This window comes from Saccopteryx bilineata, chromosome 7, assembly GCF_036850765.1.
Source record: "Saccopteryx bilineata isolate mSacBil1 chromosome 7, mSacBil1_pri_phased_curated, whole genome shotgun sequence".
NCBI lineage: Eukaryota > Metazoa > Chordata > Mammalia > Chiroptera > Emballonuridae > Saccopteryx > Saccopteryx bilineata.
Window position 1 is genome coordinate 32,455,259 of NC_089496.1, and position 72,089 is coordinate 32,527,347.

General features: G+C 38.2%; 1 protein-coding gene and 1 long non-coding RNA gene across 5 annotated transcripts; one reads left to right on the forward strand and one right to left on the reverse strand.

Moving 5' to 3' along the window:
- Positions 1-9,107: 9,107 nt before the first annotated feature.
- Positions 9,108-36,638, reverse strand: LOC136310155 (uncharacterized). Of its 4 annotated transcripts, none has more exons than XR_010726519.1 (4): positions 36,521-36,638; positions 32,197-32,333; positions 29,761-29,826; positions 9,108-20,666 (listed from the first exon to the last, which is right to left on the reverse strand). It is a non-coding gene; the product is annotated as an uncharacterized lncRNA (long non-coding RNA). The 4 variants fall into 4 exon arrangements; XR_010726517.1 differs by having other exon boundaries at positions 9,108-20,801; XR_010726520.1 differs by lacking the exon at positions 29,761-29,826.
- Positions 36,639-36,674: 36 nt separating this feature from the next.
- TMEM106B (transmembrane protein 106B) lies at positions 36,675-57,370 on the forward strand. Its single transcript, XM_066238338.1, has 8 exons — positions 36,675-36,862; positions 39,010-39,231; positions 46,185-46,248; positions 47,491-47,650; positions 48,955-49,095; positions 49,342-49,391; positions 50,127-50,180; positions 50,900-57,370. Exons 2-8 carry the CDS (start codon positions 39,012-39,014, stop codon positions 51,036-51,038), a joined length of 828 nt encoding a protein of 275 aa, XP_066094435.1. The 5' UTR covers positions 36,675-36,862; positions 39,010-39,011; the 3' UTR covers positions 51,039-57,370.
- The last annotated feature ends 14,719 nt before the right edge of the window (positions 57,371-72,089 follow it).

Consider the following 72,089-nt stretch of genomic DNA (forward strand, 5'->3'; position numbering starts at 1 on the left):
ATTAAGAAAACAATCCCCTTCACTACTGCAACAACAACAAAGAAAGTACCTAGCTGTAAATTTAACCAAGGAGGTTAAAGACTTGTACTCAGAAAATTATAAAACATTGATAAGAGAAATCAAGGAAAATAATTGAATCAAAAATGGGCAAAAGAAATGAATAGACACTTCAAAGAGGACATTCAGATGGCCAATAGGCAAAAGAAAAAATGTTCAACATCACTAATCATTAGAGAAATACAAATTAAAACCACAATGAGATATCACCTCACACCAATCAGAATGGCACATTAACAAAACAAAACATAGTAAGTGCTGGTGAAGATGTGGTAAAAGGGAACCCTCCTGCACTGCTGGTAGGAATGCAGACTGGTGCAACTACTGTGGAAAATAGTATGGAGATTCCTCTAAAAATTAAAAATGGAACTGCCTTTTTACCCAACCATCCCACTTTTAGGAATATATCCTAAGAACACCAAATCACTGATTCAAAAGAAGAAATGCACCTCCATGTTTATGGCAGCATTGTTTACAATAAGATCTGGATACAGCCCAAGTGTCCTTCAGTGGACGAGTGGATTAAAAAGCTGTACTACATATACACGTGGAATACTATGGGGCCATGAAAAAGAAGGAAATACTACCTTTTGCAACAACAGGGATGGACCTGGAAACTATTATGTTAAGTGACATAAGCCAGGCAAGAAATAAAAATAACATGACTTCACTCATATGAGGAATCCAATGAACAATGTGAACTGAGGAACAGAATAGAGACAGAGGAGGGATCAAAGGGACCAGTGGGCAAGCAGACAGAGGGAAAGGGGATGAGAGGATGAGATCAGAGAAGGGAAAGAGCTTGGTGAAATTATATATACATAACAGCATTATAGAGAGCAGAAGAGCAAATCCTGGAGGAAAGTGGGGAGGGTTTTGGGGGAGGGGGCAAGAAGGATGTTGAGGGGATTCAGGGGTGCGGGAGGATGTATTCGGTGGGACACTTGAATCTATGTAAACACAATAAATTTAAATCAATAAAAAAATAAATCATAAAAAAAAAAAGTGCTGAAGCACGACCAGTTGAAACTTTTTCTGGGTGTTTCTTTTCAATAAAACTTGAAAGCTTCTCCCACATTGCCAGCATGTCTTTAATTTCACTTGTAGAAATCACTTCCTCCGACTCTACCTCCTCCTCACTACTAATCTCTTGCACAAGCTCCATATGTTGCATCATCTGTAGCTCCTTCAATTCCTCAGTCGAGAGTTTCTCCTCATGTTCCTCGACGAGCTCATTTATTACACCCTCATCTACCTCCAGACCCACTGACTATCCGAGGGACACAATCTCCTCCAATGCTTCTACCTCAGTCTTGGTCTCTGGTTCGAATCCTTCGAAGTCCCTAACTGCAATATTAGGTCATAACTTTTTCTATGCCAAGTTCAAGGTTCTTCTTGTAACCTCTTGCCATGCCAAGTCAATAATGTATAAACATATCACGATGTTGAAGTGATCTTTCCAAAACTCTTGAAGGGTTAGATTTGTATTCTCAGTCACCTCAAAGCAGTGGCGGAACAAGTGCTTTGTGTAAAGCTTTTTAAAGTTGGAAATGACCTGCTGATCCATAGGTTGTGAGATTGAAGTTGTGTTGGGTGGGAGGTAGAGGACTTTCACAAATGTGAACTCATTGAGAATGTCATCTTCAAGACCAGGTGGGTGAGCTGGAGCATTTTCAAGGATTAGTAATGCTTTCATTGGAAGTTTATTTTCTTGAAGATATTTCTTCACTGCAGGACCAAAGATGAGATTTACCCATTCAATAAAAAACTGCCGTGTAACCCATGCCCTAGCATTGGCATGCCACATAACCTGCAGCTTTTCTTTAAGAATTGTGTGAGTCTTAAAGGTTCGAGGATTTTCGGAATGATACACTAGCAGTGGCTTTACTTTACAGTACCACTGGCATTTGCACACAATGCAAGGGTCAGACGGTCCTTCATGGGTTTATGGCCTGGCAGCTTGTTCTCCTTTGCAGTGATGAAAGTCCTCTGGGGCATATTTTTCCAAAAACTATCCTGTTTTGTCACAGTTGAACACTTGTTGCGGGCTGTAGCCTTCCTTTGCAATAAGTGCAGCAAAACGTGCGATGTACTCTTCAGCAGCCTTAACATCAGCACTCGCAGCTTCACCATGCCTCACCACCGAGTGGATGCCAGATCTCTTCTTGAAATTTTCAAACCAGCTGTGACTTGCCTTAAACGTATCTTCTGCTGCCTTTTGAGGTTGATGGTTCTTTCTTCTTCAAGTTGCCATAAATAATACATGCCTTTTTGCATATTACAGTCTCCATCACTGTATCTCCTGCCAGCTCTTTCTCTTTCACCCACACCAGCAGAAGCTTCTCCATTTCTTCATGGATATTTGTCCTTAATTGGGACAGAATTGTAGTTCCTTTCACTGGACTTGCGCTTTTGATGGCATCCTTTTGTTTAAGGATGGTACAAATTGTAAATGTATTGCGGTTGTACAGCCTTGCCGATTCAATCACTCGTATATCACGCTCATGTTTTTCTATTATCTCTTGCTTTACTTTTTTTTTTAAATTTTTTTAAAGGTTCTTTTTAAACTTTTATTTATTTATTTTTTACAGAGACAGAGAGTGAGTCAGAAAGAGGGATAGACAGGGACAGACAGACAGGAACGGAGAGAGATGAGAAGCATCAATCATTAGTTTTTCATTGCGCATTGTAACACCTTAGTTGTTCATTGATTGCTTTCTCATATGTGCCTTGACCCTGGGCCTTCAGCAGACTGAGTAACCCCCTGCTCAAGCTGGCAACCTCGGGGTTGCGATCCTGGGTCCTCTGCATCCCAGTCCAATTCTCTATCCACTGTGCCACCACCTGGTCAGGCTTGCTTTACTTCTATCGACATCATTCTCTTCTTCTCACCACTGTCCTTTACACTCACTTTCTTTGGCCCCATGATAGTACATAAAAAAAGTTAGTAAAAAATGCAAGAATGAGTACAGTGCACAAGATTCGACTTGATTCTGTGGGTAACACGTGAGAAAGAACGAGATGCTGGTGTTGTGCTGCCGATAATGGACCCATGCGCCAATGCGCCAACTAGCGGCAGCTTCCCGAATCATGACTCGTATCTTGGAATTTTGCTTGAATCTCGAACAAAAATATGGACTGAGTTACAGCTCGTATCTTAAAAAAAAAAGTTTGTTGGTCAGCTCATATCTCAAGGTACCACTGTACACCGGGGCTGCATGAAGAATGAAGAGGAGTAGGCAGGGGTATTTATTTTTGAAAAGATGTCATTTAAAAATAATATTTATGTAAGTTTAGTACACAAAACCTGACCAGAATTGCATAATCACTGGAAAACAACTTTCAAATGTTGGGTAAGACCTTTGAGTATTGTTCTCATTCAGTGTATCTTTTCCTCAGCCTAGCTGAGGATACTGACAATGAACAGAGAAGTGAACTCAAGGGTGAGTTTTTGTCATGGTGGAATGTATGGAATTGGGGAGTGGAATGAGAGAAGAGTCTAGAATTATGCTTATTTTTGGATTAAGTATATGATATATAGTAGAGCATTTTACTGAACTTGGGAAAGTTGGAAGGTAAATTTCTTAGGTGCAAAATAAAATAAAACATCTTTTAAGATCACAACGGTTACCTAAAACTATACTGCTAGCTGAGTATTAAATACGTAATTGTCAAAACTTTTAATTGCCCTTATTAGGGATTATAGGAGAACTGGGTCAATAATTTGGATGGCCCAGTTCTTAATGAAACATTCCTATTTTTTGTATGAACATATGAAGCATCTAAAACAAAAATATCAGAATTATTTTCAAATATAGATCTGCTCATTAACTTTTTGCTCATGAGATAAAAAGCTATGAGTAGCGGAGGGGCTGAGCCAGTTATGTCTTACTTCTTGCTGTGCTTATAATTATAAGAGGAATTTCTAGCGTGGAAATAATATCATCAAGAAACCATGAGAGCTCTATAAGCCATTTTTTTTTTCTCATCTATTCCTTCTGTCACTAATTGTGCCAATGTAATTTTCAGTTTAGCTCATAATTCTGTGTCCTCTACACAACAGGCTGCAAGTTATGACTTTTCCAGACACACAATCCCAAAAGCTACCAGCTGCTTACCCCAAATTGCTTCAAATATCCTTTCAGAAATAAAGTCCAGTATTATTATCTCAACATTTTTTGCCCATTCTACAACCATAGGTTTTGGTTCAGAAATCCAAAAATCAATCACTCATTCAAGTTTAGTGTAGCACCTATTTTGAGCAAAGCAGTCTACTAAGTGCTGAGTTAAAATGTATAAGCTTAATAACTTACTGCATCTCAGAAAGATAGAAATCTTGCCAAACTGAAAACCCAGTGCTTCATACAGTTTTGGGAACACTACACAAGTATAAAATTATTAGCAAGTTTTGAATTATCTTAATATGTTATCATTAAGCATTTCTAGTATAGGCCTATAAGAATCTCACTGACTAGCACAGCTTTCTTTTCCAGTAATAAAGAGACAAATGATAAGATAGAATCTAAGAGCTCTTAGCATCCTAAGTAGTCATATTGAGTGCTTACTATAATTTGATAAAGACTGATCTCAAGATTTTTATATATTCAAATACTTATAAGCTAATCCATTAATCTGTGAGTTACACTTGGAATGTCTCTTCACCATTGTAACCTTCACTATCTGCTAGCCTTGAGTGTTCATTAGTTAAGATGCATGTTAATATTAGTAACTGTGAGGAAAAGATATACTGAATGAGAACAATACTCTGTCTTACCCAGCCTTTGAAAGTTGTTTTCCAGTGATTATCCAATTCTGGTCAGGTTTTATGTACTAAACCTACATAAATATTATTTTTAAATGACATCTTTTCAAAAATAAATAAAAATGGGATAATATCTTAAAAAGCTTTCATAAACCCTATCTACTTTATTGCTTCTCTGATATATATTTTTTTGTGGCCTGGTGTTTGCTATTAATTTGAATCATGCATACTTTATAAGCTACAATAGGCTTCTGGTTTAAGATAACAAATTTGGCACAAACACTTAACTCTTCTTATTAATAAGTTTAGAAAATCTTGAAGATTATATAAAAACACAGAATGCTAGAACAAATAAAACTAGAATATTGAGGAAAATAAAAAATCTATACAGAAAAGTCATAGTCCAGGTATGAAGTAAAATGTTCAAAACAGAATACAAGTCATCAGGCTTAAGGAAGAATAATGGAATGGATACCAAGAAATAGAATGAATGAACAAGATGTTGAAAATAATCAGGAAGAAGGAAAACACATTTTCCTCCCCCTCAATAAATAAAGAAATAAATAAAAGAAATGCCAGGGCAAATAAAGGTACAAAAGAAAAGTATGGGGAAATGTAAAAAATTAAATATGATGTGATTCTGAGAAATCAGTGAAAGGAGTGTGTTATTTCTCTGTCAGCTGTGGCAAGCTGCAGTAAGAACTGAAAAACTAGATCAGCTGTAATAAAAGTAAATTTAAGAGAATCTATGTCATATTTTGTACACTTACTGTGGAATACTGACAGTTTATTTTTTATGTTCATTTTATTAATTTTAGAGGGAGAGGAAGGGAGGGAGAGGGAAAGAGAGACAGGAACATTGATCTGTTCCTGTATGTGCCTTGACAAGGGATTGAACTGACAACCTCTGTACTTTGGGACAATGCTCCAACCAACTGAGCTATCCACCCATCCAGCAAGGCAAGGAACACTAACAGTTTAAGCACTTATTTTTATTGCATTATTCACACATGTGACCTTTTGACACCCCATTTTGCAAGATAACAGTATTATAATGTTCCCACTTCTCATCACTCTTTCATCCAGTTTCTGTCAACATTACGTTATATTTTTATCGTGAGGTTGATAATTGTGAGGTTGATAATATTTAATTCTATTTAATAATAATAAAATTTCTGTCTTTTAAATATTGGGTAATTATAAAAGTGTATAGTCCATAACAACATTTATCTCATAACTATAAAAATTTTGTTCATTTCAGAGTGATATTAATGTTCTAATGCCATATTCTTTTTCAGTTCTATTTGCACTTCACAGGAGGAGAATGTTTAATGGATTTTCTTATCTTACCCTTTAACCAATTTGAAAACAAAGAGGATATATACACCAATAGATAATTAAATAAAGGGATAGATAAATAGGCAAACAGGAAACTATGGGACTATAAAAGGTTCAACATTGTTGCTATTGGAGTCTTGAGAGAAAACAAATATTATGAGGCTGAAAAAGTACTAAAAGAGATCATAGCTAAATACCTCCCAAATATGGCAAGGAACAAACCCTTCACATTCAAGAAGCTGAGTGAACCTCAAACAGGATCAACTCAAAGAAATCCATTCCAAGACATGATTATCAAAATGAAAGTCTGAAAACTAAAGACAACAAAAAGAACTTGGAAACAGCTAGAGAGAAAGAATATCTTACCATAGAGGGAAAAAGTAAATAGCATTTCAAGTATTAAAAAATTAAGAAAAAAAACTGTCAACCTAGAGTCCTAAACACAATGAAAATATCCTTCCACAATAAAGGGGAATTTAAGATAGCATCCAATGAAGGAAAACGAAGAAAATTTGTTGCTCAAGAACACAGTAGGCAAAATTATGGGTAAATAAGATAGATTTTCCTTCTCTTGAGTTTTTAAGTGATGATAGATGGTTAAAGCAAAAATACTAACACTAGTTGATGTGGTTTTAAATATATGTAGAAGAAATAGTCTTTTTATTTCTTTTAAGGTGTGAGGAGGGGTGATAGTAAGGCAGACTCCTGCAAGCACCCCAACCAGGGCAACCCCATCTAGGGCCAATGATTGAGTATTGAGCTATCTTTAGTGCCTGAGTGAGGCTGATGCACTCAGAACAACCAAGCTATCCTCAGCACCTGAGGCCACACTTGAAACAATCAAGCCACTGGCTGCAGGAGGGGAAAGGGAAGAGAAGGAGTAAAGGAAAGAGGAGAGAAGCAGATGGTTATGTATTCTGTGTGCTCTGACTGGAAATCAAACCCAGGATTTCCATGTGCTGGGCCAACACTCCACTGAGTCACCAGCCAGGGCCAGAAATAGTCTTAAAAATTACAAATGGGGGATAAAGAAAGAAAAGGAGCAAAAAGTTTTCTACATTTCACTTAAACTACAGAAAAGATGATACCAATAGATTGTGATATATATCATAGATATAAATATATAGATATAATACAAACACACAGACATGTGCATATATATATAGTAATATAGCAACTACTTAAAAGTCATACAGAAAGATATAAACAATACAGATAAATTTAAATGGTAATCTAAAATAAAACATCAAAAATTCAAAGAAGACAACTAAAGCAGGGCCAAGAGAAAAATTTCTAGCACTAAATGTGTGTGTGAGTGTGTCTGTGTGTGTGTCTAAAATCTCTTCAAGCAACTTGCCATATTTTCTCCTTTAAGCAGAAATTACAATTCCTTTAAAAAAAATATCACAAGTCCAGAAAATCAAGTGTGAGTTCCTGGCACTGATGTTTTCCTACAAAGCACAAAAATGTGACAAGCTGGTTATTGTCCGCTCATGATAGGTAAACCTGTTATTGCTTCTGTGTCGCTAGTACATTTTTACAAAGTACATATAATTTGATTCAAAACTTAGAAAACGCGAGAGTGTGGCTTTAGTAGGATTTAGTGTCATTTTGCTCTTTTTGGGGATTGGAAAGTGAGAAAAATTAGTATTAATCTGCAACATCCTTGCTGAAATAACAGTGCAAATCTGTTGTGGAGAATTTTTTCCTCTTTATTTTGAGAAGATTGCTCTCAAATGCATAGTTCCAACAATTGAGTTGACTTATTTTTGTAAGATCCTGCACAATATTGGAAGTAAAAATAATGAGGAAAGAATGACTACAATTAAAAAAACAACAACAGAATTTGTTATTCAATCCCTATTCTCTTCATAGACTACATATAGAACACAAAAGAAACTCCAGAGTAAATGTAGTAAAATATTAGAATTACTTTAGACAAATACAATTTATATTGAGATCATTTATATAGAGAGACTATAATTTTTATTCTCTGAATTATAGCAGATTCTACAACATAAAGAAAGAGTAAAATAAACCACTGGCCCTAGTGGAATGCATGCAATCAATAACACCTGTTGGTATTATGCTTGCTATTTTTAGAAGCCTTAACAACAATCAATCCTCCACATTATATTTAATGCCTTTAGATCATGTTACTATAATGAGCATTTTCAAGAAAGGACAACAATGACTTTATATGTGACTAATTTTGTAAAGATATTAAACATTAGTCATACAATTAATTTATATAGGCATATACTTTCTAACTCTAATATAAAAATGATTTGCATAGATTAGAATCATTCAAAGTTTTATTCTTCAAAACATTAGAAAATTGAAACTGGTGAATTTGAATTTTCAGTGTAAAATATTTTAGTGTCTCTAAACTTTAGTATTCTTCAGATGCTTCCCAACTGAAAGTCACTACAATTAAAATATTTTAGGATAATTTATCATCTCATGCTACTGTATAAGGGTAATCTTTTAATTACTAAATTTTAAGTTCATTTTTTACTTAAACACAAATCTAAGTGAACTCTTAAATTTTGCAACCCATAATTTTGTGTCAAAATAGCAAGAAATTTAAAACTGTAGGAACATTGTGACGAGATAAACACATACCACGAAAGGAATGAATTTTACAGATTGAAGAGGCTGGTGTGCTCTTCTGCCACTGGATATGACCACTACCTGGTCAGAGATCTGATCTTCATTTGTTTTATTCACTGCTGAATACCAAGACCCGAGACAGAACTATAAGGCATGCTTTAATCTCCATTTCATGACTAAAACCTAAAAATCAAATAAATTAAGCACTGACAAAGAAAAGTTTGAAATTTTTTTTAAATTTTTATTAATTTTAATTTATTATGTTAACATAGATTCAAGTGTCCCACTCAATGTATCACCCTCACCCCTCCACCCTCGTGACCTCCATTACTCCACCTTTGCCACCTCCCCCTACCTCCCTCCCCCCAGAGAATTTTTTTAAATAAGGCCTCCACCGCTACTTCTTTTGTCACAGCAATCATGTTAGATTGAAAATTATTATTATTAGAGAAAATGAGAAAAGAGCATGATGTATTATAATTTCATATGGGTTATTTGTAAATGCTCTTTCATAATAGTAATAGATAACCTCTTGAGTCAGATTAGCTGGTTTCTAATCCCAGATCTGATAACTTTGCTGTGTGATCTTGGACAAGTCACTTAACCTTTCTGTGCCTCCTTTTCCTCACCTGTTTTTTTCAGGTAATAACAGTATCTACCTCATAGTGTTGTTATGACAATTCAATGAGAAATAAAACTGCTATTTATGTGTTAGCTAGTAGTAGTAATAGTACCAGCAGCAGCAGCAGAGTATCTTAACAAGGGTATTGAGTTCTTGTGTCTTCATGATTATTGATGGAATCAATATTATGAATACCTCTAATCAAGGCAGGATGTACAAAGAGAGAATTTCGCTATACAGAGGAAATGTGTGCATTATAGTAAGTCACTGAATTTCTAATGGTTTCACAGTTATAAACCTCAATAATTTATTTCTAAACAGTACTATGTATAAAGGCCATAAACAGACTTAGAGGCTGGGAATTACCTTTTTGAACTCGTGCCTACAGCTAAAAATCACATGTACACTATCCTAACCACAGGTATTTATTTAACATATATTTAAATATAAATTAATGTGTAATATTGCACATAACTATGTATCTTAATTTTAATGTTAGGGTTAAGTTTTATAATAAATATCTGTTGCTTCCTGCTTATAGCGTTTCTTCCCTATTATATTATTGTTGTGATTATGCCATTAATTTCTTTTTGAATCTATGTTCTGTAATGTTGAATCATCTAAAAGAAATAAAAAAAATAAATGTAGTTCAATAATGTATAGGGATCTGAACAAGTTTAATTAAAAATGAGTCAAAGAACAATTTGGTTAGTCTGCGTGAAGTAGTAAACATGAGATCAATTTCAATTATGGAGTCATAGTTCAATATTTCAGCAAAAAAGTTTTAAAATATGATTTTTAAATATGTGACTTTTCATACATGCTATGAGTCGAATTGTGTATCCCTCAAAAAGATATGTTGAAATACAAGCATCCCCTCAGTCCTCTCAATGTAAGCTGATTTAGAAATAAGGTCTTTTTAGAAATAAGGTCTTTATGAGGTAATCAAGTTTAAATGAGGTCATTAGACTGGCATCCTTTAAAAAGGGAAAACTTGGACATAGGGACAGATACAAATAGAGGGAAGATGATGCAAAGACACACAGGGAGGATGTCACGTGATGAACGTGATATGATGGCTGGAGTGATGCATCTACTATAAGCCAACGAATGCCTGAGACTACAGGAGTTGAGCCTCAGGCAAAGGCAGGGAGATTTCCTTCCCTAGACTTCGCCATCAGACTTTGGCCTCCAGAACTATGAGACAAGACATTGCTTATCCTTTAAGTCATCCAGCTTGCGCTTTGTTGCAGTAAAGGCTGTCATATCTCTATAACAACATTACTAAATCTCAAAGTGTGTCACCACAGGCATGTCAGCTTTTTTCCACCAGTAGATTTTACTGTGTTCTCTTATATTCTGCAAAATGTGTGTTTTACTTGTGCTGAAAATTGGATTAAGGTTTTCCATAGAAAAAGCTAATGTAAATTTCAAGTTTTTAAAAAATTAGAATAATTCACCTTGATCTGTTTTTCAGTAAGAAATATGATTTTCTGCATATACTTGATTTGAATATGCACTAGAAACACATCTTTATGCTAACAGTGGGTCAGGGATAATAACCCTTAGAGTGAAAGAGATATAAACCACATCCTACATACACTTTGAGTCACAGTAAATACATGCATTGTATAATATGTATTAGTTATAATTATTCATCTTAAGCAGAGTACAAATATAACAAAAAGAATCAACTAAGAGTTCTACTGTAAAGCATTCCATTATAATGAGGAACACATTTTGTACCATCCTTTCTAAATATTAGAGAAAGTAAATGTAAGTTATGGCTTCATTCTTCAAGCCATAATTCCTAGATTATTCTTATATATAATTCATAGAATCGATGCTATAATAATTATAAAAATGATGACTATGTTGACTTCTTTTTCTCCTACTCAAAAATACGTCCTGTTTTCCCTCTTGGACTTCCTCTTTCTCTAGGTTCAAACTAATAGATTCTTCTCAGTTTCCATCCTGTGCACTAATTTAATTGACTTTTTAATTCCACATATCTTTTAGTCTTCAGTGAAAAGACTGAAGTTTGTAAAAGATCATCTATTAAACGATGTTAAAACAATCATGGCCTGCAAAGACATATGTTGAGAGGTCCCAAGGGAAGGGGGAAGTACACTGATATGATCTGGATTGAGGCAAGAGAAAACAAATCAAGAAAGATTGAATTGTACTATTCTTTTCACCTTTTCTGTAAATTTAAAAATTGTAAAACAAAATTAAAAAAAAGAAGAAGAATGGAAAACCCATACAGGCATAAAGAATATCAATCAATTATCAACAGGGACACTTGGAATAAAAAAAAAAATCAAAGCAAGTTGGCCACAAAGGGAGGCCCTATAAAAGATGCAGTGTCTAGTTTATAGAGTCAAACAGGCTGTATCTTTTAGTAGCAGTGTGATACTGAGCATCAGTTTTCTTATATTAAAAAATAATAATAGTATTACCTGTCTCATTAATGTATTATAAGAGAGGGATAAAGTGAGATGACCTTTACAAAGCTCTTAGCACAGTATTTGTTTGGCACATTCTATGCATCTGATAACAGCTAATAATTAGTAAAAAGTGGTAGCCATATTAAGCCAGATAAGAACTGAACCATTAAATAGCAAAACTGACCCTAGAATTATTTTTTGCAATCTTTTATTTTTTTTTTAAGTTATAACTTAAGGTACCTGACCTGTGGTGGTGCAGTGGATAAAGAGTTGACCTGGAATGTTGAGGTCACTGGGTTGAAGCCCAAGGCCTGCCTGGTCAAGGCACATACAAGAAGCAACTACCATGAGTTGATGCTTCCCACTCCCCTTCCCTGCCTCTCTGCCTTTCTTTCCCTGTATCCTCTCCCTCAAATCAATAAGTAAAATCGTTTTTAAAATCTAGCTAAGATTTTTTTCTGTATATGTCCATTGGAACAAAGTATCTACCATTTTCATGTTTATTGATTATATTTTCATCCAGACCCAAGGTTTTAAGATAGCAATACCTTGATGACTCTAAAATTTCTATCTCCTCCCCACCCCCGGTGTTCCTGATGGGGTATATTCAGTTGCCTGCTCAGTTTATTTACTTGTGTGTCTGCAGACTTTTAGATGGTCCCTCATCATCCTCACATCCTGGCTCTCATGCCTTGTAGAATTCCCTCTTCTTGAAGTTAGATAGGACATGAGACTTGAATATGACAAAGTTAATTGGGTGTCACTCTTGTGATTATGTTACATTGTATATGACTCCAGTTTGCTAGCTGACTTGCTCTAGTCTAGGTCTCCTTGCTGATTTTAAAGAAAGAGGTTTCCATAATCCTAAATCTGCTAGGAAAAGAAGTCTATATACAACCTGAGTGAGTTTAGATGTAGATCCTTCCCCAATCAAGCTACCAGATGAGAACCCCAGAATGTAACCCCAAAGACACTGGGAGGTAGTAAAACTAGGTTGTTTTAAGTCACTAACCTTACGGTAATTTGTTACACAGCATAGAAAACAAATACATTAATCTAATACACATCTTCTCATAAATTAATCCTATCCAAAATAGAGTATTGGTCCTCCTGCCATTCAAACCCATATATCTTTTAGTGTTCTATAAGTTTTTTAATAGTCCTACCATTTATCTGGCTGCTCAGTTAAAACATCCTGATGGCTTTGTTCCACTCAAACTCAAAAATCCAAAATAAGAATACTTCTTATAGTCATTTGGTCCCATATACCATGAGTTCTTCCCTGAAATACTGTAATAGCCTCTTTGCTTTCATTGTTGACCCTCTGGAGTCGATACTCTGACAACGACCTGAGATACCATTTAACCAGTAAATCACTTTTCAGTTCCCTGCTCTCAAGCCTTCCAAATATCCCATGACACCTAGAACAAAATCTAAAGCATTTTAACTGACTTGGGGCTCCAATCTGACCCATGAATAACCCTCATCTTCTATCCTGCCTCCTTCCCTCGTTCATTCTCTTTGAGCCCCATGGATACTCGAGAATTCTTGAACACTCCAAGCAAATTCTCTACTATGGACCCTGAATTTGTTGTTTTTTTCTGTTGGAAATAATTTTCCCTCAAACAGTTTCCCAACTTCCTTTTTTTATTCAAAATGACCCGCGGGAGTCTGTCTGACTGCCTCCTCGATTCCAGCTTCGGAAAAATGGAAAAAAAGAAAAAAAGAAGAAAAAGAAAATGACCCATCAAAAGTAGAAAACTGGGCCCTGGCCGGTTGGCTCAGCGGTAGAGCGTCGGCCTAGTGTGCGGAGGACCCGGGTTCGATTCCCGGCCAGGGCACATAGGAGAAGCGCCCATTTGCTTCTCCACCCCTCCGCCACGCTTTCCTCTCTGTCTCTCTCTTCCCCTCCCGCAGCCAAGGCTCCATTGGAGCAAAGATGGCCCGGGCGCTGGGGATGGCTCTGTGGCCTCTGCCTCAGGCGCTAGAGTGGCTCTGGTCGCAACATGGCGACGCCCAGGATGGGCAGAGCATCGCCCCCTGGTGGGCAGAGCATCACCCCATGGTGGGCGTGCCGGGTGGATCCCGGTCGGGCGCATGCGGGAGTCTGACTGTCTCTCCCTGTTTCCAGCTTCAGAAAAATGAAAAAAAAAAAAAAAAAAGTAGAAAACTGCAGGACTCCCATTTCACTTATCTTGCCTTAGGTTTCACTTCTCATAGTACTTATTAAAACTTTCCTTATTATCATTTGTTTATACATATATATTCTGTCTTCTCAGGAGAAAATAAAGTATGTAATGCTAAGTAACTTGTTGGTTTCATTCATTTCTATATTCTAGAACACTGATGGCCCAAAGTAAGAAGTTAATCAATTTGGTATGAAATTCCAGTTGAAACCATTTTTGGAATCCTTCCAGAAAAGATATTCTGCCTCAGTGCTTTTAGAAGTCTGAGTTATCTCAGAGAAAAGCGCAAGAGTATATTTCAAACTTTTACTGAGTATTTAATGCTAACTAATCACGAGGCTAAATTCTGTCTTCATCTTTTGTATTCTGTTTTGATGAATTACCTTCATGAAGTAATGAATATCCCAAAGGGCAGCTCTTGACTTCTCTGCCAGCTACATCTCAACAATCACTTTATATTCTCTATTGTGTATTTATTGCAAAGAAATAAAAATAAAACAGAGTAGTAGAAAAGTAAAATAACTTAGTTCTCAAGTATGTTAAGAATGAGTGTAAAGTCAGGTCTGTAATGGTATGAGACAGAGGCCAGAGACTGTGTTCACGGAGATCTGCAGGGGAAACTCAATCCATCTTACTGCCATTGTTTGACAGTTACAGACAAGAAGAAATGCCTACGCACCGCAAATGAATTTTCTCACTAACAATCCATAGCAATTTGCAGAACATTGTATTTTGCACATTTTCCTCACATATGTTCTGTACGTTAAATAAAAGAAAGCTGCTTTTTATGATGTTCGTAATTTATACAGGATGATACTTGCTAACAGAGTTGGATAATGTGTCAATAAATGCAATCAAATAATTCTCTCCTTTTCTTGTCTGAGCCAGTGCTTTGCTGATGGAGAAATGGGTGGCTGATGATTGATAACAGAATCCACAACCTTTCACCTCTAAGTCACCCAACTAGTTGAGCAACGAGAGACATTTGTTCCTATAGACGACTTGTCAGAGGCTTGCAAGAAATAAATGGGTAGTGTCTGTTAGGTTACTGGGCCTGAAATGCTGAAATGATAGTTACTTCGCAGTGAGAAATATATTTATATTATGCTGTGAATAAAGGCCTAGCTTATCATTATACTAATATTTTTCTTCAAAATCCTAAAATAAACATATATTGCTTGGTATTTAGTCTGCTGACTAGCATTTTTACTCTCCAAAGCAATTTATAGTCAGTGTTTATAATGTTCTCAACCTAATTACTATTTTAAATTTTTAATAATTAAAACTTAAATGTAGTATAGTAACAAACCAGATATGCATGTAATAATTAAGATTTTGTTTTAGATTTAGTTTCATTTCTCAGAAGTTGGGATGCCACCTTTCAGAAATTTAAATAGCTTTAATAATATTGTGTTAACTTAATGATTAATGAATTTAAAAGTAAACTCATAGAAGGGTGTTTTCTGAAGACACTTCAAGATAAGGGAAATTCCATTTTCCTCTATTAGATAGACGTGTGATCCGATGGGTGAGTCCATCAGAAGTGAGTCTGGTTAATTGCACCCCCCTTTATCCAGGAAGCTATCAAAATATATGTAACAGAAAAAAAAAGTTATTTTTAGAGATAATTAAAAAAATATATATATAATTATTTTTAAGAGTCTCCTTTGTTTGGCACATAGAGAATCCCTATGCTCATTATAATGGGCACTGTCATTAGAGCTATTTAAAAATATTCCAGTTGTCTTTCCTGGCACACAATAGGATAAGTACTATACCTCCTTGCCTCTGTTGAAGTTAGGTGTGCACATGTGCCTTGCTTTTTCCAATCAAATGTGAGTGGAAATGCCATGTGTCACATTTTCTGCTGTTGCTGTAATCATGGAAGCATAAATCAACCTGGTGCGTACCCTTCCTACTAACTTGCATTGAGCATGTACTAAGAACATTTTTTTTTTATGATTAAGCATTTGATATTTAGGGGCTATTCATTACCAGGGAATAATCGAGCCTATCCTGACTGACATGAAGCTATTCCATAGACATAACTACCGGTATGATGTCAGAGTTTGTCTCTGAGTATGTAACGGAGTGAAGCCGGAGGAGGGCTAAAATACATAGAGTAAGAAAAGACTGAGGCAAAGCAAAAGATGGAAGAATTAACGACATTACATAAATTGTTAGGAAGGCAAGTAGAGACATCTTCACTCTCAGGCAACTGATTAAAAAAAAAGAAAGACATGGACACTGATTCCTCGAGGCGATTCTTAGAGAAATGAGAATGTTGTGTGGCATGTAGTCGATGGCGAGCCCTTTAAAGCCTCCCCACCCCCACCAGGTCTTTGGTAACTCTTTTCTGCATACTACTCCTCTATGGAATGTTCTTTTTGGGGGGGACTGGAAAAAATAAATTTCAAAATTACCTCAGGAAGAAACCAGAAGCTACCAAAGTGAGGCAATCAAAACACATTTCTTTTCCAGAAGATAAACCAATGGTTTATGTGGCTAGAACCTCTATAATAGCCTTTTGATTGATATTTGGTATTCATAAATACTGCAAATGCTAAATATTGGTTGAATCAACAATTGTGAATGTGTGTTGGAACTATTAGAATGGGGAAAGGGTGTGTGTTGGGAGAGGAGCCAAAGAGAAGAAATAAAACATCATTCAAGGAATTCAACAGGTATCTGTAATTGATAATTAGGAAATATCAGTATGCATGTAATTTTAAAATATGGATTAAACACTAGAATAAACCATTAAATGAGTTGAAAGAGCTTCTCTCTGGGTAACAGAATTTGGGGGTGAGGAGGAGTGAGAAATGTGTGAATCAATCAAGCCTTCAAAAAGGCATATTGTATTAATTATTTGACATAAATTAACATATAAGTAAAATTAAAGAAAAATATATTCACAGATTTTCATTTTTAATCATCCAAGTTCCTATTTTTATGTCTTTAATTTTAAAAAATGTTTCATATTATTGTGATTATCAAAGAAAACATATATTCATTTTATAAAACTAGAAAATTAACCATCTAGATTTACTACACTTCTCTAGCCAATGTACAGAGCTGTTCTGTCTCATGCAAGAAATGATATCTTAGATGAAAAAGGAAACTACTCAAATAGGCATTAGAGTTTTACTGGAATACTGAAACTATCTTTCTCCTTAGTATTCACAGCATATTACAAAATGCTAGCTTAATAAATAATGAGGATTGAAAATTTCCAAGTGACAACTGAATGTGAAAAGAGAGTTGGTGCAGATTATAAGAGCAGAAAGCAATACATGCTCTTCAGAATAGACTTGAAATAGTCAGGACAATCATTACTTGTGATATATTACACAATTATACTATTGTGAGAAATATGAGAATGCTCAACTAATCTATTTCTTTTTACCAATTTTTTACCAATCAATCAAGTAAAGAAAATAATCAAGGAAGTAAACAGACAATAGACATTATTTTCTTCTTTTTTCCCTCTTCCTTTCTCCCTCACTCGCTCCCTTATTTTCTTCCTTCCTCCCTCCTCCTTTCCTTTTCTGTAAAAAAGTGAAGGAAAGGTCATTCTTAGTAAGTAAAATGCTTTCTCCTCAGGTAGCAGTTGTTTCAGACTCAGATTCAGCCTAAAATCAATCTTAGCTGAGGAGCAGAGGGAGAGAATGAGGATTTAGCAGGCACTATTCTGATGGTTGTGACCTCCAGGGCTTACCACTCTCGTTGATGTTGTTTTTGACTTGTAGTTTTCTAATGTTCCCCACTAAATCGATTATTGCCTTTAGAAGTAGTTTCATGGCTTTTGGAGTACTGTAGCTTTATCTTCCTAACCTTCACGGTGCTGTGAAAGATGGGTCTCATTTCTTGTTCATTCTGATTCTTCTTTGAGGTTATTCTTTCGCTCTCCGAGGGAATCATCAGGTATCGTTTTATTAGTCTTACACATCATGGCCACCTCTGGGGAATTTGTACCGGCTAATTCATCTTTCCTGACAATTGCCAAATAAATGGTTGCCAGAGCACTTGTTTTATTTCTGTGAACTTATTTTATTGCTTGCCACCCTTCACAACAGTGAGCAGTCATAAAGACCAAATAAGCCAGGATTTCTTTTTCTAATATTATATGTAATGGGCAATTTAAAATAATTTTAGTTGCAAAACTTTTAAAAGAATAGTTTAACGCTACATTTTTAAAAATCTGATATATTCATTTTTTCCTGTATGTGGCAGCAAAGGGTAATGGAAGAAAAACTCACTAGTATTCGAGTCTAGGTTCTGGTCCTAGCTCTACATATGACTTCACACAATTTATTTAGTCCTCCAAGCCTCAGTTTTGTCATTTGTAAAATACAGAAACCAACCACTGAATTGGCTGAAGCTTTAAGAAATTGCATTTCCGATATCAAAAAAGTATCTCCTAATTGTCAAGTCTTTAAACACAAGAGTACATGATATCTTCCATTCATTAAAATGTATCCAGAAAATAATGTCCAAATGTCTCAGTATTTAAAAAGATCTCTTATGATGCAATGTTCTTTTATCTACACACAATTAACAGTAGATCAACTGATGCCAGAATTGTTAAAGGTTACAAAGTTTGAAACATGGTCTTAAGCAGGTTAGCAGAGTAATAGATACTTTTGATTTTTGCTCCCAAAGCCAGCCTTTAGAGCCTAAAATATTTACTATCTAGACCTTTTCAGAAAACATTTTCCAACCCTTAGAATTAAATTTAAAAATAGAAGAGAAAGGGCAAATTTTCCTTACAAAAGAATTCCAAAAATTAAATACAGAAGAAATGTGAGAGATAGAAACTCGCCATTATTCAGACAGAATAGTAATAATTGCTGGAGACAAGATTCACAGCAGATGGTAAAATAAGTGGACAAAACTTAAGGAGAAACAGGATAGTTGCATAGCTTCAAAGTATTCCCCTCAAATATGTATTAATTATCATGGTCATTTTAACACATACACAGAATATTTGGTAGTCCTCCCTTCAGAAAATTAAGCTCAATTCCCTTATTTTTTTAGTGTGGGCTGGACTTAATGACTCCCTTGTAAGAAACAGAATATGCAAAGGGAAAATAGTGACTTTACAGCAGAGAAACCTGGCAGATGTAATCTAAAACAAGTGATCAAGGTTACGCTCACGTGTGATAATGCAAGTTGGTATCCTGTGTCTCAGGTAACATGCCATGGGAAGGGAATTTCATCTATGTGATATTCTTCCCCAAGACCCAGAACCTCAATATAGTCATGAGAAAACATCAGTTAAATACAGTTATGCTATGTTTAACCAGGAATCTTCAAAAGCCTTAAGATCTTGAAAAACAAGAATATGAAGAAAATACCATAAACCACAAGCAACTAAGAGACATGAGGCCGAAATGCATTGTAGTGGTCTGGCCTGGATCCAGGAATAGAAAAAGGATACTAGTACAAATACATATATATATATATGACAAATGACACTGGTAGAAAAATACATATCTGATAAATGACTGTTTTGCAGGATATATAGCGAAACTTTAAATTTTATAAATCAAACAATGCTATGGGAATGAAAACCCTTAAGGTGGTGGAAGCATGCTGACTTCCCCCGAGTGACAGAAGAAGAAGAGGTCTTTGAGGCCTGAGCACACTCCTTTCACTGTCCCTCTCCATTCTCAAAATCCTAACCCATGCTCAAGGCCAAATTACATACAATACTTAGGAATGGCAGTTTTTAAAAGTTTAAATGACACTTCTAAGTTTTGATAAAGGTTATTATTTAAATAAATAATTCCAGTGTTGGCCTATCCTACTCTCAAAGTCACAGTCGCCCGCAAAAGATGTTAGAAGAGAACAGAGATGTGAAACTCACTGTCAGCAAAATAACGGAACAGACTGAAGGACCACCAAAAGTAGCCCAGGTCAGACAGAACCCAGGAAAATGTGAAGAAAGGACGCCCCCAGCTGTACATCCCTGGTACTGCTGGTAGAATACATTCTCCAAGTGTCTCTGAGATACAAAACCAAGAATGATTTGTTTTCGATAGGAACACTGGGTAGTGGGCAGGTGGTGAGAGCATTCCTGTGTCTCATTTGATAGAAGAATGAATGGGGGGAAAGTCATAGCTATAAGTCATTTTTAAACTTTGCTTTTTTTTCCTGGATGTTACTCAGGTATTTATTTTTGACAATTCACTGATCTGCATATTTATTTTCAATGTTTTCCTGATGTTGTACTTCAATAAAAATTATTGGTAAGGGGGACCCAACTTCTGTTTATTGACTTCTGTACCATGAAGAGAGAGAATGCACTTGAAGTCCTAATTATAGCTGTGTAACGCATTACTCCAAACAACCATTATCTTCACAGATTCTCTGGGTCAGAAATGTAGAGGCAGCTCCTGCTGGGCATTTCCGGCTCAGGGCCCCTCATTGAGGCTGGAACCAGTGTGTTAGCCAGGGCTGCAGTCCTGTTAAAGCTGGAGTAGGGCTCAGTGATCCACTCTCAACAGCGGTTCACACAACTCGCTAACCACGCGTTGAGGGCGGATGCCGGGAATCCTCAGTTACTCTGCGCAGAAGCCTCTCCCCGGGCTGCTGAGTGTCCTCACAACCTAACAGCCGGTTCCCCTGCAGCCACACATCTAAAAGAAAGCAAGGCGAGAGCGGTGCCGTCGTTTATGACCTACACTGTGCCGTTACCTGCCGTTCTCTCAGTGTGCTGTCGGTCCCGAGGTCCGCAGCACCGTTCAGTGTGGAAGGAGGCTACACAGGAGCATCTATTTTGGGAGAAAGGAGAATTGGAGGGTCAACTGGGAAGCTGCTTACCAAAATGACAATTTAGGAAATGTTTTTCAAAATAAAAATTTCACATTAATTCTGAAACCAAAATTCCACTTCTGGTTATTCCTCGGATACACACTCTGCTGTGCAAAAATGAATACATTCATTTCAGCACCGTGAGCAATCACAAGAGATTGAAACAATCTAATTGTTTATCAATTGGGTTCTGACTTAATTTATAGTGCAGCGATACAATATGATATCTATGTATTTTAAATGAATAAGATACCTCAGATAGAATCCACAAGAAAGCCTTTAGGAAAAGGAAGTAGCAGTCAAATGACAAGGAAGAGAGGGAAATTTATGTTTCAGTGAGAACTTGTGTACACCTTATATTTTGTAACCATGTACAAGAATTATGTACTTTGAGAAAGTGAGGGAAAAATACATAACTGCTGTGGTTTTTATAGAACTACTTCTTTCCTAAGCAAAGGTAAGTTGGGCTCCACTGAGCCTTTATTGCTTTTTGACTTTTCGTGATGTTATTATTCAAATTGCTATCATTACTATCTTCATTATTTGGACTTTCAACTCAATTCTTCTCTGAGATTTCAGGTTTGTTGAGTGTACCGATTACCTGGCATATTTTGTATCCACTGAGTGTTCCTAAGCATAATAGCAAGCACAAAGGAAGTCCTCAGTATGGATGTGTTTAAATTAAGGTTTCCTAATGTGAGTGCTACTGATAGTTTGGGCGGGATAAGTTCTTGTTATAAGGGGCTGTTTTTTCTGTATGATGTTTAATAACTTCTCTGGCCTCTTCTTACATGATGCCAGTAGCATACTCTAAGTCTTGACAAACAAAAAGGTCTCTAGACATTGTCAAATGTCCCCAGAAGCAGAAGAATCATCCCCAGTTGAGAACCATTAAATTAAAGTAATGGCATATCCAATATTGAGAGTTAGATACAGGATTTAAAAATAGATTTCTAAGCAAGATTTAGTATATATTTTTTACTACAATATAATAAATTGGGATATATTACTGGTGCATGTGAAGTAAAAGTTGGAATATTTTACATATTAGAAACTAAACAAAGACTAATCTTTAATATTTTTGTCATTGTTTAGTTATTCTTAATTGTTCCTTATTTTATATACAGAGTTGACCTTGCATAGGAATGTAAAAAATTTAGAATCCCTTATTTAGTGAAACAGTATATTTGCAACATGATGAATGATGACTTATACGTGAAAGAACATTTTCTTCCCTTTCTTCTAGATTACTTCAATAATAGTAAAAGTTGATTATTAGTACATCAAGCATATGATTTAGAGTAACTACTCCATTCTTTGATGCAGATCACTTCATCAGATAGGGATTAAACTACATAAATATTAATTACACTAGCCAAAGTGTTAGTTCTGGATGATTTCTTTTAATTGATAAGCAATGGTTTACAAACTAGAAATGGTCACCTGTGAAATTGGATAAGGAGCATCGCAGTGAGAGTGATAGACAGAGTAACACTTCAAATGAATAAGATGGGTCCCTGTCATCTCCCGAACAGCATTACTGAGAAAAAAAAAGACCTCCATAACACATAGGTGAAGAAATTTAAAAATATTTCCCTACTTTTAATACTGTCATTTGGTTATTAAAAGTCTTTGTGGTATTAAGAGCATTTCCCACCTTTACTACTTAACACATTTCCCCACTTTGTGTTAACTCCCCTGAAAAGGAGAAGGAAGAAAAGAAGAAAAAAAGAAGAAAGAAAAAGATTGAGGGAGGAAAGGGAAAAAAAAGCAAAGAAAAATGGAAGAAAAATTTTCTGGACAGAATAAAATTGCCACAGATCTTTAGTCTACAAGATAAAAATTAAACTAGTGTCATCATTTTATATCTTCTTTTTCATTGATTCCACCAAAACACAATTTAGCCATCATCTCTAAAGCCTAAGAAATTTAGTTAGCTAAAATTGCTATGTTTGTTTTATTTCCATATTGCAATTTTCAAAATATACTATAAAGGAACACTACAGACAGACTTCCTAGTGTTGTCCAGCCTAACTCCAAACAATTTTGTCTTAAAAGCTAAAAATCCTCGCTTCCTTTCATTCTAAATGCATTGCTTTCTCTTACCTGTCTTGATAATTAAATATCTGCCACCAATTCTCACATGGTTTTATACATCTACCGATAGCTACAGTGTTTTTAAAAAATAGTTAATGTGTTTTGTTTTGTTTTTATTCAGTGAGAGGAAGGGAGGCAGAGAGACAGACTCCTACATGTACCCTGACTGGGATCCACCCAGCAAACTCACTAGAGAGTGACATTCTTCCCATCTGGGACATTGCTCTGTTGTTCAGCAATCAAGCTCTTCTTACTGCCTGAGGCGAAGGCCATGAAACCATTCTCAGTGCCTGGAGCCAACTTGCTCCAGTCGAGCCATGGCTGCAGGAGGGGAACATAGAGAGAGAAAGAGAGAGAGAGAGAGAGAGAGAAAGAAAGAGGCTAGAGGGGGAGGGGTGGAGAAGCAGATGGGTGCTTCTCCTGTGTGCCCTGATCAGGATTTGAACCCAGGATATCCACATGCCAGGCTGATGCTCCACCACTGAGCCAACTGGCCAGGGCAAGGGCTAAAGTATTTTTAATATTTAAAAATATTTATCCTAATCCCAGTCTGATTAGAGTACAAGATATGAACTTTAGGTAGCAGTTTTAACACTGGCTCCAGTTTGTTAGCACCATAACTATGTAACAGCCCATCCAGTTAAAACAAAACATAAAAAAAGAGTGAGGTATTTAGTTATGCATTATTTATATTAACATAGAATATAAGTACAGCATATACATTAAAACAAATATTTATTTAAAAGGCTATCAATTTTACAGCTTGACTGTTTATAAAACAAAAAGAGGACATTATAAAATCATTCTATCAAGGCAGGTCACATGTACAATAATAAAAAGTTACTAAGAATTCATAATTCAATAATTTGAATAACTGGTGCTTCATTAAACTATAAAGACAAAATAATTGATCAAAAAGAAATATACATTTTACTACACTTGATTTCAGCCAAAAGGCTGAGAAGCAATGAGAAGAAATATGCTTTTTGTGCTTTCAGGTAAAAACATTACGCCTTCTTTGTAAGAAGTGTTATTTTACAGAAAATAATGTCTACAACATGATTAACTTCAGATGAACTGATCTTAGAAACTTAATGGTGCTAAGAATAAAATGCATACTGATAAAACTAAAATCTGTTTGTCTAGCAATCCCAATTTATCTTTTCTTTTTTTAAAAAAAACCCAGATATTTTAATTGGATCTTGAAAGACAAATACTTTGGGTATCATAAACATTTATCCATTTCTACTATACTTTCTCTAATATTAATTTAGCCAAATAAAATAAAGTGCAAAAATTATAATTTTATGATTCAATCCAATGATATGAACAAGAAAAATGAGCAGTGGAAATAAGACAGAAAGAAAATGTAAAGGAGTATGCTGGCTTACAATATTCTTTAATTGTGTTATTTTCAAATTATTTTTAAAACAAGTTAGAAATATCACACACACATACATACACACAAACATAATATCCAAATGGCTCTTTCATGTTGAAAAATTTATATAAAGTATTATGAGACTTTAATTTACAGAAATCAACAATGCATTTGCAAATAAACTCAAAATAGATTAAAGACTTAAATGTAAAACCCAAAACCAGAAAAATCCTATAAGAAAACATAGGCAGTAAATTCTTGGATATTTCGTGTAGCATTATTTTTTCTGATATATCTCTTCTGGCAAAGGAAACAAAAGAAAAATGAACAAATGGGACCACAGCAAACTAAAAAGTTTGCACAGCAAAGAAAACCATCAACAAAATGAAAAGACAACCCACTGAATGGGAGAACATATTCACTAATGATACATCTGATAAGGGGTTAATATCCAAAATTTATTAAGAACTTATAAAATTCAACACTGAAAAAACAATCCAATGTAAAATGGGCAAAGTATGGAAATAAACACTTTTCCAAGGAAGACATACAGATAGTCAATAAATATATGAAAAGATGCTCAATGTCATTAATCATCAGAGAAATGCAAAATAAAGCCACAATGAGATATCATCTTACACTGTCAGAATGGCTATTATCAATAAATCAACAAACAACAAGTGCTGGTGAGAATGTGGAGAAAAGGGAACCCTTGGGAACTGCTGGTGGGAATCCAGATTAGTGCAGCCACTGTGGAAAACAGAATGGAGTTACCTCAAAAAATTAAAATCCAACTGCCTTATGACCCAGAAATTCCACTTCTGGGAATTTATCTAAAGAAACCTGAAACACTAATTTGAAAAATTCATGCACCCCTATGTTCATTGCAGTGTTATTTTCAATAGCTAAGATTTGGAAGCAGCCCAAGTGCCCATCAATAGATGAGTGGATAAAAAAGCAGTGGTACATTTATACAATGGAATACTACTTGGCCATTAAAAGGAAAGAAAGCTTACCTTTTGTGACAGCATGGATGGACCTGGAGAGTGTTATGCTAACTGAAATAAGCCAGTCAGAGAAAATCAAATACCAAATGATTTCACTTATATGTGGAATCTAATGGACAAAATAAATAAAACAGAAACAGACTCATAGAGATAGAAAACAGACTCCCAACTGTTAGGGGGAGGGGCTTGGGAGACTAGGCGAAAAATGTTAAGGAATTTAACAAAGAAAAAATAACTCACACAGACAACAGTATAGTGATTGCCAGAGCGGAAGGGGGGTGAGAGGAGGTAGGAGGTAAAGGGTAGATAAATGGTGATAGGAGGAGACTTGATTGGGGTGGAGAACACACAACACAATATACAGATGATACAGAATTTCATTAACCAATGTCACCCCAATAAACTCAAAAAGAATTTTAAAAAAACCTTTAAAGCCAGTGGTGCTGCAGTGGATGCTGAGGACCCAGGTTCAAAACCCTGAGGTTGCTGGCTTGAGCATGGGGTCGCTGGATTGAGTGTGGGATCATGGACATGACCCACGGTCACTGGCTTGAAGCCCAAAGTTGCTGGCTTGAGCAAGGGGTCACTTGCTCTCCTGGAGCCCCCTGATCAAGGTGCACATGAGAAAGCAATCAATGAACAACTGAAGTGCCGCAATAATGAGTTAATAATTCTTATTTCTCTCCCTTCCTGTCTGCCTGTCCCTGCCTGTCTCTTTCTTTCACTAAAAAAAAGGAAAATCAACTTTACAGTATCTAAATCCCTCTGTGTAGGGTATAAGACATTATTCAAAGCAAATATCAATGACCACATTTTCTATTTGAGAACTGAACTTTGGGCATCCCTCCAAGGCAGTAATCTTCAATTGGCTTGCTTCAAGGATTTTAAAATGTGCAATACCTGACTATTTAGTCAGGGACACTGAGGTCTTTTCTCTTAGTTTGTCCAATAAAAAAGTGACAACAGCCTGACCAGGCAGTGGCACAATGGATAGAGCACTGGACTGGGACACAGAGGACCCAGGTTCGAGACCAAGATGGTTGCCAGCTTGAGTGCAGGCTCATCTGGTTTAAGCACAGCTCACCAGCTTGGACCCAAGGTCATTGGTTTGAGCAAGGTGTCACTCAGTCTGCTGTAAACCGTGCCCCACCCCCCCGGTCAAGGCACATGTGAGAAAGCAATCAATGAACTACTAAGGTGCTACAACAAAGAATTGATGCTGCTTCTCATCTCTCTCCCTTCCTGTCTGTTTGCCCCCCCCTCTCTCTGTGTCACCAAAAATAAAATAAAATAAAGAAGAAGACTACAACAATCAGCAATAGCCATCCAGTGTGAATGCCCTGTCTTGAACCATAAATACATAGGTCATATAATAGAGTTGTATTTTATTGGTCATATCACATAATGAAGTTGTATCTTATTGGTTAATTCTTAGTACCAGAAATCCTTATATACAAATATAGGCACCTGATTTTATTTTTAAATCACACTGGAGCAAAAAAGGAAAAATAATTCCTAATATTTTTTTGTAAAACAATAAACATTATACTAATATTTTGTCAGATCAGCAAGAAATATGATTTTTAGTGATTTTAGTAATTAGTTTGTTTGCCATGAAATGAAAAAAGTTGAAAACTGCTGCTCTAAGGGGCAGAATCACCTAGTAAATTAGATTGAGAAAATGACTCCGCAATTTCTTGCTTTGTATGAGTTACTATCACAATTTAGTTTCTGCATAATACAGTTGTGTTCATTATAGCTAATATGCTGTACACTAGATCCCATGAACATATTCATTTTCTAGCTGGAAGTTTGTACCCTTGACCAATGTCTACTCATCCCTTCCCACTCCATCCCACCCCCAACCCCAGCTTCTGGAAAACACCACTCTACCCTCTATTTCTGTACTTGACTTTCTTAGATTCCACATATAATGGACAAATTACAGTATCGGTCTTTCTTACTAGCTGGTGGAAAGAGAAAGCTTTTACGAGCTAAAGGCCATCTTCAGTTACCTGCCAGGTGGTCCTTATGCCCAGGCAGTTCACAGCAATGACTTCGCCTTTCCAGGCTTAGTCAATCTTATATAACAAAACAATCATGGGAGTGACATTCTATACTCCTGTGATAGTCTGTTTGTCAGGAGGAAGTCACAAGTTCAGCCTATACTCCAGGGGAAGGGATTTCACAAGGGGTCACCTTAGGGTATGTCTCCACAATAACCCAATGAATACAGCATCGAAACACAATACAACTCAGCATATTTGGATATCACAAGAAATGAACCCAGATTTAATTTTTAAAAATTGGTGTCCTTACATACCCAGGGTAAATTTCATAGCAATTTCTTAGTGAAAAAGCATTATTTAAACCCACTGTCTGTTGCATATGTCCCCAGTTGATTGCCAGTACAATTTGTATAGTTCTTATTCCATAGTGCATTCAATGATTCTAAACACAATGTCTTCTTAAAATCCTGATAGAACAATTCTCCCAGGCACATCTGCAAAATGACCTCTAAGTAATGACTACAGCCAAGTTCTAGTGCCATGAGTAGGAAAAAACAAAATATGTAGAACCTTCTCACAGATGATTGTTTTTAACAAGGCTTATTTGTGTTTGGGTGTTCTACTTATCATGCATGCCCGATTTCTTGTAAAACTAAAACCTCTTAGGAATGTCAAGGTTAGAAGTGAGGCTCTGTAATTTTCCATTCATCACCAGGTACTAGATTCAAGCATGATTGCCTTTCAATTCCTTTACCTAGCTCGTGCCAAAGCCTATTCAAATGATCCCTGTGTTGTTTACTTTTGTATTGGTGACTCAAAGTATCGCTGCCAGGTGTTCTATGAGCTTTCCAAAATATTTCAGTGAAAATAGGTTGGCCAATGTCACAGGAATGACTATATATATTAAGAAAAAGTACAAGTACATCGACAAGCAATGGGGGAGGGGAAGCACTTCCATGTAGATCATTAACCTTTAACACAGAAATAATAAAAGTAAAACATTGATGATATACTGTGTATTTACCACTAGCAGCGAAATAATGATTAAGCGCTAAAACATATAAAACTGAGACTGGAAGGTGATGAGCACATCCCAAGCACAAAGCTGAGCAGGCGTGAAACCACAGCGGCAGGAAGAACAAGACAGGAGACACAGAAGAGCAAGGACTGTAGTGTCCTGGCGGAGTGTTCGCACTTCGATTCCATTTGAGGGCATCAGTGTCCTGATAAAGATCCATCCTAGCAAGCGCGCAAGCCCGTATGCCCAGGGTCAGACACTGAGGGGCCAAAAGGTACAACAGATGTGACCAGATGAATAAAAGGGCTCGCTTGTATGGAATTATCAGCTCTGCAGGATACAACTCTCATTACTTCTTTCTAGCACCTGACAACATTCTCTAACTCCTTCTCTAGAATGACGTGCAAATGGCATGGTGCTATCATTGTTTTCAATCAGCTCTTTAAAGCCACTGTCAACTCTTGGTTTATAGGAGTCAATATCTATAGTCTGTTTCAAAATTCTGGATATCACATATGCTTGTTTTCTTTCTCAGTCTCTGTCAAATAAGATACTAAAAACAAATCAGAAAGCCACTAACAGTAAATATGAAAGAGAATTTAAGTTAGGATATATAGTATACAATGATTTTGTATTAAATTTAAAAGTTTCATCCAAATTATTTATGATCAGATTGGGCCAGGTGGACAAGAGAAAATGCATCTATTCAAATAGAGTCAAAGTGTCAACTCCTATTTATTATTCACCCTCATTATTTTACTTTTCATGAAAGTAACTTCTGTCAAATTCATAGTACAAAATGTTAACATTTTTTTCAAACCCAACACGTTCCCCTATTTCATGGAGCAGCATTCAGAGATAGTGCAATGAAAGAGAAAGAGACACAGGCACAGAGGAGGCGTTAGAGTCCATGCAGGTGCTGAAGGGCAGAAGTGGCAAGAGGTTCAAAATCCAGGAAAACAGTTCGGGCAACAGAGATAAGAAAATGAAGCAGAGACTGGGCTACAGGACTCAGACAAAAGCAAAGCTTCTCTATAAAAGGAATTTAGAGCCCCACTCTGAATACCAATGGGAATGATAGGATATCATCATCAAATATGGCCCCAAACAAACTGAATTTATGACCTATTGTTGCAGGGGGGAAAATATGAAGTACTGAGTGTCAGTAACTAATGAAAAGTCAAGCCAACCAGGAACCTCAGTACAGAGGATGACATTATGAAAAGTTTATCTAATACTTTTTCTTTAAGTATAAATATTTGTTTTAGTTTTCTTTTTTTTAAGTGACAGAAGGGAAGATAGACAAACTCCCGCATGTGCCCTGACCAGGATCCACCTGGCAACCCCATCTGGGGCCAGTGCTCTGCCCATTTGGAGCCATGCTTACAACTGAGCTATATTTAGCACCTTAGGCATTGGCTCCATGGAGCCATCTTCAGCACCTGGGGCCAATGTCCTCAAATCAAGCCATGGCTGTGGGAGAAGAGAGAAAGAGAGAATGGGCAAGGGGAGGGTTCACTTCCACTATGTGCTCTGACCAGGAATCGAACCTGAGACAGCTACACGCAGGGTTGATGCTCTAACACGGAGCCAACCAGCCAGGGCTAGATAATGTTTTTAATTGAAGTATAATTTATATATAATAAAAAGATCATAAGTGTTTAGTTTAATGAGTTCAATGGGCAGTTGCATGAAAGCTTTTAACTATTGCCAAAAACATGATAAAAAACATTTATATACTTAAAAAAGAAAAAGAACATTTATACAACCTCAGAGTGTTCCTTTATGTCACTTTTCTTGTCCATTTCTACCTCTACCTGAGGCAACCACTTTCCAATTTCTGTAACTATATATTAGTTTTGCATTTTCTTGAAATTCGTGTAAATACAATCACACTGTAATTATATACATTTTTTTTTATATTTCTGAAGTGAGAAGCAGGGAGGCAGAGAGACAGACTCCCACATGAGCCCGACCCAGATCCACCTAGTAAGCACACTAGGGGGCGATGCTCTGCCCATCTGGGGCATTGCTTCATTGCAACTGCACCATTTCAGCACCTGAGGCGGAGGCCATGGAGCCATCCTCAGCGCCCGGGCCAACTTTGCTCCAATGGAGCCTTGGCTGCGGGAGGGGAAGAGAGAGACAGAGAAGAAGGAGAGGGGGAGGGGTGGAGAAGCAGATGGGTGCTTCTCCTGTGTGCCCTGGCCAGGAATTGAACTCAGGACTTCCACACGCTGGGCCGATGCTCTACCACTGAGCCAACTGGCCAGGGCCTATATTTTTTTGCTTTAGATTCTTTTGTTCAAAATGTTCTTGCGATTCATCCATGTTGCTTTCATCAGTGGTTTTTTCCTGTTTATTGCTGAATAGTATTTCATACGAATTACACATTAGGTTTACCCTGCTGATAGATATTGGGGTTTGTTTGTCAGTCTCACCTGGCTTTCTGTGCCTCGGCAGAATTCTCTCCATCCTGTTCCCCTGCCCCCAGCTGTCAGATGGCTGCTGCAGGAACTGACCAAGGCCTGGAGTCCTCAAAGGGATTGCTTCCAGCAATCCTGCCTCTCACATACACTTTTGAGCACTTAAAGTCTTTGAGACAGAGTTAGAGTGTGGGTGCAGAACACTCACTCTTTGACTGGAGCTCCAGGAGCCTGTAATCTATCATTTCGGCCCACACACAGCCATTAAACATTTGGCTGGTCTCCCATTGACCTTTATGGTGCATTCATGTAGTAAAAGTTACTTGATGTACCATAAAGTTCTGCAGGAAATGAAAGGAACTGTCATTCTCCTCTCTCATAGGAAGCTCTCCTTACCTTTGGATTTAAGTTTGTGTTCTCAGCTCTCTGATAAGTTTTTTAAATGAGTTTTAAAAGTCTACTCTGGCTTGTGCTTACTGTGAACTGAAGTACAAGTACATTGACAATTGTAACTTTATAAATCCTGATTAAATACTTTATTTTTATTTTATAATCCTTTCCAAATACCTTCTCCAGGGTTTCTGGACCTACTTCTTCTCTATTCAGTAGCAGTGATAAACTTTTAGTAAAAGACTGAAAATACTCCTTCTTTTCTCTCCTATCCACTTACCTTTATTCTCCCTTTCGTTCGTGCAGTAAAAAGCTATTTGATACCCTTGTGACTCTTCCATCTGGCCTTGTTTCTTATTCCTCAGGTCTCTCATCTGGTCATGCTTTCCCTTTTCTCTAAGCACAGTTGGCTCTCCCTGTACTTTGAAAACATTTTTGACCTTTGATAGAAACACATTAAGTAGAACATACCTTAAAGGCCCTTGGCTTATTATTAAACTCTATTCTTAGATTAGCACCTACCATAGGTGTAGTGCTCAAACATTTTGTCTAGATCCTTAACTTGCATTACATTGCCTGTTTGCTTAAGGCTTTGTTTGTTTGTTTGTTTGTTTGTTTGATACAGGGACAGAGATAGAGTCAGAGAGAAGGATAGATAGGAACAGACAGACAAGAACAGAGAGAGATGAGAAGCATCAATCATCAGTTTTTCATTGTGACACCTTTGTTGTTCATTGATTGCTTTCTCATATGTGCCTTAACTGTGGGCCTTCAGCAGACCGAGTAACCCCTTGCTCGAGCCAGCGACCTTGGGTCCAAGCTGGTGAGCCCTTGCTCAAGCCAGATGAGCCCATGCTCAAGCTGGTGACCTCAGGGTCTCGAACCTGGGTCCTCTGCATCCCAGTCTGACACTCTATCCACTGTGCCACCACCTGGTCAGGCTGCCTAAGGCTTTTTATTTCTTTTATTCTGTGAGAGGATGGGTGCAAAGAGACAGATTCCCACATGTGCCCCAATCAGGATTTACCTGGCAAGCCCCATCTGGGGCTGATGCTTTGCCCATCTGGGGCATTGCTCAGCAACCGAGCTCTTCTTAACACCTGAGGTGGAGGCCAGGGAGCAATCCTCAGCACCTGGGGCCAACTCACTCCAATCGAGCCATGGCTGCAAGAAGGCAAGAGAGAGAGAGAGAGAGAAAGAAGCAAGAGGGGGGAGGAGTGGAGAAGCAGATGGGCACTTCTCCTGTGTTCCCTAATCGAACCTTGGACATCCACACCCTGGGCCGATGCTCTACCACTGAGCCAACCAGCCAGGGCCTGTTCAGGGTTTCTCATGCTGTTTTACGAGTGACCTCTTCCTGAAACCTTTTATTTCTTTAATACTAACTATGTTGTCTAACCCTGGAATCTGAAAATATTACTGCCCAGCATGGCTCACCATTTAGATTTGACAAACTGCCCAGCCAAACACATAAAACTTGCCTATAATTCTCTAACTTTAGCCATAGTTATGGCCTCTGAAGAAAAAAAAAAATCTGTGATTTCCCTGTCCTTCCAATGACTAGAACTTCAACTTGAATAGTCCCACTGTCTCCCAAGTCACTCACTAGATTTATAGTCTCACCTGAGATTGCTGTTCTGGTTATTTTCATACATTACATTAAAACACAAATCCAGGAGATACTAATTAAGATACAAATACTAGGAGAACATATTACTTAAATCCTGAATAATTTTCAATTTGCAAAATGTATTGGGACATATTTTTAATATAGTGAGCATCATCTATTCTTTGACTACACATGGTTATTACTAATCTAATGATCACTTTGATCTACCAGCTATCTCACTGATCCCACTCCACCAGTTCATTAGGGAATAAAATATATAAAACAAATGACAACATTTCAAATTATGCAGCCCTACTCCTCAGCTACATCACTGATGTTGTTCAAGCTTAAAAACTGCTTTCTCTAAATTTCATATTTAACTACTTCCACCATCCCTCAGGAAATATTTATAATGCTAATAACCAAATCCTGCCAATTCTCTTTTCTAATTATTCTTACCTATTCACCTTCTGTCCCCCAGGAACCATTGCTTCAGTGCGGGAACTTTCTCATATTTCTTATCTGGTCTCTCAGTCTCCAGAATCCCTCCCACCTATTCCCCATTCATTTTCAGCAACACTTCCAGAATGACCTTTTTAAAATGCATATGTTACCCTAATGATTAGCATTAAGTCATAATTTCTTCACTTAATGAACAGGATCCTTCATGACTAATTTTCTTCCTCAGTTTTCAGCCTAATTTCATTTCCTATTTTGTTCTTGTATGTAGAATCAGCTTCAGTCATACAGATGTTTATAGATAAATACACCATATTCTTTCACTACACAAAGCCTGTGCACGTGTTCTTTTCTTGCCTGCAACTCCATTTCTAGCCTTACTTGGCCAGCTCCTCAAGTGTCTCCTAGTCCAGAAAGTCTTTCCTAATCACTAAGTCTGGAATCAACTGCCATTTCTCTATACCTCCTGTACAAATCCTTATACAGCACTTATCACATTATGTTGTGATTATTTGCGTAACTGTCTTCCCCACTAGGTTTTAAGTAATATTGCTTAATTTGATTCCATCAAAAGTAGGAATTCTCTTTGAAAGGCAATTAAGAGAACGAAAAGACAGCCACAAACTGGGAGAAAATTCTTGCACATCAAATTCCTATCCAGAATCAATGCCTAGATCCAGAATCCATTCTTGTATATAGAATTCATACTTGTTATCCAGAATAAAGAAAACAAAAGTACAATAAAAATGGGCAAAATTTTTTTTTAATAAATTTTTATTAATGGTAATGGGATGACATTAATAAATCAGGGTACATATATTCAAAGAAAACATGTCTAGGTTATTTTGTCATCAAATTATGTTGCAAACCCCTCGCCCAAAGTCAGATTGTCCTCCGTCACCCTCTATCTAGTTCTCTGTGCCCCTCCCCCTCCCCCTAACTCTCTCCCTCACTCCCTCCCATGTCCTCCCTCCCCCCCACCCTTGGTAACCACCACACTCTTGTCCATGTCTCTTAGTCTCATTTTTATGTTCCACCAATGTATGGAATCATGTAGTTCTTGTTTTTTTCTGATTTGCTTATTTCACTCCTTATAATGTTATCAAGATCCCACCATTTTGCTGTAAATGATCTGATGTCATCATTTCTTATGGCTGAGTAGTATTCCATAGTGTATAGGTGCCACATCTTCTTTATCCAGTCTTCTATTGAAGGGCTTTTTGGTTGTTTCCATGTCTTGGCCACTGTGAACAGTGCTGCAATGAACATGGGGCTACATGTGTCTTCACGTATCAATGTTTCTGAGGTTTTGGGGTATATACCCAGTAGAGGGATTGCTGGGTCATAAGGTAGTTCTATTTGCAGTTTTTTGAGGAACCACCATACTTTCCTCCATAATGGTTGTACTACTTTACAGTCCCACCAACAGTGAATGAGGGTTCCTTTTTCTCCACAGCCTCTCCAACATTTGCTATTACCTGTCTTGTTGATAATAGCTAATCTAAAAAATGGGCAAAATTTTGAACATACTTCATCAAAGATGCTACAGAATGAGAAATAAGCACTTAAAATATGGTCAACATCAGTTAGGGAAATGCAAAATAAAACCATAACAAACCACTACTCATCTATTAAAATGGTTAAAATTAAAAGAATAACCATTCAAGTGTTAGCAAAGGTGTGGTTCGGTGGAAACTCTTAAACACTGCTAGTAGGAATTTAAAATGATACAATCACTTTGGAAAACAGTTTGACAGTTATTCCCTGTATTTCATTTAACCTGCAAAACAGCTCTGTATTGTTGCCATTTTCTAGCCTGAGATGGTGGGAACAGTAGCTCAAGTCACAGCAGTGAATTTGTAGCGCTGAGATTTAAGCCAGGGTATCACACTCCTGCTAACTAACAGGTGGTGGTGGAAACGGCACCAGGCATTAAACCAGTGGCGTCAGACTGGACCTGTGTTCAGCAACCTCAGTACTGGAGTTCTGGCTACAGAAGAATCCAGAGCCACTTGACCTGTGCTGTGGCGCAGTGGATTGGGCCTTGGAAAGCTGAGGTTCCTGGTTTGAAACCTGCTCCTCCCATACCCCCTTTGTCTCTCTTGCTCCTCTTTCTAAAAATCAATAAATAAAATCTTAAAAAAAAAAAAAAAAAAGAATTCAGAACCAAGACTCAAACAGTAACAGAAAGTTTATTTAGAAAGTCACAGAGGTAGAAGTAAGCTGTCGAAGAGACGGGATCAGAAAACAACTTAAAGAGGCAAAAGACGAGGCCCTTGGAGCTTAGGAGAGAGGAGGGTAAAGGTAAGGCTCCGGGAGGAGAGAAAGAGGGCGACGGGAAAGGCACAGGTGTGCTCTCAAAGGGCGAGCAGCTGCTTCCCCAATCTAAAGGCTTTGAAGGGTGAAGGCTTTAGGGGAGGTCCGAGGGGAGAATCCAATAGAATCTTCAGCAGGGTTCTAGGGCCAGTATGTCCTTTCAGGGTCCTGGTCTCCCCTGACACTGGGGTCTTTGGTTCTGAGCTGGTGTCACGTGTCCGGTTTCCCTGCTTTTCCAGGCCTGGAGCTGAAACATAACTGAGGCCTAGATGCGATCCTTCCAGGTAAAGGTTTATGGAAGCGGTTCTGCAAGGGCCCACATGGGAGCTGCATGGGGCCACTCACTCTTTGGCCCCTCGTTCCTTCTCTAAAAGGGGGTCTACCCCATGACCAGCACAAAGTGTTACGGTAGGGGAGGAAAGCTTGCCCTGTGGGGGAGGGGTCTTATTTTCCCAGCTCTGCCTACTGCTAGGCACTGGAGGCTTTCCCAAGGTGGTGACCTTCTGCACCCGGCCCACACTCCCGGGTCCGATCAGGCCGGTCTGACAGCCTACCGAGTAACCAATGAGTTAAGAGGCGGGGCCGGGGCGGGAATGACAGCCGCTGGGAAAACAAACAAAACCATAACAAACCCAAAACAACACAAACCAAAATCAAAACGAACAAAACCAGAATTCCTTCCCAGTCACAGTTTCCTTCCAGTGAACAAGGGGTCCGAGATGAAAATAAATGAGACTGAGTTCATTTAAAACAGACGTGAGTCTATCACCCAGTTAGGCCGCCTCCCAGCGCTGCGAGTCGGGGATGACTGGCAGGGCGAGGACGAGACGGCCTCTCCGCTGAGGGCGAAGGCACAGAGTGCACACTCTTCCCCTTCGCAAAATAAAGTGGCATTATCGGGGGCTCGGGGCCGGAAGAGTATACTGTTAGTTTTAAATCTGCCAAGGGGAGGACGGCCAATTTTTACCTTTAAGTCTTGGGAAACCCAAGTACCAACTACGAGAGCGCAGTCACAGTAGCTACACTTCCGCGTCTTAGGACGGCGGAGGGTGGACGCATGCGCGGGGAACGCCCCTGGTCCACACGCCTCCTACGAGAGCGCTCTGCGCAGGCGCGAGGCGGCAGGTGGGAGTCGGGTCGGGAGTCAGCCGATTCCATCATTGCGCTGCCCCTCCCCCCCGACGCCGCGGCGACCCTGCAGCAGGCGGGTCACTCCAGCCCCAGCGCCCGGGACTGCGGACTCCGTGACCCCGTCCTCAGGCCTGTCCGCGCCGGAGCATCTCGGGACTGCCCAGCGCCCCGCGTACCGGTGAGCGACCCCGGCCGCGCAGCCCCCACGGCCCCTTCCGGAGCGGGCCGAGGACGCGCGCCCGGGGCCAGCCGAGCGGGGGGAGCGGAGGCCGCCGGGGAGCTGGGCCCTCCGGGCGGCGGGGGCGGAGCTCGGGGCTGTGTCGCGGGTGGTGGTGTCACCTCCTACCCAGACCGGGACTCCTGCCGAGGGGGCTGCGGCTGTGGTCCCAGCCCGACGCACTGGCTCCATTGCAGGCCCCACACCCTGTGCGGCCAGGTGGCCCCAGGGTTTGCGATTTTTGAGTTTTCTTGCATCTTAATTTTAACCTTTCCAGAGTAGGCTTTGTGCTGGTTTTCTTTTATGTAACTGACGAAAGGATCTGGCTTTCGTCGTATCGCAGAAAATCGTGACCCATTTAAACAGAATGGAGCGCTGTACTCCCCCCCCCCCCATACGAAGTCTGAGATCAATGTTGGTCGTCAGTACATTTAAAGATTGAGGTGTCGGGGGTGACAAGCAAACACTGAGCACAGGGAAGAGAAGGGGGCCTAGAACCGCTCTGTGCACCAAGCGGCCTCCAGCAATAAAAGAGGTTAAGTTCATCAGTGCTCTGGGGAAAATCTACGTAGTGGAAGGGCAGGGATGCCCGGTGCCTGACAAGGTCTGGGGCTCGTCCATCGCTCTGATGAAACAAACACCTGTCAGAGGCAGACTGGATCCAGGCAACTGTTAGATGAGGTCCAGACACAGTCACTGGTTTTGCTTTCTGCTTTTTTTCCCAGAAGGCATTCTAGTGTGGGGACAGTGAAAGTAATTCACCCTTGAACCACCTGTGTCTGGCAAGTGTTGGTTTGGTTGGGATTTAATGTCATTAAAACAAATCAAGAGAAGATAGTGCATTTTTAGAAGTCATAAATTATGTTTTTGAACTTACATGGACAATTTGTGCATAGGTTTTTTTTAAAAAAATAGTGAATATAAGCATCTTTATTCATCATTCTATAATTTTGTTTGTCTACTGGTTGAATAGTGTTTTTTTAGTGAAGTCACTCAACACCTGCTTACACTGTGTTGAGTGACTTCAATACATGTGTGGCATGCCAGTTTTAAAAGGCAAATTTTTCAACATTGAATTATTTTGAGTATCAGTAGCCTATTCAAATCAACTTTTTAAAGAAATATCATTTATCTTTTTGTATGAGTGTCCATAATCTCTTTTTAGGAACTGGTAAAAAGTATATGATCAAATTTAGAAAGAAGAAATATTTTATTTTAAAAATTTGCTTTATTTCTTTATTAGTTTTCCCTCAATAACAGCAGATTGGATTATATCAGAGTTCTTTTCATTCTTAAAAGAACAACTTTCCTGCAATCTTACTGCATTACCTACCTGCAGAAATTATTTTTGTGTAGGTACTAATTCATATAGAAACTTGGCTTTAAATTTATATTTAATATTCTCCGTGTTATTTTTTGATACGGTCATCTTAAAATTTTGAAATTAATGTTCTAAATTTTTGTTTTTTTATGGTTAAATTATAGTCAATATTTTGAATTATTAATTTCATTATTTTAACTTGGCCAATTGCTGAATTAGAGAATAAAAAACCTGTAAGATTTGGGTTTTGAGTTGTTTTTGTTGCAAGTGTTTGTAAATGTTTAAAGCAAGAAATGTGAGGGTAATAGGGATTTGTAAATTTATTTTTCACAAAGGAGCATAAATTTTAAACGGATGAAAAATACTACTCTGAATTTACTTGTTGTCTGCCCACAGCAGCGTTTGCCTTCAGAGATCATTGGTTTTAAGGGAAAATGTGGTTTTGCTCTATTCTAAAAACGTGAAACCCACATGTTACTTTTCAGAGAATCCAAATAGTAGACTTGTTAAATTGTAATGTTGTTTGAAAGCCTATCCTCATCACAAGTCTGATATGATATCATTGTACAATATTTTGTTAGAAAAAACACTTTTGGACTCTAGTAAATGGCTCTTTGTTTCAGACATTACTTTGATTGAATGTAATTCTAATCTCCAAAGTAGTTTGAATGTTTGATCATTCTCTGAAGTTTTTCTGAATTAATTAGATTGGGGTAAATATCCCATAATGTTCTTGAGTATATATTCTTTTCTTGAAGTTTACTGTAAGATTATTTTTTTTCTTTAGACATGGGAAAGTCTTTTTCGCATTTGCCTTTGCATTCAAATAAAGAAGATGCTTATGGGGGAGTCGCATCCACTGAAAACATGAGGAATGGATTGATTAATAACGAAGCCCATAATGAAGATGGAAGAAATGGAGATGTCTCGCAGTTTCCGTATGTGGAATTTACAGGAAGAGATAGTGTCACTTGCCCTACTTGTCAAGGAACAGGAAGAATTCCTAGGGGTATGTAGCACTGTTTTCCCTTTAAAGAATGATGCCAGGCATTTGCACAAGAGGAACTACTGTAGAGGGATAAGATGTGATGATGAGTCAAATAGGGGGGAAACCAGTTTGTGGCCTATCATATAGGAGAGATCAGAAAGGAGTCATCCCCATGTGCTACTGTAGGCTACTTTAGGAGCAGCGGCAACAATAGAAATAATAGAAGTACCTTTGTGCTCCTTTCATTTTCTGTTGGTCAGTGTTGATAATGTGATTCTGGATAAGCCCCCAGGGAAGGGCAGAGCGTCAGGAGAAGGTCTCCCAGCATCTTTTAGAAATGCCTTGCATTGGGGAAGTTTATATTTGAGTTGGCCTTTGAATGTTATCTTTGGTAGTAACTGAGAATAAAAGGGTTTAGTTGACGTGATTAATGTGGGGGGGGGGGGGCATTACCTGGATATATTTTTGAGGTATAGCCACTAGGCTTTTTTGGCAGCCTGGAGTTGGATTGTAGGAAATCAAGGATAACTCCAAAGGTACTTTTTGTCTGAGCAACTGGAATAATGGAGTAGCTATTTATTAGGATGGAAAAAGGGTTTGAGTGTGTTAAGGCGGGAGAGATCGGGAGGTCAAAATTAGTTACGTATGTTTGGATATGTGTATGTGCCACCTGAGTGGGTATGTTCGGTAGGCAGTCTTATTGGTGTTGTAGGTGACTAGTGAATTCCACAAAAACACCCAAGTTACAGGAAAATTTCAAAAGAGGAGTTTATTAATCGGCTAGCTACACGGGGCACAATCCCAAATCATGTAGGCCCAATGCAGTTCTGAGCCTGCTTTTACAGACAAAATCACTTACTGGTTGGGGTGGGTAAGGAGGGGCTTGTGATCCCTTTGTCTAGAGCAGGGGTCCCCAAACTTTTTACACAGGGGACCAGGTCACTGTCTCTCAGACCGTCAAACTATAAAAAAAACTAAACAAAGCCCTATTCACACTGCACATATCTTATTTTAAAGTAAAAAAAACAGAATGGAAGTAGTACTGTATGTGACCGATGCCGCACTTTGCGGTGCCGCCACATACAGTGCTCCTCTCACTGACCACCAATGAAAGAGGTTCCCCTTCCAGAAGTGCGGTGGGGGCAGATAAATGGCCTCAGGGGGCTGCATGCAGTCTGCGGGCTGTAGTTTGGGGACCCCTGGTTTAGAGGTATAGGACACTCTCATGACTTTAGGATGGGAGGTTAAGTCATAGTGTAGGAATTTTTCATTAAGGTATATAAACATTCTTTTCTAAAGGCTTTTAAGAAAAGAGAAGAGGAAGGGGTTTTCAGATCAGTTCTGTCTTCTTTGCTCTGTAAATTATGACTTAGCTGACCCAGTTGCCCTTGCAAGCCCTTCCTCCTGCATTCTCTTTCCTTTCTCCACAGAAAGGAGGGGGTAAGAAGCCTGACTTTTCTTCTTTAAAATGGCGTTGCTAATGCTAGGTTTTATAGTTTCTTGGCACCTTATCATATTCGCCACTGGTTTTGTATCATGAGTCAAATCATCGACTCATTTTAACAGGGCGCATGAACCTGTTGAGTATACAGATGCCTAAAGTTAAGGTTAGGAATAGTGATCTGCAGACCCCGTAGTAGGAATATCATTCCTATCTGGTATCTTCCAAATGGGTAAAACTTTGTGGCTATCTGAAACTAGTTTGTACTCTATACTTCCTCCAGCACTCTCTTAGATCTTTAGTCAGTTTTAAGCAATATAACATTTCTATGAATTTTGCTTTGCTATTTTTTATAATTTGTGGGCTTTAGAACGGTTTTCTCAGAGTTACCTTTCAAAAGTGACAACCGTCATCTTCTGAGTCCTCCTTTGGATATTCGCTTTCCTTAGTATAGGCCGGTCAGTATACATCCCTGACCAGGTCAGACCCGGAGATGGAAGAGGTTGCCCTCAGCTTCCGGCAGACGGCCACTAAACTATATGGAGTTTATGAATTTCCCTTCACCTTTGCCTTCTGGTTTTAAGCCAGAAATTTCTAATTGAAATTGCACCAGAGATTTCCCTGACAAACAAAGAGAACCTACAAGACAGACAATTCACTATTTACATTACACTTGACTTTTCAACACAGTTTAATGAACAAGAAAAGAGGATGCCCTGTGAGGGGCTACTCAGGTGCCCGCCTGGCAGCATCCCTTGCGGGAGCTTAGGTTAGGCATCTCGTAGCAGTGGTGAAGCCATAAACTGGAAACTTAGGTGCAGGCACCAGAGATCCCCATTCAGACACCAACCACTCGGGTTTTTAGACAGACACAATAAGAGCAAAGAATGAGATCTCGGCATAGACAGGTAACACAAACAGACATGTTGTAAAGCCAGTATCTAAGGCCACTATCACAGCCACCTGGCCCATGCTGGGTCGCATTGGATTTGGACAGTCGGTAAAGAAACAACGGAGCCAAAAACTGATGGACCATCATCTTTACTCCTAGCTTGCACCCGGCGGGCAAGTAAAAACACACACTGGGCTCCCAAACTCACATTCAGTGCTCACAAAGCTACTGACTTATCTGAGTTTCCTAGAATCAAAGGTTTCTAGCTCACCAGACTTATTCACCTCTGTTCCCCATCTCCTTCCTTCTCCCTGCACACACTCTGCACAAACTGGCTTCTCACTCAACACTCCGCCATCTTGGCTGCTTCTCCTGGCCTCCTCCACGTGGCCTTTCTCTGCTCTCTCCTCTAATGTTAATCTCAGGAACTAAGAGAGAGCAAGCTCCTGTTCTGCCCTCATTTTATAGTGTAGAAATCAAAACCTTTTAATCCAATATACAAAATAAGGAAGTCTCTGATACAAAGTCACTTATCTGAGGCATGATGGGATTGCACCACCCCACACAAAAAGAGTGGGAAAGGCTTAGTCCTAAAACCAAGCCCCAGGCTACAAGGATCCTGCCTGCCCACAGCCTGCCCACAGCCTGCCCCCAACACACATTAATATCACCTGAGCGACAGGCTTCCATGTGGGCAGCGCCATCTTTAACAAAGTGAGCATAATATATTTTATCTGCCCACACGTGTCTTGGGGAGCCTGAGGCAGGACTTACTCAGTCCCCACTGATGTCTTCCCTAAGAACACGTTAACTCTTCTCCAATGTCTTGGCCCTGGAGAGCCCATTGATTGAGTCTGATTGCGTCCGATTCTCAGTAGCAACAGTTCCAGATTGACTAGTCCCAAAAAACCAGAATATAGTAAAGCAAAAGATCTGCTTTACTTACCTCTGGAGGTCAGAATTTGTATCCTGGATTCCGCTGAATCTGGGGACCGGGGGTGTCTGCCAGGGTGTTGTCTGAGACCCACAGGAACACTGGAGCCCTGGAATGTCTCAGGGGACGCCTCTCCTAGAGATCCAGCAGGGCGGGCAACCTCCGGAGAGGCAGTCGGTCTGGGAGTCTCTACCCAGTGACACGGAATGCTGGGATCTCACTGGAGCCTCCAGAAATATAGAGTGACTAGCAAGTTCCACAAAAACACCCAAGTTACAGGAAAATTTCAAAAGAGGAGTTTATTAGCCAGCTAGCTACACTGGGAACAATCCCAAATCATGTAGGCCCAATGCAGTTCTGAACCTGCTTTACAGACAGAATCACGTACTGATTGGGGTAGGTAAGGAGGGACTTGTGATCCCTTTGTCTAGAGGTATAGGACACTCATGACTCTAGGATGGGAGGGTGAGTCAGAGTGTAGGAATTCTTAATTAAGGTACATAAACATTCTGTTCTGAAGGCTTTTAAGAAAAGAGAAGAGGAAGGGGTTTTCAGATCAGTTCTGTCTTCTTTGCTCTGTAAATTATGACTTAGCTGACCCAGTTGCCCTTGCAAGCCCTTCCTCCTGCATTCTCTTTCCTTTCTCCACAGAAAGGAGGGGGTAAGAAGCCTACCTTTTCCTCTCTAAAATGCTGTTGCTAATGCTAAGTTTTATAGCTTCCTGGCACCTTATCACATTGAAAGCCTAGAATTCAAGTGCAAGGTGTATGCTGGAGTTAGCAGTGCACGGGTGATACTTAAAGCTGACATGGGTGAGAATGTTACTGGGGAAGGAGCGGGCCTGGAGCGCGTCTGTCTGAGGCAGACCTGTGGTGTGTTGGTTCTTGACGTCATGCAGGAAAGATTTCACAACACGAGTCCCAGAGATTTTGAGTACATTTGTTAAAGCTGGGGACAGTGAAACAAGGAAGGGCTTAGGGTAGAAAATACAACAGGAGAGAGCCTCCACTGCCCATTGCTCCCCCGGTTGCAAGTCTCATGGGGTTCCTAGAGTTTAGGACAGGGGTCAGGAACCTATGGCTTGCGAGCCAGCTGTGGCTCTTTTGATGGCTGCATCTGGCTTGCAGACAAATCTTTAATAAAAAAAAATAACGTTAAAAATATAAAACATTCTCATGTATTACAATCCATTCATTTCCTACCGCTCATGTTCATGGTTGCGGGTGGCTGGAGCCAATCACAGCTGTCCTCTGGGACAACACCAAATTTTTATTGGATAATGCGTAATGTACATGGGTCGTTGTATGGCTCTCACAGAAATTACCTTTTAAAATATGTGGCGTTCATGGCTCGCTCAGCCAAAAAGGTTCCCGACCCCTGGTTTAGGAGATGCATGCCTATGAGGAAAGAAGGGGGGAAGGGAGAGGCATGGCATGCTCCCAGGAGGGAGAGTGCATGCTGGGTCCTTGTCTTGAAGGTTTTAAAGACTGAGAGTTTAGGGGAGAACTCAGTAGAATATTTATCAGCTTTTTGCTTTAGTACCAAAATGAGATTTCTTTTCCTAACTTCATCTGTCCTTGGATGTGGTTGGCAAATGGTACTATTGGATTTCTGCTATCTGTCTCAGTAAAGTGATTTAAGCTATTTATCCTCTTGCTGGGGAGGAAAAGTGTAAACTATTTATTCCTTGTGTCCTTGGTTAGGGAAGATAGGATTTTGCAATTTACGGGAAGGCTGGAAGCTGCTTGGCCGTTTAACTTCATTTTCCTATTCCACTTGTCCTGGCTTACTGGTGTGTTTTAAGATCGCCACGTTAGGTAGCGTGAAGAAACCTTGGCATTCAACCCTGGGACATTATATTTTGAGGTCAGTTACATGGAAAAGAATTAGCAAAGACAATGAGAAAGAGCAGCTAGAATAGGAGGAGGAGATCTGCCTGTGCTGTCCTGGAAGATAAATGTAGACTGTGTACCAAGGAGGAAAGAATGATCGACTGTGTTAGAGGCTACTGAGAGATCAGTTAATGTGAGGACTGAGAACTGACCATTGGATTTTGATGATGTATTGACCACTAGAGACCTTTAAAGAACGGTTTTGGTAGCCTGCATAAATATGTGTGTCATGTGGAGAGTGGGATCCAGAGAGCCTAGGCGGAGGGAAGTTATACAGTGGGCAGACAGTTTCTGGGGGGAGTTTGTGTAGGAAAGGAGAGAAAAGTGGTATAGCTGGAGGGAGCTGTGAGGGCAAGGGAGGGATTTCCTTAAGACGGAGTGAATAGTATGTTTGTATGCTAATGAAAATGATACACAGAGAAAGCACCGATAATGCAGGAGACGGGAGAATTATTAGATCTAGTGCACAAGTACAGAGGGCTACTCTTAGTAACCGGAGAGAAGGTAGAGCCTGTGGTCGTGCAGGTGGAGCTTGTGAAAGTTCTCTTCTGTTTGCTACATTCCGAGTGAGTGTCGGAGGAAGATCTTGGAGGTTTCAAAAGAGGTTGAAGTTAGGAAACTGGTCTCATTGTGACACTATAGTTGTTCATTGATTGCTTTCTCATATGTGCCATGACCGCGGGCCTTCAGCAGACTGAGTAACACTCCCGCTCGAGCCAGTGACCTTGGGTCCATGCTAGTGAGCTTTTTGCTCAAGCCAAATGATCCCGTGCTCAAGCTGGCAACCCCCGGGTCTCGAACCTGGGTCCTTCTGCATCCCAGTCCGATGCTCTATCCACTGTGCCACCGCCGGGTCAGGCGAAACTGTGGTCTCAGAATGTCAGGTTGAGAGTGGGAACTAAGGAAATATTATATGATTATTGGCATCAGTAAGGGCCACTTGAGATTTATGATGTAAAATGAGACTAGTGAGCATAATTGTATGTTTCTTTTCTATCCACATTTAATTGTGTGGATTTAGGCCTAATAGCTAAAGGGTTGGTTTTAACCAGGATTGTAATTTAGCCAAATGAATACCACCAAACAAGATATGATGCGTATATACACACAAAGAGAAATAATATACATAATATATGTGTGTGGGGGTGTGTGTGTAAATGGGGGAATTGTGAGGGATCTGGGACAAATAATGGAAGCATTATAGAAAGCATTAATGGAGACTCTGGCTATGGTGCTTTAATATAGTTAATACAAAGAGCCAGGTTCTGATGGATTGGAAAATTGGTGTTTAAAAATTCATTTATCCATTAAAGTATATGGATTTAGCTTAACTTAGTTAAAAAGCGATGTATCCAGAAAGAGTCCCGGATGGGTCATTATCGTACAGCATGTCAGTTTTGGTTTTTAGGGAAGATGACGTAGGAACCTCTGTAGTTACAAGGGTTTCTGGATACAGAAGAAACAATGTTTTTTGTTCTAGTCCAGATAACCAAATCAGAGTCTTAATGAAAAGTTATGAAGTTTAAGGAAAGCCTGATAAATTCAGGTTTTTAGAAAGTTGGAACTTTTTAGATTTCTTTTTTTCAGTGAACAATTACTCTTTCTCTTTGTTTATAATATTACAGTTGCTAAACATCTAGATATAAAAAACACAATTATTGGCTCCAGAATTCAACTTCTACTAGATAATTTTTGAAGATTATTAGAGCAGTTAACTAAAGGAATGAGATGAGAACCACTTTGGTTTTTCCAAAAGTAGGCACTGTATTTTTAATTAATGATGTTAATAAATGTTTAAACTTCTTTAACTTTTAGGGCAAGAAAACCAGCTGGTGGCATTGATTCCGTATAGTGATCAGAGATTAAGGCCAAGAAGAACGTAAGTGATTATGGGAGTGGCAAATTTGGGGCGGTTTTTTTTTTTTTTTTTTTGTTTTTTGGTATTTCTTTTCAAATATATATAATAATCTAGTTAACATTATTAAAAGGAAAAATGCTATCAGGTTATTAAGTAATTCTTTCATATGCTTTGTGTCATCAAAAAGATTCTTTGTTGGGGTAAGGTCTTGAAAACAGCGTAGTATCTGAATCTTTTCAAATTTGTTTATTAAAACAGGCAAACCTAGAATAGTAGGAAACACACACCGGGAAACATGTTAATTTTTTTAAATAATGGGTGATAGGATGTTCCCATTAGCCACAGGATAAAAATAGTCTTCAAACCATGACAAGAAGAAGCTAACCTGCTGAGCAGCTGTGTGGGAGTTGTGACAGGACTCAGCTAGAGAGCTCCCCAGAGTCCTGAGACCCCTGAAACCCAAAGCAAATTCTTACCTCAAAAGAAGAGGTCCCACTCGGGACTTCCAGCAAATACGTCTGAGAATAACCTGATAAAATGGGGGACTCCTCATGCTCAAGCGTGGAGAATGCAGAAAAGGCCACAGAGATCCACTAAGGGGCCATGAGAACATCAGAAGAAACCAGACTGTCCTAAGCCCTCAAAGACCTGAGGAAACTCAGTAACAGCTCTTACAAAAGGACAGGCATGTCCTAAGGGAGAACCTGCTGGAGGGAGAACCCAGTTTCACAGGGCAAGAATATAGATAAAGGAGAGAAGAGGCTCAGGCTAGAGAAACAGTCTCAGAACTATAGAAGTGGATACACATATGGCCATCTTTTTTTAACACCTTGTATAACAATGTGGGGTGAAATTAATGAGGCATGTAGATGTGTCATTTTTTTTAAGAGCTTCAGAGGTGGTTCTGATGACTAGTCACTTTAGGGACTCATGATTGCAAAATTCACATGTGATAATTCTGCTTCAGTGAATTCAGGAAGGAATCTTGGGATCTATGTATTTTTAAAGTGCCCTATTTTGATGTTAATGTGCAGCCCAGTTTGGAAATCATTGCAGTAATGTTCTACCTATAACTGAAATCCCAGTATCCAGTTAGGTAAATCTTTTAAGGAGACCATTTTACCACTTAATAGACCCAACCCTACTCAATACTTTTATAATGTAAAAAGTTGATAAAGTACATCTTATAGGGGGAAAATTCAAGCTGAAAATATTCTAAATGTTTCATTATGTAATTTTTGATGCACTCCATTTTCTTTTTAGAAAACTGTATGTGATGGCTTCTGTGTTTGTCTGTCTGCTGATTTCCGGATTGGCTGTGTTTTTCCTTTTCCCTCGCTCTATTGACGTGAAATACATTGGTGTAAAATCAGCATACGTCAGTTACGATGTTCAAAAACGTACAATATACTTAAATATCACAGTAAGTAAAAACTTATATTAAAAATACTTCATTTCCTTATGATGTTAAGCAGCACGTTTGCCCCTGTTGAGAATATTAAATGTGACACGGGTTAGTTTGCTCTCTGATATATCTGCTGTATTGACCTTGTTTGTCATTTTTGGTTCTGCTGAAAGTGGCAAATAATAAATACTAGCAACTGTATATACAGAATCATTTGGCATTTGAAGATGCCTTTAGGGGGGAAGATGAATTAAACAATTAATTGCTAGCAAAAAATATATATATTTACAATCTGTTTACTTTTTTTCCCTTCTTTTTCAAGAGAGAGGAGGGGAGATAGGCAGACTTCTACATGCACCCTGACCAGGATCCACCAAGCACCCCCTGTTTGGGGCCGATGCTCTGTCCATCTGGGCCATGCTTGCAACTGAGCTATTTTTAGTGCCTGAGGTAGAGGCTCCATGGAGCCATCCTCAGCATCTGGAGCTGATGCGCTGGAGCCATGGTTGCAGGAGGGGGAGGGAGAAAGAGAGAGAGAGAGAGTGCGCGAGAGAGAGAAAGGAGAGGGGGAGGAGTGGAAAAGCAGATGGGTGCTTCTCCTGTGTGCCCTGTCCAGAAATCAAACCCAGGCTCACACACAAGGCTCACGCTCTACCACTGAGCCAGCCGACCAGGGCCTTGTTTAACATTTGATTCTGAACTTGAGATAATCATGAGTTAGAATTGGAGAAGTTGGGCCCAGCTGTTACCTAAGTATAAAAGTGATTCACCTGCATTTCTTTCCTGCCAACCAGACTTGAATCTATTCCATTTCTTCTCCATAGTGACGTGGTAGATATTTCTATATGTGTATAAGTTAAAATACCAGTTTTTTTTAAACAATAAAATTTATTTAAGGTGTTGTTTAAAATTTTATATGCCCATCTTTGTATTCATTAGAGTAAGAAATAGCTTACAATATTAACATTGAGTAAACATTTATATCATGAAATTTAAAAAATATTTTTATTGAATTTTTTTGCTAAGGCCACAAATATGTACATTGGGGTGACATTGGTTAATAAAATTATATAGGTTTCAGGTGAACAATTCTGTGATAGGTCATCTGTACGTGGCACTGTGTGTTCCCCACCCCAGTCAAGTCTCTTCTCATCACCGTTGGTCCACCCGTAGCCTCTTCTTTGGCATTTTGGTTAAAACTTTTATTTCTTCTAATAATGAAGCATGCCCACAACTAATACCATTTTTTATTAGTTTGATTACATCTTTGTTTTGTTTATTTTCACATAACTTATACATTTATTACTTCCTTTATTTTGCAGAACACATTAAATATAACAAACAATAATTATTATTCTATTGAAGTTGAAAACATCACTGCACAAGTTCAGTTTTCAAAAACAGTTATTGGAAAGGCACGCTTAAACAACATAACGAATATTGGACCCCTGGATATGAAACAGGTATGCTTCAGGCATGAACGATTTTGGAAAAGTTCAATGAGCCTCAATTTTATCATACTAACTTGAGGGAGGTGGAGTTTTCTCAAAAACTTGACTTTGAAATGCATCCCATGAATGTGTAAGAAAAAGTCTTAGCATCAGACTTATAAAGGGGGAGGATTCTGTACTCTTTGAAGTTGTGAACTGTATCTGAAATACTTGATTATCGATTCTATTCTCTGTTTATTTTCATTTTCTTTCTTTCAGATTGATTACACAGTACCTACTATCATAGCGGAGGAAATGAGTTATATGTAGTAAGTTCTGATTTTTAATAATTTTCTCATTAAATTACAAAGTATGAAGAATTAAATATATGCATATTTAATCTCCCATAATCTTAGCAGTCAGAAGACTACATTTTGGAATATTCCTTTTGGCTTCTGCTCATTTCTGTTCTCCGTTCTCACCATATATGACATTTATATAAGACATCTATACACATAAATTTTTATTTTTCAGAATTAGGATCATGTATACCATGCCACTTTTTGTTTACTATGCTGAGAGAACTATATTCTCATATATTCTATTCTTTCTCTTATAATAATAGGAAGATTAATCATCCTAATAATGTATAATACTCTATGGTTTGAAGTTCTAAAGCTTTTAAGTTGGTTATACATGGTAATTAACTTTTGTTAAGGTAAACAGTGATAACTTTCCATCATCATTTGATATCAGCCTGATATAGAATTTCTGAGTAACAAACTGATTAGTAAAATTTTGAAAGGTGAACAAAAAGTAGAACTAAATAGCGGTCCATGTTAAAACTATCCATAGCTGCTGTGGTAGGAAAGCGTATTTGCTTTTAGAATAAGGACTCATGAAAATATTAATCATTATTTGAGTTAGAGAAAATGCTCCACCAATAATGTTTATTTCTTATGTCTTAATAGTATTCGTTAGCTTTAACATAGGAAGAGTTAAAATTAAACTTGTAAATTTATAGTCATAGGAGTCATTTATTCACATTGTTTTCTCTTTAACAGTGATTTCTGTACACTGATATTCATCAAAGTGCATAACATAGTACTCATGATGCAGTGAGTATGAATTTTTTTGGAAGAAATGTTTGTTATACTTCAGATTTATAACATTAGCTTAGAGCATTCACAGCATTTTTACAGTGCCGTCTCAGTTGGGTTTGAAGTCTTAAAGGAGTGCTCTGATGTTGAATAAGTATTAGCCCACTTTACAAATGAGGGACTAGGAGCTCAAGAAGTAGGCCAGGATCACAGGGCTGCCGAGGAGTGAACCTGGACCCTTAGCAACTCGGGAAATTGGCAGGGGCTGGGTAGAAGGACTGAACTCCACATTCAGTTCCCGGCTGCTGAGGTCAGTGATGATTGGCATCAGTGAGGAGAAGCATGTAATTGGTTTGTAAATTGGGTGTTATCCTAAGCTGTTCAAAACATTGTAGGTTACAGATTTGTTATTTTCACCATTAGCTAACATTTGGGTCTCCCTTTTCCTGTGATGAGTACTGTATGATTTTTAATGGTGTAATGAACTTATATGTGTATTTTTAACTAAAAATTGGTGGTTTTGAAAAAGTTTTATTTGTTGTAAATAGTTATTTCCATAGGCTTGCTCAGCCAGCATTTCTGTTGTCTGTTGAGAAAATATTCCCCAAGAAAATCATGTGCAGAATGTGAAATAATCTCTCTCTGGAGAGAATTTTGATGTACAAAAGTACTCTCACTTGAGTAAACTTTTTTATATGTAACTATTCAAAGTTTCTGCCCATTTATTTTATTTTTAGAGTCACTGTGACAACAACATACTTTGGGCACCCTGAGCAGATCTCCCAGGAGAAGTACCAGTATGTGGACTGTGGAAGGAACACGACTTACCAGCTGTGGCAATCTGAGTATCTGAACGTGCTGCAGCCACAGCAGTAAAGCCCGCCAGGCATGCAGCCGGAGAAGAAATGCCTGTTGATACTTTGTAGACTCTGAAGGCTGAGGTACTTACTTCCTGACAGGAGACCTTACATTGAACAGACGTAAAGTTTACACTCTGATTTTAAGAATACAGCTAAAAGTTTGTGGACTTGCAAGTTCCTCCACTCTGTTCATGATATTTGTACCAGGACCTTTACTTGAATCTAAATTTACTGAATTGGCTTTCTTCTCCCCCCATCCTCCAGCCCTGCTCCCCAGTGGGGGAGATCTGAGACTTCCCCTACAGGACGATAAATATTTAAAATTCACAGATCCAGTCAGTACTGAAAACATAATAAGTTTGGCAATGAACATAATTTGAGAAACTTTATTTCTGAGTGTTTTTATAGACTATTATTGATAGCCTTTTCTTTATGAAAGACTTTGAAGGAATAAACCTTTTTCCTGTTTTATAAATTTCCATTGGTACAGGAGAGTATTTCAAATACAAGGTATTTTATCTTTTCTCTCAACATTTTTAGTTTTTTGTTTTATGGAATTTTACTAATTTGCATTTTTTTGTCCATGTTATTTTAAGCCAGTGCTTGAATAACACTTATAAACCAAAATAATCTTGGCGAAATTCTGTACCTAAAATTTTTAAAGTCTCTAAGAATAATGTGTTTCACATGTCTTTCCATTTTACTTACAGCTTTGTGAAATTTTGTGTAAATCTTCAAACATAGTTAATGTACAATATTGTAAATAAACTGTGCATGGCTTTTATATAGCTTTAATAAATGTCAAATAAAGTGATACAGATTCAAACTAAAGTAAGTTGCTCCTAAAAATAAAGCAGGAAATGAAATTTAGGAACCTACAGAATGTGCATATGTTTCCATTTACACATTAGATCAGGCAAACAGTAGATTTGGAATAAAATATTTTGATGCTCCGCTTCTTTTTTAATGTTGCTTTTCATACTAAAAACCGTGAAGACACTTTTCACAACTGTTAGGTACCCAACTCATCAATTTTTTTTCGTGCTTTAGAGGTGGAAATTATTTCTTTGGTTGAAATTATCCGAGAAATCCTGTCATTAAATGATGGTGGCTATATCAAAATAAAACCTATGTTACACTTTTAAAAATTTAATTACTTTGTACGTCACATGGATATCATGCCTCTAGCAATTACATTTTTAAAGTTTATTTTCTTTTGGTTTGGAATTTATTTAAAATTGTTTTCACCTATAAATGACCAACTTATTTTTTTAATTTAATTAATTGTGTTTACATAGATTCTAGGGTTACCCTGAATGCCTCCCCCCTCCCCCCTAAATGACCAACTTACTTTCTGGTTTTATACTTTCAGTTCTATTTACCAATTGGGCTTTTTGCTTTTTCACATATTAAGACCTAAGTACCTTTTAAATAGCATACCACTGAGTGTAGGGGCTGACTATGATACCAGAAGGTGAGGCTGGGGGTTGTCAGTAGGGGACCAGCTCCCTAGTAACAGAAGTCAGGTTCCCCTGCCCAAACCCAAAGTGCCTAACTTAGGTCAAAATGTCTCTATCAGTCTGACTCGCAATTCTAAAACATATGCTGTATTCAGTTATTTAGATTAATTGTTAATAATAATTATTTAATTACTATGAAGCCCTCCTTTCTGCCCTTAAACACACTCAGGTCTCCCCTGTATTTCCATATCATTTTCTCCACGTTTTCCTGGGTGAACATTAAAATAGGTGGAATGCACTGACTTTTTTTTTTTAAGCTATTTCGTCTTCCTTTATTTCACTGCTGATTCATCCATTCTTACTGCTAAACTAAAAATCACCCTTTACATTTGTTACGACTTTCTAGTCAAACCAAATCCTAATTTTAATTTTTTTTCCTTCTTTTTTAACTACTTCCCTTCCCCTTGAAACTGCACAGTCCTCTAGCTCTAGCGTATGGATTCTACTTGTGTTTTCAAATGATTCTCATTTCATTTCACCCCTGTCCTCTATCTTTTGGCAGCTTTTAATAAGTGTTATTTAGACCCTCTTTTGCCTCAAAATTTCTACTCCTATATCTTTAACAATCATCTATATCAGGGCTTCCCAATCTGTTCCTACATCCCTGACAAATCAACTGTCTAGTTTCTCTTTAGACCTAGATATAATAGCATTTCAGTGATTATGTGTTAACACCAAGTAATGTTTTACAAAATTTTACCAGTTTCGTTTTGTTCCCACCTTGTCCTCATGTCCTGTTTCCTCCAATATCACATTCATTTCTTCAGACTCATCCTTCAGATATGTCTTCTACAAAAGCAGTCCCGATTTATTTTCTTGCTTTGTATCTTTTAAAGACCTTGGAAAATTATATAGTGTAAAGGATGTAGATTTTTCTGTTTATTTGTGGTTCTAATATTCTTAGAGTACATTCACAGTACCTACTAAAGAGTCAGGAAAGTGAGAGGACACTTTTAGTGATTAATTTTGAATATCATCTTCAATTTCTAAATTAAAATTATACCTACTCTCTGTGAGTTCAAGTAAAAAACACACACTAGAATTTAAAATAAGTAAAAAACCAGAAGCGGAGAAATAAGGATCACCTATGACTACTTTCAGAGAGGGTTAAGTAACAGAATAAGCTTAAAACTGTAATTTATAGCCTAGAGTAGGCTATAAGTTAATAAAACTACAGAAGCACATTCAGGTAAAGCTGAATTACAGCCATTTAAAAAAATCTGCAAAGAATGAATGAGGATCATCCATCTCTTAGGTCATAGTCCAATGTAATTTCTTACATGGTGATGGGATAGGTACCAGTGCATTTTTTAAAACTGCTCTCAGACATAATCCAAAGGACATGGTGAAGATGTTACAATTTTTTCCTGATACTTCCAAGAGTAACTTTCTCTTAAATTACACCTTGAATAGACTGCTCATTCTAGCCAAGTATAGTACTGTAACAAGCCTCTGTTTGTTGACATTCCAGGTATACAGTGCTGTGTCCTTTTCAGCGTACTTTCATATGTTTTTCTTACACGATTTCCCATAGCCCTGTGAGTTAGACCAGTGGTCCCCAACCCCCGGGCCGCAGACCAGTACCGGTCCGCAGAAAAAGAATAAATAACTTACATTATTTTCATTTTATTTATATTTAAGTCTGAACAATGTTTTCATTTTTAAAAAATGACCAGATTCCCTCTGTTACATCTCTCTAAAACTTACTCTTGACGCTTGTCTCGGTCATGTGATACATTTATCCATCCCACCCTAAAGGCCGGTCGTGAAAATATTTTCTGGCATTAAACCGGTCCGTGGCCCAAAAAAGGTTGGGGACCACTGAGTGAGACAAATGGTAGGACCCTCGTCTTTCAGAAGAGGAGGGAATACCTGGAGAAGTTGAGAGACTTGCTGAGTGTACATATTTAGTAAATGGTTTAGGGCAGACCTGGTTTTTCTGTCTCCCATATCTGTGCTCTAGCATTTAAAATATGCATTGGAAAGCCCTGTTGACTCAGATTAGTATGATCAAAAATTAGAGAAACTGTTCACCTACTTAATAGTGACAATCAAAATAATATTGATGGACTATGATTTGGGTAACTTTAAGTTACCTAAAATGTTTTAAGTGGGAAACGAACTCTAGTAAAACATTTTGGAGCATAAGCTATATAGCTTAACATCTCTGTAAAATTTAGTACTCCTTGAACATTCTAATAAAGATATGACTGATACATCATCAGAATAGACTTTATAAATAATAGAGATTTTTTTAGACTTAAAATAATAACCAATATGAAAAACTCGATACCAGATAAGTTGCTAATATGGTTATTATATAGTACATAACATGTAAATAACTTGTTTTATTTGTGTACCGATTTTCTATACCCTTTTTGTTTGTGTAGACCAATGAGTTATTTTCTCTAAAAATATAGAATTCGCTTCAGATTTTCCGAATTGTAGTTTTGAATAACTGTGGTGTTACAGTACACGGGAAGTGACTGCCAAAACACAATAAAAGCAACCTAGACTTCAAATATATATAATTCTGGATATTTCATTGGAGGCACTCCCCCAGCTCTCTCCCATGCTATTTTTTTGGAAAGTTCTTAAACAATTTTTATATAATGATTACATCTTATTTAAGAAAATAATTGGTTAGGTACTTGACCCCAAAGTAAGGCACTCTATTAGAGCTAATATTTTTTGCTTACTTACTGTGTCACGTACTGTATTAACCTTTTATGTTACTCCTCAGAAGAGCCCAATTAGGTTGTTGCCTCCCATTTTATATCTGAGAATATTGAATTTCAGTGAAGTTAAGAAATGTGGTTGAGATTGTCAATGGCAGATTCAAGTTACACAACCAGTCTGTTTCAGTCAAGCATGATTGCTCTTACAATTAACACATTTTCTTTCTGGTCTTTGAAAGTGTTTTATTTGTAAAATGGTTACTATATTGGTTTTTGTACTTAATATATTAAGACATTGAGGTGTTTGATCCTTGAACCCTGAGGAGAGAATAAGGGGTATAGACCTCCCATACAGAAGATGATCGGCAGATAAATATAGCAGGCCACCTGCACATGGGGATTTCCAACCACAGACTCGATCCTTAAACAATGCGGGTTTAAATTGCACTGGTCAATCGTGTATAAATTGGCCCCTGCAGTTCAAATCCATGTCGCTCAAGGATCAAGGATACTTTGTTATTTTGTAGGTCTTTGGTATATTGAAAATGTTTATCATTGATTTTTAAAATGTTCATACTTATCTGTTAGGATGTTTTCTTTTAAAAGATGGAAAATAATTTATTCATATATAAATTTTAAATTTGTAAATTTTAAAATTTATAAATAATTTAAATTTATAAATATATATCGGCTTCCTTGTCAAGCAGTATAAATTGAATTTCAAGTTTATTCGGTTGTAAGACAAAGACTGCTTACCATAATGTCATGATATTTAGCTCATCACATCTGGAAGCAGCAAATACTTGGCTCAAATACATCTAAGAATAATTGATTTATTTTGTAAAATCATATTTTAAATAAGATGTTTATCTTAAACTATTTTAAGAAAAGTGTGTTTGAGAAGTTAGGGTAAAAAGACTGTTAAACATTATTTAAATTTTTTATTTTTACATGAAAAAATATATTTACAATGTGCTTTGATCAAAAATTTCACTTCTATATCCCAGATCCACTTATTTCAAGTAAAAAATTTCACTTGTCAGTGAAATTTGAGATTAGAACTAAAGTTGTGTATTTTTGTGCTTAGAATATAAATTTCACAGTGGATCTTTGAAATTTATCCATAATTTAGAAGAAAGCAAGCAATATATTTATAAAGATACTATTGGGGAGAAATAGTAATTTTCAGTTTTTTTAACTACTAATATGGTTGATTATGTTTGTAATTCTTTTTTCATGTGTTTAGCATAGGCTCTAATTTTAAAAAATACACTATGGTCTATTGCACCTAAAAATATTTCATAAGTTAATTTAGCAAACATCAAATTTTTCATAGCTAACTCTAACTCTTCTAGAAGGAAACTATTGCCTTCTGTTTAATTACATTAAATGAAATGTGTTTAAGAGAAATGTTTTCAGCATATTTTGTATACTAAAAATCAGAAAGGATTAGTATTGGGCCAATGGCCAAGAGGTAATATTACTACCATGTAGACTGTTACAGTTCAAATTGTTTCACTTCCCCCAGAATTTTAGCAACTAGAAGTCTGGGCGTTACGGAATCAGCTGTAGTTGGGTGGTTCTAAGTGCTGTTTAAATACTATTCATCTTTTAATTATCGTGTGACATGGAACATATGCTAACTGGCAAAACATGCATAATTTCATTATATAATGGTTTGTTTTAGGCAAAGTGTCAGCAAGCCATGCCTTGTTTGTTGTGTCTTATATTTTCTTGTAAAACTAAATTAAATAAGATTTTGGAGAATGATTTGAAATGCTTACTGACTTGACTTTTGCATGGTCAGATATTTGAATGATGGCATTATTGGGTAGATTCTAACCCATGATTGTAATTGTGGAATAAAGAATAATATAGAATAGGAGACTATGTTTAGACACTTACTCTTTGTTTATATTTTGTATAAGCCTCCATTGTAACACACTTACTAAATTTCCAACTTGATCAGTTCTGTAATTATAACTTGTTGCTGTTCATGTAACAAAACATGCTTATGATAGTAAAATGAATAGGAGTGCTCCAAATGCTTTTTTTTAAATTCACCTGTAACTGTTAACTCTTGTAATTGTGTATAACACAATAAAATTTGTAAAAATTTTAGCATGAAAAATAAAATTTTTATCAGTCAAGTGTCTTGGTTATGCTTTTGAAATTCTCTTTACATAAATAAGTGTAGATATTGAAAGTCCTTTAGCTTTAAGCATTTAAGTTCTTCTTACACCTGACCAGGCTGTGGGGCAGTGGATAGATAGAGTGTCGGACTGGGACACAGAGGACCCAGGTTCAAAATCCCAAGGTCGCTGGCTTGAGCGCAGGCTCATCTGGTTTGAGCGTGGGATCACAGACATGACCTCATTGGTCATTGGCTTGATTGAGAACAGAGGTCGCTGGCTTGAGCAAGGGTCACTGGCTCTGCTGTAACCCCCAGACAGGGACATATGAGAAAGCAATCAATGAACAACTAAGGTGCTGCAAAGAAGAATTGATGCTTATCTCTCTCCCTTCCTGTCTGTCCCTGTCTGTCCCTCTCTCTGTCTCTGTAGGAAAGAAAACAAAAAACAAAAAAAAGAAACAAATTTTTACAGTCTTTACCCAAACTCGACATTAGCATCATCTCTGATTTCTTTTTCTTTCATCCACTTAGCTTCATTTTTTTTTAAGTGAGAGGATGGGAGGTAGACTCCCACATGCACCCCAACTAGGATCCACCAGCACCCTCATCTGGGACCTATGCTTGAGTACCAAGCTGTCCTCAGCGACTGAGGCCAGCACTTGAGCCAATAGAGCCACTAGCTGCAAGAGAGGAAGAGAGAAGGGGAAGAGAAGGAGATGGTCGCTTCTCATGTATGCCCTGACCAAGAATTTAACCTGGGACATCCACACGCGGGCCGACGTCCATCCACTGAGCCAACTGGCCAGGGCCATAGCTTTTAATCCATTGCTGAATCCTTTCTGTTCAGCCTCTGTAATATCTCTGGAATCTTATACTTGAAATCCTTTTCCTAGAAAATTATTTGGCCATATCTTTAATTCCCTGATCTTATTTCTTTCAATGCCCAGTTGAAGTGTCCCACCCCTTTCTCCCTCCAAACTTACTAAAACATTTGGTGACTTTTTCCTCCAAATGTGTGCTTTTAAAAGAATTGCTCAATCACAAAGATTTTCTTTTGTAATTGAACTTAACACTTCTTGTTTTGAACTAAAATACATTTTCCAGCATGGAGTTAGTGTTTTAATTATGGTTTTAAAAATCTTGTATCAAGTAGCATGATCTGAAGTTGTGACCGTGCTCCCCCAAATGTATATACACACATATATATATTTACTTATTTCCTGGTAGAATGTTGAGAAAAATATTAGCTGTATGTGCTCTCCCTAGCCAATTAAGGGGGAAAAAAATCATTGGAAAATTTGAGGGTTTTTTTCTCTTGGTAGATTTTTGTGTCTGATCAGTGGTTTTCAGATTTTTAAAAAATGTAGGTTGTGTTACCTATTTTTAAAACATCTTACATAGAACCCCAATATGTGACAAAACATAGCTGCTTGAATTTTTTTTTTTTTTTTTTTTGTGATGGAGGGACAGATAGGGACAGACAGGGAGAAAGATGAGAAGTATCAAGTCTTCGTTGCAGCACCTTAATTATTCATTGATTGATTTCTCATATGTGCCTTGACTGAGGGGCTACAGCAAACCGAGTGACCCCTTGCTCGAGCCAGCGACCTTGGGCTCAATCTGGTGAGCCCTTGCTCAAGCCGGCAACCTTGGGGTTTTGAACCTGGGTCCTCTGCTTCCCAGTTCGAGGCTCTATCCACTGCTCCACGACCTGGTTAGGCATAGCTGCTGGGATTTATGGAAGCAGAAGACCTCAACTGCCTGACTATTCATCTTTCCCAAGAGCTGCTGATGCCTTTGGCCCAGACTGTGGTGTCAGCCACTTCTTTAATGATGGCCAGTGCGATTTAACAAAACTGCTTCGGTTTAAGACTGAAACATACTTCATACCCAGGCAAGCTTAAATTTATATTTTCAGTTTATATTTTATAAATAGCTTTAAATATGACAATGAAGGGAAAAACCAATGTAATTTTGAATTTTCTAATTAGTGATTTTTATATATGTTTCAAATAGAGCCAAGTACCCTGCCCTATTTTTCAGTGTCCATCTCAGTTCTAGGAGGGGAGGGGCAGCTGAAGTACAACTGTAGCATTTTGGGAGCAGGGAAAAGAATGAAGGGTCATCTCAAGCCATAAGCCTCCTTGTTGATTTGTCCTAATGGGCTGAACAAATATTTTCTATGAATGCCACGGGGGGGGGGGTGATGTTGGGAAGCCCTGTACTTTAAGGAGATGATGAACAAAGTAATTTCTCTTTTTTAATCCTACTAATTGACAGGAAGTATGTGGCATATTTTCAATTTGCATTAGAATAGACTATAGTATTAATATTTTCCCTTAAATCAACTCTGGGTTTTAACTTAGGTTTGCTTTTATCATTTTATGTTTTATTGGAGGCAAACAAACTTATATAGTCATGTACCGCATAACAGCATTTCAGGTAAGGGACCTCATATGTGAGGGTGGTATACTATAGCCTAGGTGTGTATGCCATGTAGGTTCATTTAAGTAAGAATGCATTTCAAAGAATATATCCCTGCTGTGAAGTAGCATGTGACTGTATAGAGATTCTTAATTCTGAGCACAACTCTTATATATACCAAATCTGGGTCAAAATGATATAGTATGAGTCACAACATTCTTTTGGAAACAACATAATATGTAACACTGGTAGCTTCATTCAAATCCTCTTTTCACTTTTCAGTTGTAGAAATACAGTATTCAAGGACACTTCCTCTCAGTGGTAAACATTTTTATTTAGTTTATCTAGAGCTGTAGACGAAATCCTGGCAGCAAACTGCCACTTTGAATTGCTTTACAAACTACCTATTTCAAGTTTTGGACAGTTCACTCTAATAGGATTCCAGTAGAGCTGCAGATATTTAGCCTGACTACTTGGCTGTATCCAGAATTAATTGAAACTCTAGTACAAATACCAGATGTATTCACCTGTGTTTATTTTTCAAGGCTAAGTCATTTCGCAGCTGAAAAGTTGGAACATTACGGCAGCCTAGTAACCATGTCTGTTTACTCTTTTGGCAGGCATTATTTTCTATTTCATGTCATATGTAACGTAATGATATGATTACAAGTGGGCCTGATTTCAGCCCCCTTGTAAACTTATGATCTCATTATTAAATTAAAAAAAAAGATGAGGCTAATGTAAGTCCATCCTTTGTAATTCAAATTCATTTATTTCAGAAATCAATTCCAATCAAACTGTCTAGGTTGGCATTTACACTTGAACTCACAAATAAAGAAATGCAAATAAAATGCAATCTTGTTCCTTTCAGACTGGAAAATAGAAAAATAATTATATTAATCAGTGGTGACAAAAGTGTGAAAAAGGTCTTTATTGAGCACTTTTGGCATAAGTCTGAATGTAGCCTTATTGGAGAGTAATCTGTCATTAGCTCTCAATTTGAAATATATATTTGCCTGAACTCAACAATTCTGCTTTCAGAATTTTTTCTCTCTGGAATATTTATATGAGTATATAAAGGTTTGGATTTCAAATTTTAAGATGGTAAATGCACATATAAACTGCAGTAATTTCTTCCTACCCCAAATTATTCATTATTTTGTAAGGAAAAGGAATAGCTCTACTCAAAAACAGGAGCTGGCCCTGGCTGGTTGGCTCAGCGGTAGAGCGTCGGCCTGGCGTGCAGGAGTCCCGGGTTCGATTCCCGGCCAGGGCACACAGGAGAAGTGCCCATCTGCTTCTCCACCCCTCCCCCTCTCCTTCCTCTCTGTCTCTCTCTTCCCCTCCCACAGCCCAGGCTCCATTGGAGCAAAGATGGCCTGGGCGCTGGGGATGGCTCTGTGGTCCCTGCCTCAGGCGCTAGAATGGCTCTGGATGCAACAGAGCGATGCCCCAGATGGGCAGAGCATCGCCCCCTGGTGGGCATGCCGGGTGGATCCCGGTCGGGCGCATGCGGGAGTGTCTGACTGCCTCCCCGTTTCCAGCTTCAGAAAAATGAAAAATGAAAAAACAAACAAACAAACAAACAAAACCCAGGAGCTTACAACTGACTAGTAACTGAAGAAAGCTCTGTGAAACAGAACAGAAAGTTAAAGGCAAAAGAATGATACCATATTAAAGAGAGAATATAGTTCATGGGATGATACCATTCCACAAGGTGGATCCGTAAGGGGCAAAAATGGGAACAGAAAAGAGCCCAAGGGAAAGTTATGTGCAGTCTTCTTGGGAACGAAAAGTGACTTGGACAAGAGAAATGGACAAGTAGACAGTATTAATAAAAGACAACATTGCTTTCCCTGAAACAGAAGGTTAAGGAGATTAAAGATTTAGGTAAAAAATGAAGATAAGTCCTCTAACCCAGAAAGTATATTCTTTTCAAACACATAAAAATTTGTCAGAACATTGCTATGTGGGCAGACCATAGGTAACTTTCACTCACCCAGAATACAATACAACTAGGAATTAATAAAATAATAATAATAATAAAATTGCCTAACACTGGGAAATTAAAAGGTATAAAGCACAAGACAAAATATAAAATGGAAGACATTTAGTACTAAACTGATAGCATCAAGTTTTATAATCTTTCTGATATATCCAAAGTAACAGGAAAAAAATTATATCCTAAAATGCTTGTATTAGAAAAAAAAAGACTATAAATAAACATATTTCCTGCTCATAAAACTAGTAAAAAATAAAAATTAAAGTAACAATAGAGCCCCAAAGAAAATAGAATGAGAAAATAATCTATGATGGAGAGCAAAAACCACAATAATAAAGCAGAGATTATTAAAAATAGTTTTCAAAATCAGGTCTTCTATTTCCAGCATTGTGGTGTGTTAGGGGTCTAAAAATACCTTCCAGCCAGAAACCCTAAAATCAATAGAAAAATATTTTTACATATATGGCTAGGCTGGTGAGAAAGAAACCCTTGGAGGCCAGAAGTCACTTCAAATCAAAGAAAACACTACATGTCAAAAAGTGTATGAGGTAGCAGAAAGGATTACAAATCAATGGAGTTACTTAAAGAAGAAGGGGGAATAAAACTAAATAAACCCTGGACAGCTCCAAAGCCTCATTCGGGTCCAGCATACAGTTGGGAGTCTAGAATCCTCAGGGGATAGGAGTCTGTTCCATCAGGTCCAAAATTAGCTTTTCATTTTCTGTGACCTATATGCTAAAATGAATAAGTGTTTTTCCCAACACAAGCAATATACAGGATGACTGCAATAATACTGCCATTTGGCAAAGGAAAGAGATGGGAGTTACCACTGAGACACCGTAGGGACACCAGTGGCTAGGATTTTAACCCCATTCCTGAGACCTTTGGGAAGAGAGAAGGAGCTAGAGATTGAGTTCAGTCACCAGTGGCCAATGATTTAATCAATCATGCCTATGTAATGAAGTCTCCATAGACCCCCAAAAAGACAGGGTTTGGGGAGCTTCCAGGTAGGCACATGTATCCACGTGCTGGGAGGGTAGTAAACCTCAATTCTATGGGCAGAAGAGCTCCTGCACTCAGGACCCTGTGAACTACACCCAGTGATCCAATTTAGAAGGCTATTCATCTGTATCCTTTATAACATGTATGGAGTTGCCCTGAAAGAAAGTAACTGGTAAAGGAAAGTAAATGAGCTCTGTGAGCCATTACTGAATCCAAGGAAGCAGTCATGGAGCCACGGTGTTCAGCCAGTGGGTCAGAAGTACAGGAGAAAACTGGACTTGCAATTGGTGTTTGAAGTTGGGGCAGTCTTAGGGGGACTGAGCCGTTAACCTGTGATATCTGATGCTTTCACTAAGTAGATAGTGTCACAATTGAGTTAAGTTTGTAGGATACCCAGCCTAACCAGACAGTGGCGCAGTGGATAGAGCATTGGACGGGGATGCGGAGGGCCCAGGTTTGAAACCTGGAGGACGCCAGCTTGAGCACGGGCTCATCTGGTTTGAGCCAAGCTCACCAGCTTGAGCGCGAGGTCACTGGCTTGAGCGTGGGATCATAGATAAACACCATGATTGCTGGCTTGAGCCCAAAGGTTGCTGGCTTGAAACCCAAGGTCGCTAGCTTAAGTCCAAGGTCACTGGCTTGAGCAAGGGGTCACTCACTCTGCTGTAGGCCCTCAGTCAAGGCACATATGAGAAAGCAATCAATGAACAAGCAATCAACGAACAACTAAGGTGCCGCAATGAAGAACTGATGCTTCTCATCTCTCTCCCTTCCTGTCTGTCCTTATCTGTCCCTCTCTCTGACTATCTCTGTCAGTCTGGAGGATACCCAGTCAGTGCCCTTTGAGAATTGGAAAATTGTTTGATGGTGTTGGAAAGCAAACCACCCACCGACTACTCTTTATCCCTCAAGTATTGTGCCTCTTCTCCAGGTCTCTTGAAGGGTACAAAATGGCCTTTCAACTTGAAGGCTTTCTAAAAGCTGGGTGAGCACTATTTCTGCTATGCTACCTGAAGTGGATGATGGCTGGTGACTCATAAGAGACAATCCTAGGAAAAATGAGCTAATTTTATAAATGTGAAATGTGATTCTCAGATGCAGAATATTAAAAACTCAACACTTTCTGCAAGAGCCATTCAGCACTCCAGGGGAAACTTGATCTGTCTGAGTTATAATAAGCTATAACAGTAACAGCAAAGTGCACCTCACAGGGGCACAAGATTTGATGGCTTGATATTTGTGGAACCTCTGGTTATGTAAGCATAAATGAATAAGTAGAGACACCATATACCATTGTTATTTCTGAATTAAATCTGTCCTGGTAATTTCTTATATTATAATGTCTTGTAAGGTGGGCACTGTGTGACAGTCAAGTTATAGAAGTAATCAAGTATAAAATAATATGTATCTAGTAGTGATTTCCCATGAAATAATTATACTTTTATATTAGTAAAAATTTGAGTTGTTAATTATACCTCCAAAATGTCATTCTAAGTTGTAAAGTAGGAAAATAATCTGTAATAAGACACTTAAAATATAAGGTCTACCGGAAAGTTCTGTCCGTTTTTAGAATAAAACAAAATACAAATTTTTCTTACCGTGAATAAATTTTATTAATATAATTGCCATTATTATTAATGATTTCTTGCCAGCGTGGGGGCAATTTGTATATCCCATTTTTGAAAAATGTTTTATTTTTTGATGCGAAAAATTGAACCAGTGCTTGTTTGATATCTTCTTCATTTTTGAATTTTTTGCCCTTCAAAAAATTTTGTAAGGACAAAAACAAGTAATGGATGAAGGGTGCTAAATCCGGGGAATATGGTGGATGCGACAGACATGCTTCTGTAGCATTTCTTCCTTGTTGAAATTTGTAAAAATTACAGTGGTGTAAATGAACTTTATCAGTAGCCATGGGTACACTATTGCTTCACACATAAGACTAACGTGAATCAACTTTGTTTTAGTTAATTTGCTACATCAGTATGTATACATTAAGTGATAAAAATAGGCACACATGCGCCAAATAAAAGTGCTTATGTGTCGAAATTTGTTGTGATAGAAATGGACAGAGCTTTCTGGTAGACCTTATATAAAAGTCTATAAAGAGTTTGAAAAAACACTTGCTAAAATATTTTTTCTATTGCAGAAACAGACTTGTTTTTTTCACACTGAAGAAATTATAATGACAGTTTCTTTGTTTAATTTATAACTTAATGGAAATTAGATACATTATTTTTATGTCTTCCATCTGCCTTCCCATTCTCTCCATCACTAACATTATATATGCAATATGGCAGTACTTTTAATGGTCCTAGGTCAAAACAAAATCTTCACATTTTCAGTCCTAGGATCTACACTAATGGCTCTGTTGCCTAAATGCTAACGGAATCAAATGAGCATTCCAAAGTGCTTTTGGAATGAATGGGAGAGTTCAGCAATATAATTATATACACAGTATACCAAAAATAATTGTTTTCTCAATGTACCAGCAGTAAGACTATGGAAAATCAGGAAGTAAAGATTACCACTTACCATAAAAAAAAATTACAACCTATATATCTTTCTTATATTTTCAAAAATGCAAAACTATAGTTGCCATATTGTAATGCTGGTGGCCAGGGCCAGGCAGGTCCACATTAGATTCAGGCAGACGATAGAGAAACTGCCGAGCCAGAAAGCGTTAGGGCCATTCTGGTTTAATCAAGTGTCACAATGGCGGACAAGCACACAAGCAGGGGAAAACCTCTTCTCCAGCACACAAACAGCAAGCCTAGCCAGTGTCCGGCAGGCAACCTGCCATCCACAATCCCCATTTCTTTCCAGAGCAAACACCCATAGCCTTATACAGGCCATGCACACGTGGCGCTGCTACGCAACCACGCTCCAATCAGGCAAAGTGCTTACAGCCGGTACCAGCGAGCAAGCCTAACACAGCTGCCCCGAAGATATCATCCCTCATTTCAACTGAGGTAGCTAAAGATGGAATACATTGGCCCAAACAATCCCTTCAACTAGCTTTGTTGTCACACCTCAACCTCCACCAAAGGGAAGATATATTTCTGACAGTATTGTCTTTTTTCTTTTTTTCCCTGAACATGGGACTTCAAATTTTGGTCATTTGGGATTTCAGGCACATTGTGAAGAGTCAGAGGAAAAGTGGGTCAGCAAGGGACAGAAGGGCTACATGCCGTGCTGACCATCTCCTTAATGGGTGGAGAGCCAGCCACGGAACCACCATGACCACCTGCGATGCCGGGGGCCGAGGCCAGGCAGGTCCACAGTGGATTCCCGCAGACCTCAGAGAAACTGAGGAGCCCGAAAGCGTCCGGCCTTTCCCGTTTATTGGAGGCTTGCAAAGATAAGGCGAGGGAATAAACGAAAAAGGCAAAGTGCTTATAAACAAAGCAAAACCTGCTTTCCCAGTGAAAGGCAAGGGAGCAGGAAAACCGCACCCCACAGTGACAGGAGAGCGATCTGCGAGAATCAACCCGGAGGAAAAGCACCAGCAGCCTCACACAGACCATACACACATGGCGCTGCCGCGCGCTCACCAATCAGGCAAAGTGCTTGCAGCCAGTGAACCAGCCAGCAAGCCTAAGCCAGCTGCTCCCCCGCACCAGCCCCGCCAGTATGGTCTTTTAAAATGAAAAATCTCCCGAGAGGATTCTGTTGAAGAAATTGTTCTTCTCGTCCTTTGCTTTTTCCCTTTCACTTGGCTGACATCACTTTTCCCCAAGCGTCTCAGGATGGAAGAAGATGGAGAAGGTACTTGCAGGTGGAGGGTGGTCGGCATAGCAATGAAAACAAAACAGAAATGAGTATCTCAAAAAATAATTACTCCCTCACAGGAGCAAATTAGTTAAAATAAAATGTAAAGTGGTGGTTTAAATGAGGGTTCAGCCTGGGCTTAATTTACTTTGTCATACATCTCTGGTGTGTCCCGCAACTTTATAAATAAATCTATGGAAAGGCTTAATCAGAAATATGAAAATTATGCTAGAAAAAATCAATCTTCTTAATGACTATATTATATATATGCCAACAGACTTTAAAATGATAACAAGCTTGGTATGATTGTTCTGGCACTGTGGGGTGAAAAGGAATGGAGGGATGTGGCAAAACAGAGTTTCTCAATTGATTTAGTAACCTTTGATATTAGAAATAGATGTTCTTTGACGAATAGGTTCCCAACCCCCAGGCTGCAGACCAGTACCGGTCCGTGGGCCATTTGGTACTGGTCCGCAGAGAAAGAATAAATAACTTACATTATTTCCGTTTTATTTATATTTAAGTCTGAATGATGTTTTATTTTTTAAAAAATGACCAGATTCCCTCTGTTACATCCATCTAAAACTCACTCTTGACGCTTGTCTTGGTCACGTGATACATTTATCCGTCCCACCCTAAAGGCCAGTCCGTGAAAATATTTTCTGACATTAAACCAGTCCGTGGTCCAAAAAAGGTTGGAGACCACTGGGTTAGCGTCTCAATTTTCAGTGAAGTTTTATTACACAGTAGCTTTTCCAATGAGTTTTGGTGTTAAACCAAAGTGGATTTTGTATATACAACTTTATCTTTTTAATTGTACATTATTAATTACAATTTTCTAATTTAAAAATCACATTCATAACAATAAAATATACTGAAAAATACTAAGGATAATAATTAAGTTTCTATAAGTTTCAACTAAATTTAGTATCTGCTTTTTCTTCCAGTATCTTAAAAATCCTTTATATCCATCCAGCATCACAATGCTGAGTATTTTCCTTATCAATGTAATAACTGTGTATAGTTTATTGTCTATTCATGTTATCACTGGGGATAACAGAGCAATAACAGACAGCTAATAGAGCCATCTAAATTTAAGAAATACTCTTTTCTGCCTCCACTACTAGCAGCAACTTTTTATCTCTTCATGATAATCAGGTTCCATTACCCCTCCCAGTATAGTAACTCTTTTGCCCATTTGACTTTTGGTAGCAGGAATCCAAAATGTCCAGGTAACCACCACAGCTGTTGGTTTGGTAGCAAACCCTTGCTGTGACCCTGATAGAAAGCATCCCCTCCCATACCTCTCTCCAGACCTGTATCTCTAATACAGCAGACCCCAAAGTTGTGAGCGAGTTAAGCACACAGTCCTCAAGTGGGTCAGTAAGAGTGACGACGAGGGAGTCTAGCTCTCCTCCTTGCCTTGAACCCAGCTCCATGCATTCTAGATTTTGAGAAAATATCAACATATAATGGCTTTTGGTTTAAGTATAAACTTGTGGGTGAAAGGGGGTTCTACAGCAAGTAACCTCATAGGGTGATCATACCATAAATTCCTGACTGGAAAGATCACATTTGTTAGTCACGTCCCAGACGTATAATTTCTTTAGGATGTTTTCCTCCCTGACCTAGGAAGTGATGGATGACCTTATATCCAGAAACTCATTACGGGAGAAAGCAAGGACTTAAATCTGCATAACTCTGACTACTATCCTTTTCTTAGTAATCTCCCATAGTTGACTCCTCCACCCACCAACACCTGTTTTTGTTCTTGCTGAGGATGGTATTTAAGGTGTTGGCCTGCGCCATTTTGGTGAGTTAATCAGTGTTCCTGGGTCTCTCCCATGTACACAGGAGGTATATACATTATATTAAATTTTAATTTGTTTTTCTCCTGCTAATCTGTCTCATGTCAATTTGATTATTAGATCAGGCAGAAGAAAAGTTTATTTTTGCCTTGAAATAAGCCCTGTTCATTGTTTTTGTGCATCTAGGTCAGCAATTTTCAACCAGTGTGCTGCAAGAATTTTTAAAACATGCAATACCTGACTATTTAGTCAGCGGCACTGACCTCTTTTCCCTTAGACTGTCAAATTTAAAATGACAACAGCTAACACAACAATAATCTGGTGTGAATGCCTTGTCTTGAACTGTAAATATATAGGTTATATAATAGAGTTGCATCTTATTGGACACATCACATCATAAGGATGTGTCTGATTGGTTAATTCTTGGTACCAGAAATCCTTATATACAAGTATAGGCATCTGATTTTCTTAAAAAGGTAGGTAATTACTATTACTATTTCTTTTGTAAATCAATCAAAATTATGCCTATTTTTGTCAGATTGGCAAAAAATAATATATACTTTTTGGTGTGCCACAGACGTTTAGTAATTAGTTTATGTGCACCATGAGATAAATAAGGTTGGACATCACTGGTCTAGGTTAACATATCTTTGAAATAGCCATCCTCAAGAGAGCTTGTTAACTATCCTGTAATCCAATCTCTGTCTTGATTTCTTCCACCTTCATGTTATCTTCCTTAAGTCTCTCCTTAATTCCAAATGTGTAAAAGAAGCACAAAACTGTTATTCTCGTGAGCATTTGATATCTTGCAACTGTCTTCAGTTTTGACTTAGTTAAATTTGTAAAAATTCTCTACAGGTTTGGACATTTCTTATGTCAACATGTTGCATCTTTTTTTTTTTTTTGCAAGAAAGACAGAGAGGGGGACAGATAGGAGCAGACAGACAAGAAGGGAGAGAGATGAGAAGCATCAAGTCTTCATTGCGGCACCTTAGTTGTTCATTGATTGCTTTCTCTTATGTGCCTTGAGCAGGGGCAACAGCAGAATGAGTGATCCCTTGCTCAAGCCAGTGACTTTTTGGCTCAAGCCAGCAACTATGGGGTCATGTTTGTGATCTCACGCTCAAGCCAGCTACCCTGCACTCTAGCTGGTGAGCCCACGCTCAAGCCAGATGAGCCCAAGCTTAAGCCAGTAACCTCAGTTATTGAACCTGGATCTTCTGCATCCCAGGCCGTTGCTCTATCCTCTGTACTACCACCTGGTTAGGCAACATGATGCATCTGGAAAAGCAGCATCTAAGCCCCAACCACTTCAGGTATTATCCTCAGGGTGGGTATTTAAGAGGCCATTCCAAAATTTTATCTGCTTGGAAGCTTTTGGTGAAAAGATATATAGTAAGCCTGACCTGTGGTGGCACAGTGGATAAAGTGTTGACCTGGAAATGCTGAGGTCGCCAGTTCGAAACCCTGGGTTTGCCTGGTCAAGGCACATATGGGAGTTGATGCTTCCAGCTCCCCCCCCCTTTCTCTCTCTCTGTCTCTCCTCTCTGTCTGTCCCTCTCCTCTCTAAAATGAATAAATAAATAAATAATTTTAAAAAAAGATATATAGTAAGGCCAGTGTGGCCTATTGTCACATGTTGACTGTTGACCTATAACCATAAAGTGGGTTCTCAATATTAGTCACAGCTCAACCCTGTATCAAACAGTCCTTGAAGAATCAGTATACTCACCTGCTTTTGATATTTTGGGGTGACATAAGTTAAAAAGTGCATTTATTGGCTGCCCTTCTAGAACTGCCATAATATATATAAGTCCTACTTCTTATCAACAGCATGTGCATGCAGGATAGCAGAATTTCTCACCCCAAAATATATTTGTTTGACATAAGAATTATTTTTGGCTGATTATTTTTAAGAAACAGCAGACCTTGGAGATGCTCTGAAAACCAAGTAGAAGTTACCCTTTGCAAAAGATATTTGCATTTGTAAGGGAAATTTCCACAAGCAAGAGTATTTCACTCACTGTACCAGGAAGAGAAGGATGACTCTAAATTTCTAGAAACTCTTATCACTGGAGAAGGCAAGGACTTAGATCTGCATAACCACCTTACTCTTAATTACTGTGCTTTTCCTAAAAACCTCTCATAGCTGACTTCCCTAACCCCCACTTTTATCTTTTGTCATTAGCTGAAATTGGTATTTAAGGTGATGGCTTTGGCCATTTTGGTGAGTTACTCAGTTCTCCTGGGTGCCTCTCATGTATACCAAAGGTATACATGCTATTACTTTATTTTTCTACTGCTAATCCGTCTCATGTCAATTTGATTGTTAGACCAGCCAGAAGAACTTAGAAGGGTAGAGGAAATTCAGCCCCTCCCCCACAGATGTGCATTTCTTTGCCAGAGGCATTTTTCGGGCTTTTCTATTTTTCCCACGCATATTGGAATGCCAGCCAGGTAATGACTGCCTGCCTGTCAGTACCTCATAATAACCTTCAAACAATACCTAGTGGGAATCTATAGATAAATACCACTGCCCCCTTCGATTTTCAGTGAATAGTTTGAGGAATTACTTGTGTGAGACCAGTCTTCGATTGGCCACAATATTAAATTTCTTAGTTGACAAATGCCACCTGGGACCCTTTCCAATAAGCTACCTCATTGAAGTGTCTACATAGGGTGGGGAGAAGTAAAATTAAGACAGCCCCAAAAGTAACTCTTCGGCATATGATAATGGAATTGGATCACTCCCCAGATAAGTGCCAATAGGGTCCCATTGCTGTTGGCAAATACTATGTGATAGTCCCTGAGATGCTGTAGGAGCTCAAAGCCTTTCCTTCCCCTGTGGTGAACTGAGATGACATGCAGATGACAAGTGACACACAGACTTATGTAATATCACTAGTACTTGAGAGAGATGGGGTACAATATGATAAGGGTTGTGGGGTTGGTTGGTTGGTTGGTTGGTTGGTGTCAATAGGCATTAAGGTATGGCAAGAACACAATAACAACCTTAGGTCATCCGATTCTCAAGTCAGTATATAGTGAAGAAGCCCAAAAGTATTTAAAAGAAACTTTACCTCCTGTAAATTCACTGTATGTCATCTCTTTCATCTTGGCACTAGAAAAGCAATAAAATAAAAATTCCAAGGAATAGCTACACTAACACATAAAGGTAATGATGATGCTATGCACATGTCCGCATAGTTTGAAATAAAAAAATAACATGTCAATAAACACGGCTGGGGTAACACTCTTAACTCTGTATAATTTATTTTTCAGAGATAAATAACTCTTATTGTCTCTCCAAATAGAGACCGCTTTGTACACATGAAAATCTTGGTGTTTTCCCTTTACAGCGGTCCGCTCCTGGGTAACCTAGAACCTAGAGACAAAGTTCAGTTTCTTCTGATTTATAGTTAACACTTTGTTTCTAAAAATTGTTGGAGTTTAAACAATGTCCCCTCTAAGAAATATTTCCAAGTCACAGTGAGAACACAATTCTTAAGAGGTGACATGTAATTTGGCCTCAGAGCCTCTTTACAACAGAAATTCTATACTCTTACTGAATTTCAGTGTGGTGAAAAATTGATGGCCTCACAATCTGCACCAGGGAACTAAGAATACTGCCTCTTTTTAAAATTTATAACAGCATTTCAATCAGTAAAAGTTAATATTGGAATCACTTACACTCTTTCTTGTAAAAATTACAGCTAGTGGCCCTGGCC

What these genes read in the sequence shown, in the direction of transcription:
- TMEM106B (XM_066238338.1), top strand. Translation starts at nt 39,012, where the DNA reads ATGGGAAAGTCTTTTTCGCATTTGCCTTTGCATTCAAATAAAGAAGAT. An exon ending in AGATTAAGGCCAAGAAGAAC is followed by an intron (nt 46,249 to 47,490) that starts GTAAGTGATTAT and finishes TTTTCTTTTTAG; the next exon opens with AAAACTGTATGTGATGGCTT. An exon ending in GAGGAAATGAGTTATATGTA is followed by an intron (nt 49,392 to 50,126) that starts GTAAGTTCTGAT and finishes TCTCTTTAACAG; the next exon opens with TGATTTCTGTACACTGATAT.